The sequence below is a fragment of the Simochromis diagramma genome, unplaced genomic scaffold (assembly GCF_900408965.1).
Source record: "Simochromis diagramma unplaced genomic scaffold, fSimDia1.1 OVJJ01000371.1, whole genome shotgun sequence".
Taxonomy (NCBI): domain Eukaryota; kingdom Metazoa; phylum Chordata; class Actinopteri; order Cichliformes; family Cichlidae; genus Simochromis; species Simochromis diagramma.
Genome location: NW_024386920.1, coordinates 4,472,095 through 4,544,183, shown reverse-complemented (window position 1 = coordinate 4,544,183; position 72,089 = coordinate 4,472,095). Strand labels below are relative to the sequence as shown.

At 40.5% G+C, this 72,089-nt stretch overlaps 1 protein-coding gene and 2 long non-coding RNA genes across 3 annotated transcripts in view; 1 reads left to right on the top strand and 2 right to left on the bottom strand.

Annotated features, from left to right (window-relative positions):
- Window positions 1-1,157, top strand: part of LOC120736618 — a 2,279-nt gene extending 1,122 nt beyond the window's left edge. Inside the window, exons 1-2 of the mRNA XM_040036865.1 lie at window positions 1-36; window positions 169-1,157. The exon at window positions 1-36 is cut by the window's left edge and continues 1,122 nt beyond it. Of these exons, the coding sequence (XP_039892799.1) occupies window positions 1-36; window positions 169-822 (690 nt within the window). The 3' untranslated portion in view covers window positions 823-1,157. The remainder of the gene's footprint in view (window positions 37-168) is intronic.
- LOC120736619 overlaps window positions 1-14,967 on the bottom strand; it is a 17,123-nt gene extending 2,156 nt beyond the window's left edge. Inside the window, exons 1-2 of the long non-coding RNA XR_005696553.1 lie at window positions 14,464-14,967; window positions 7,572-7,574 (exon numbers count right to left, since the gene is read on the bottom strand). This is a non-coding gene — a long non-coding RNA (uncharacterized LOC120736619). The remainder of the gene's footprint in view (window positions 1-7,571; window positions 7,575-14,463) is intronic.
- A 21,486-nt stretch (window positions 14,968-36,453) lies between these two features.
- On the bottom strand, window positions 36,454-59,919 carry LOC120736629. Its single transcript, XR_005696556.1, has 4 exons — window positions 59,909-59,919; window positions 56,848-56,851; window positions 46,502-46,511; window positions 36,454-36,828 (listed from the first exon to the last, which is right to left on the bottom strand). It is a non-coding gene; the product is annotated as an uncharacterized LOC120736629 (long non-coding RNA).
- Between the last annotated feature and the right edge of the window lie 12,170 nt (window positions 59,920-72,089).

Here is a 72,089-nt window from a genome sequence, read left to right as displayed (position 1 = left end):
GAGAGGGTCAAGGAGCTACGACGACAATATGTCCAGGTACAGTGTATATTCAATCCAATGTCCAGTTCTATAAGCTTTGCACTTTGCAAGTAGGTAACCTACACAATACTAGGTTACAGTACAGTATGGTATACAGTACTAACATGACTTACATAAACTTTGTTTCAGAGAGTTATGGAATTGGAGGCCAACCAGGCCCCTCATGAATTCATATACATCGATGAGGCAGGATTCAATCTGGCCAAAAGGTGTCGACGTGGACGGAATGTGATTGGTAAAAGGGCCACAGTTGATGTGCCAGGACAGAGAGGGGCAAACATTACCATGTGTGCAGCAATTGCAAATGCAGGATTACTCCTTCACAAATGTCAGGTTGGACCCTATAATACAGAGCGCTTGCTTGCCTTTCTCAATGATCTCCACCAGCGCCTGGTTCCAGAGCAGGGTCAGGAGGGTGAAAACATGAGGACCTTTGTAATTACCTGGGACAATGTGGCTTTCCATCACTCGCAAGCAATAACAACATGGTTTGAAGTCCACCCAAGACTGGTGAGTCTCTTCCTTCCACCCTATTCACCTTTCCTCAACCCCATAGAGGAGTTCTTTTCTGCATGGCGGTGGAAGGTTTATGACCATCAGCCACATGACCAGATGTCCCTCCTTGAAGCCATGGATGCTGGCTCCAGGGACATCACAGTTGACGATTGCCAAGGGTGGATCCGACATACCAGGCGGTTTTATCCCAGGTGCATCGACTTGGCTGACATCAGATGTGATGTTGATGAAAACATGTGGCCTAACCCTGAAGATCGCAGAGATTAGATGCAACTTTTTTGCCTTTTTTTAGCCCCCCTCCCCCCCTTTTTATCTTGGCTTTTTGCTGTTGTTTTTTTGTTCAGAATGCTCTTGTGTGTTCCATGGATATTTTGTTCACTGTAAGCAATACTGTGACACTTTCTCTGTCCTATCATACCGTGTTTCTACTGTACCTCCTGTAGTAAACAGTAAAGACACAGAAACTTGTTTGCTTTTTACTGGAATGCTTTTGAATGTGAACATTACTGTACATGTGGACATACAGTTACCAACCAAGACATTTCTGGTGTCAAAATGGTGGATTGCATGTTTCGCATGCACATACCTGTAAAACTGAAACATAAAAGTCTATGCAGTTTTTGTAATGTCAATAATAGCCAGTATTTTGACACCTGGTGTACTTTGACTGCATGTACCTTGTGAAGTGAAGACAAGTGTTATTCTTTGACAGACTAATTTCATTTTGAGTCAGATTTATAGTGTTTTTGTACAGTTAGTGTGTGCAGAGACAGATGTGTTCTAATTTTGAAATGAGGAGTTAGTATATATTTAACAGAGTGTATTTTTGGGAAGGATATTATCCATTTGGCCAATTGTGTTTTGTAGGTGTGGGTCTGTGTTAAGAGTTTAGAAAAAGTATCTGAAGTATGGGTAGGCGCTTGTTAGCGACTGTAAAAAACTGTAATAGTAATGCTAATCTACTCGGTCTTCTCCATTTGGCCACAGGTTCACATCCACATCACATCTTATGTCATCTAGGGCAATACACCTAGGAAAGAATCTTCTGGCATGCCAGAATTGAAGGAGTTGAAAAATTGAAGTGTAGATGTTCATCTACAATGAGAATAAGCTGTGGCTGGTTAAACTGCATTTTTAGATTTAAAATATGTTTCAATAAAATATTGCTGTTGGATTTTGCTGTCTTTTCAAGTTTTGCATTGTGTTATTGTTTTGGCCATAAGTTTAACAGTTTTGAAAACAGTATGTAAGCACATGCAAAATGTCCTGTCCGTACAAAGATTTTTGGCAGTTGTTGTGTCTGAGTGAGAAGATAATTCATGAAATTTGAGAGATGTAGTCATTGAATGCATTTTGTGCCAAAACAATGATAACTGATCCTCAGTTTAGCCCACATAGACTTCTGTTGTGCTCACTGTGTGAGGAGTTTTGCAAACGTGACCTAAGTATTGAGAAATGTGTCCTAGCGTCTGTAAAAAACTGTAATTCAAAACTTTTCAAACCATTTTATTACAAATGTTGACATGACTATGCTTGGTGGAGGTAATAATATACTACCTTTTACAGTGAGCGGTTCACAATGTTTCAGATAATTGGTCCATAGAATGCAAGTGTGCTCACACCACAAATCATTTCAGTTTTTAAAGTTCTCTTTAGTGTGAGACCCTTTACATATTGTGTTAAAGATACACAACAATTAATATAATATGGAAAGATGAAGCATCTGAAACTTAGAATATGCAAGGACTTTAATAAAAACTTGCATGGCATGACTTTAAATTTAGAAAGTGGCAATCATCCCACAGAAAGAATGAAAAAGAGAGAAAGGCCACATATGCAAAATATAAATGTAAAAAAGTTTATTCACTTTACTGAATAAAGTTACAGTTCTAATATTATGATTTCTCATCCCATCCCCTCCCAGCAGAGAAAACAGGATAAAACAGCTAGCCCAACTGCTGTGTTGGATGATGAACCATCAGGCTCCCCAGAACAGCTAATTTGATATGTAGAATCTTCCAGGTAGTCATGTCAGTGAAGAAAAATACTTCATACTTTCCTCACCAGTGAAGCCAGAATACTATCCAGCCCAGAGTGACACCTGTATCATGCCCTTCTTTCTCATAGAACAGAAAAACAGTAAAGTAAGCTTGACTGTGCAACACACCAAGCCTAAATGAATTCTCTCTTACAAAGAGCAGCAGGACGAGTAACAAATTAACACAATGTGAAATGGATGGATGTGAAAAGCACAATATGCAGCCGTGTGAAAAATAAAAACATGGAATTAAAACGGATCTTTTTTGACATATTAGAACAAGAAAACATCTTAACTGACAAGCTTCCTACACAAAAAGATTTTCTATTTGAACAACACCAACAGGAAAATAGTTTTTAATTTATTTAACAGAAAATATCTGTTGATGTAAAAACATTTGGTCCTCCTTGTGAAATTTCTCTGACATCAGCTTGCTGATCTTTGCTCCTTTTTTGTAGTTGAGGAGACTCTATGTAAGCAGGTTAGTTATGAGACAACAGATGGAAGCTTGAGGGTCATGTCATATCTTTGCTCTTCCTACGTCTGCATTCTTCTGGACAGAGATCTCAGATATTGTTTCTGGGAACTGGAGCCACTCACCCAGTGCTCCAATTAACATGGGAACCACTGTTGCCTTTACCTTCCACATTTCCTCTAGCTCCTCTCTCAGCTATTTGTATTTCTCAAGCTTTTCCTGTTCCTTTTTCCTGATGGGTTGCTATCCTTGATGATGTTGCTATCCCTTGGTATAGCTACATCTATCATTACTGCCGTCTTTGTCTGCTTGTGCACCACTACTATGTCCGGTTGACTAGCCATCACCAGTTTGTCCGTTTGTATCTGGAAGTCTCACTGGAATATAGCTTGGTCAGTTTCTCATTTTGACCTCGGGACTTCCAGGCACAGATGTTCGTGTATATTATTCTGGCCACTTGATTAGACTGTTCCATGTATGCCCTACCACCTAGTGTCTTGTACCCTGTTGTTATGTGCTGGATTGTCTCAGGGGCATCGCTTGTTTGATGTGGTAGACCAGGTAAGACCAGACTTCTATCGATCTTGTGCTTGGAACTTGTCCCGGTGCTGCCATGATTAGTGGCTCTGTGCTGACTTTCTATGGCATTATTGTTTGTGCCACTATCCTGAGCACACGTAAAAAAAATGTGAAAATATCTTAAAAGTTTATTTTGTGACCCAGAAAGAGTAATATTTCAAACTCCGCCACTCTGTGTTCCTCCACCACTGCCTCGTTTGAGTTTTCGACAAAATGGATTCTGAGATATTGCATTTTGTCATTTCGAGCTGATTGGAGACTAAAACAGCCAATCAGATTTTTTTTGCATCCAAGTCTGTGATTGGCTGGTTTTATGGCACCAATATAACGGCGTACAGAAAGAGTTGAACGCACATGGGCAAAAATGTTGAGAGCGCAAGCAACACATTGCGAGCGAGCGCAAATGCAAAAACTGAGCGAGAGGGGCTGTTATTGCGTGTGTGTGTGGATAATAGCAAACACTGAAATACATTTTTTGCACGCAGCAATGAATTTTGTTCACTCAAGCTTTTCTTCGCTCAAAATAAATTTCTCCTCAAAATGCAACACTTGCACCTGCAAATATTTTTTTACGTGCGCTCAGTTTTTTTTGCGTGCGCTCAGAATAGTGGCACAAAAAGAACGCCATATCTTTCAGTCCAGTTTAGTCCAGCTACTGGTAGGATTTCTGGATGTCGGCCCTTTCTTCTGTCTGACAGTGGTATACACTGGGCAGGGGCCTCTCCTTCTATTATTGTTTTTCTCCTTGCTCCTCTTCTTTCCCGGGTTGCTTGTGCCTAAAGTATTCCCTAAGCATGTGTTCAGTTGTGGCCATCTTCCTGATGTACTCATGGGTGTTTGTTGTTTCTTAAGAACAACATTGGAAAGGATATCTATTTCAATAGCGGGAGTTAAATTCTGGAATGAGTTAAAAAACGAAATAAAGGTCATTAGTGATATAAACCAGTTTAAAAGAAAACTCAAAAATGAAATTTTAAATAAGTATAAGAATGAAGAGAATGCAATTAACCAAAGACAGCAGTCAAACTGATGTTTATTTTCGTCTGCAAATTAGCAAATCTAAATATAGTTTTAGTCGAACATGAGAAAATATTTTTTGTGATGTTTTGTTCTAAGTTGAAGGCGTTGTATACGTTTTTGTTGTTCAAATTTAGATGACGAGGATGTAAACCTGAGGGGGTGGGGCTAAATAAGTATATACTTCTGCCTACTCGTTTTCAAACAAGTGCATGGAAAGATTTTATGAAATGTTAAATGGCCTGTATTTGTATAGCGCTTTTACTAGTCCCCACTAGGGACCCCAAAGCGCTTTACACACCCAGTCACACACTGGTGGAGGTAAGCTACAGTTGTAGCCACAGCTGTCCTGGGGCAGACTGACAGAAGCGAGGCTGCCATATCGCGCCATCGGCCCTTCTGGCCAAGTGTCTTGCACAAGGACACAACGACCGAGACTGTCCGAGCCGGGGCTCGAACCGGCAACCTTCCAATTACAAGGCGAACTCCCAACTCTTGAGCCATGATCGCCTATGTTGGTGAATGTATATGTTTGAAATAAAAATGAACTGAACTGAACTTTGTAGGTGTTTTGACACTCACTAGTCCTCAGGCTCCTTCTGTTCACTTAGTGTACAGTCTCAGTGTGCTGGACTGACAACTGGAAGGGCATAGGTGTTGATTGCCCAGATCTTGTTCTTCCCATTCACCTGACACCTCTCTGTGGGTATTTGGTAGTTGTGCCTTTTGATAGGTTTGTAGCTTGAACCCATCCGCTGAAACGTTGAAGACAATATAATTACACTGCAAAGCAAGACACAAGTAGGCAAAGTTCTTCATGTTACTCATGCATGAGGGAGATCTGGCTGGAGCCAAGCGTCGTCCCACCACCTGACCTCCATCAGACTCTCAGCCAGGCTCCCCATAGCACTCCTTTTATTGTGGTTACATGAATATGCATAGGGTCATTAACATATAGCATCTTACATAGGTATACATGTGAACAAAGAATACTGTGTGTGTGTGTGTGTGTGTGTGTGTGTGTGTGTGTGTGTGTGTGTGTGTGTGTGTGTGTGTGTGTGTGTGTGTGGGGTCAGAGTGTGACCCCATAAACGACTTCCTTAACCTGCTGGTCTGGAAAATCCAACAGTTCATCTAAACAAAAAGCACTTAGACTAGAACAGACGTAGCTACGTTAATCCTACCATAAAACAATAAGAGAAGGTACGACCTCTCTCGTGCTCCCAGGATGTGGGTGTGCATTCTAGTGTGGAATACACACCAAGCCTTTGCAGCCTGTTAAAGATCACAGTCCCATCACTACACAATTGATTATACACCTCTAAGCATATATGGTTAAATATTTCTAAGCATAAATGACAATCAACAATACAAAACCTAACACCTTTCCTACCAGCTTCTTAATGATTCCCATTTGCCTGTGGAATTCCAAGGTACTTGTAGCTGTGCTCAGTGGTAGTGAGATGTTTTTGATGTATTTTTGCCAGTTCCTTAGCTTCTATGATGCCTGACAGGAGTTTCCATGCTGCTATTGGTCGATTATTGGCTTGTAGTTGGATGGAACCTGTCCATTCTGTGGACCTTTGGGAATCAGGACTCATCCAACTGGTTCATTTGTGGTGCTCATAGAGTGCAGTTAGCTTCTTTAGCTAATAGACGTGTGAATCATGTCAGGGGCTGGTGCTGTTCATCATGCTTGAGATTCTTTCTTGGATGTCTGCCATTATGATGGTTACTGGACCCTGCTGAGGGAGATTGCTGTGGTCTACTCTTAGATCCCCTATGCCACTTAGCATTGTTATTATCTGTTGCATCCTTGACCCATGTGCTCTTCCAGTATTGCGCCATCTCCAGCCTTGGTGGGGATTTCCCCATATTGTTCCTCTGCTCCTGAGTACATTTTGGATGGTTCAGAGGAAATATCTTATCTATTCGCCTGACTCCTCTCTCTCTATTATCCCTCTTCAGGTGGCTGCTTCTTGTAGCTGTTCATCTTGTAGCCAACCATCTCAGTGATCACTGTTGTCATGTCTTCAACAAACCAGTTGTTCTTGCAGCTTTGTACCATGTACTAAGAGGGTTGGGAAGATCATATCGCCCCCTGACCTGATGTTCTGGTACCTTGCCGGTTTTATTTACTGAGGATTATAATTAACTTCAATTAAATTAGAAATATTTCTTTCTTTCCTATGTAACTTCTATGAGAGTATGTAAAGAGCCTGAAACAGAAACTCTGCCTAACCAATTTATTTTGGAAATACATATAATTATGTAGTTATACATAATTGATTTCAACAGTGTCATTAATGTGATAGAAAGCAATATGTTTTAATTTAATTGTATATGGTGGAGCTGCAAAATTGAGTGGGCTGAGTAGAACATCTCACAAGCCATAAAAAAAAAAAAAGGGGGGGGGGGGGGGAGCCTAAACACATGTGTAGCTCCACTACTCAGGACCAGTACAACATCAATTCCAATAGAGACCCTACACATCTACCTAGGTTCAGAAGGATGTTTGGATTTAAGGACTCACAAAAGATGTTGTCTTGGAAGTGAACAACTCGGACCTTTATTGCCTCAGTACAACTCATAAACACATACAGTCACAGTCAACCTAGTTTGGACGCCAGTAGTGCTCTTTTAGGTGAAAAGATGTAAAATAAAATAAAATTATAAACTGAATTTAAAAGAGTTGTACTGGATTGTATTTAATGTTCATTGAGACCCAAACACCAGTGCTGTAAGGGAAGTGTCAGTGTGCAGACCCTATTGTCTACTACCTGGGTAGGACTAATAATGTGCAGGGCTCATCTGAAATCCAAGGAATGGCTTGACGCTGTTCTTCAGAGATTTTCCACCAGATTCTCCAGAATCCTTTTAAGCAGTTTTTAAAAAAAACCAAAAAACAATCTACACAAAAAGTGCAGAATAATAAATTTCCATTCTGTCTTCTGTTCTTAACATAAGCTCTAAACTTCTTTCCCTCCAAAAAGGATATTATCAAAAATGATCTACCACGTATAACCAAATATTTAAGGGTTTAATATAAACAGAGCAAGTACTTATATTTGAATACTTCCCCCTGTCGCGCTACGGCTAGGGGATTTGGCTAACTGCACTTAGCAGCTAGTATGACACCTAGCATCATAAATAACACTTGTACCATTAGATCATTTATACACTTATACCAGAATATCAGGAACAACAAGATAAGTAAAACAATACAGCACATTCTTATACCTCTCAATTGTTTTCTCCCCAAAACGCTTTGGCGCTTAATCAGCTAGTAAAATACATCATCTAACTTAGCAGGTAGCAAACGAAAGCGTGTAACTCCCTGGACAGATATTACTTTTCTTTGTGCTCAAAGTTCGGGGTCCAATAAAAAGTAGGTTTCATCAGCTGGTTAGTAGCACTGCATACCAAGATATATTTTTGTCACAAAACAAGTTTAGCAACTCTGTTTTTCACATGGGTTACATGTGTGATAACACAATATAAAAGACAACACTGTCTAGACTGACAGGAACACAAGGACAATGAGGTGTGAAAAGAGAATGAAGCAACAATAAACGGCAGGACTAAATTGGGTTGCACAGGGCATGAATTGAGACTACAGACAGAAATAAAATAAACTAAAATAGGGAAAAAACATCGGTGAATGAAGAAAAACCAAAAAATCAAAAGAACAACAAAACTGAGATGGAATGAGCAGTGACACAGGGGTTCATAAATGACATGAAAAAACATGTTGATGAGAGAGTGGTGCACAAAAGTGGAGAGAGGGGACAGTAAATAGACTCTTTCTATTTAAGACACGCTGTGCAGGAAACCATTTACCCTTGTATCCAAACTGTGTTTCAGGTGTGCCATTAATCACAGCTATAATGGAGAGTTGAGTCCTGTTCCTCTACACCCCCTCTCCAGACATCATGCACACAGTTATATCCTGTATGGTGAGTATGAGGCAGCAACCCTAGAGGTCACATTGGAGGGAACTAAAACAGTTTTAAAAGCAGATCAGATTTTAGCAAAACAAACTGGTTTGCTATATTCAGCCATATTTCTCTGTCCACTGTGTGTGTATAGCAGCGCACAAGAGAGGAATTGTAGAGATTGATTTTTGGTTGGATTTCAGGGTAAAAGTAACCACTGAAGAACTACTTTATTTTCTTTGTAGAATGAATATGAAACAGTGCAGCTGAGCTCCTTCAAAGACTTTAGCATCTTTCCACATTTTTCAGAAAAACTATTACATTTATAGCTGAACTGAAAACTGAGTTCATTTTTTGGGGGAAAGAAATTCTACTAATAACTAAAATATTAACACTTTTGAGACTTTAAAGGCTCTCAGAAGACTTGCCATGTTAGATCAGTTAAATGACAGTTGGGGACTGATTGGATTTTTTTCTGTTGTATAACAAACAAATATGGATGAAAGATTGTATTTTTAAAAAGCCCTCAGTTTCACCAAGCATGATGTGGCTTGTATTAGGATATGCTCTCTTGTATGTGTTATACTTTTAAGTTTTGAAGAGTATCTGTCATGATGTTATGTGTTATTTCAACTCACATCAAATTGTTACATGATCAACCCTCAGCAAACAGTTACTAGTGTAATATGTCTTAGGTTTCCCTCATAGTGCCACAACACAGTTTTGTTGGGTGGCAAATGTCAAAGTGACATCTAGATGAATGGAAGAACAGATGATTGATATTATTATCTTCACCTGTCAGTAGTTTTAATCATGTGGCTAATTAATTTTGAAAAAAAAAAAGAAAGATTAAAAGCACATTACAAATATTAAGAAATAGCAAGTTAGGCTAGTTACCTTCCAGTTTTACAGTGATAGACATGTGCACTAGGTACTGTGCATAAGTACTGAACACCACTGTTTAAAAGTAATGAAATTCATTTTAAGAAAAAACAATCAGGTACATTAGCAGGTTACCCAAAAAAGGTTTCTTCATTCTATTCCCAGTTTGTGCCTGGTATGTTTTCACATACTAGGCACAAAGTTACGTTGGGTTATAAAGTTAGGTATTGGTAAAAGTCATCTACAGTTGAAGTACACCCTTTCTGCTTCCATAGGAATTAAGGGGCTAAGTAGCAGTCACATGCTGCTGATCAAATGCACTTTATTGACTGAATGTCAGGAAGTATGTTTGCTGGCATGGAACATTCAGGAGTATGTTAACACAATATCACAGTCTTGTGATAGTCTCGTGGAGCTAATTCACCCCATGATCAGACGCTGTAATGCTCAGAGAAACTGCAGAAAAACCAAGTGCTAGATCTCAAACCCAATGTTCATGACATGTCATGTTCATGACAGTATAATTAGAAAAAGCCTGAACAAGTATGGCTTGTCTCAAAGGGTTGCTGGGAGAAAGACCCTGCTCTCTAAAATAAACATGGCAGCACAGCTTAGGCTTGTGAAGTCTCATTGAAACAAACCACAAGACTAGTGAAACAATATGCTTCGGACAAACAAGACAAAAGTGGAAAAGTTTTGACATAATGCACAGAGCCACTTTGACAAAAAACAAACACACCAGATCATCATAAACTGTCTGATGGTTGAAGGGTGATATTCGACCTTGGAGTCACTGATTTAACCATGATGGCTGATGGCTCAGATTCTGTGAGGCCTTTTCTCCTAAATCTAAAGGTTGGCTGAAATTGGGTCATGCAACAGGAAAAAGTCAGTAATGATCAGTGATATGTTCGTACTCGGCTAACATTTGCATTTTTGGTCTTTGGCAGATCAAAAGATATTCCTGTAATGTGCCCTCTTGTCCCCCTGTGATACAAATCATGGCGCACAGTATATGTGGTAGGAAGTGAAAGAATACCGTGAGCGTTCAGATAAAAATGAACAGCTAATCATCCACTAATAAATAACTTATATCAGCCTTCAAGCTATGCAGTCACTGGAATGGTTCTCATTCATAGCAGGCCATTTGAATTTCACCAGTAATGTTGTAAATAATCTGTGCTGTTATAGATATTGTCAGTGTCCTTGTATGAAAACTCACAACCCCTTCTATCTTTGTTACAATTTTCATCAAATATTCAACTCAAAACACCCACCAACTATGGATACTACTCAGTTTGGCTTTAAGGGACAGGGAAAATGAATGTGTTCCATTAAAAGAGAAATGTTTGGGTACAAGTGCTGCTGTCCTCATAAATATGAGACAAGTCTCGCTATGGCACAAAAAAGAATTAAAGAGTTGAAAGATTAATGTTTGACTTATCCAAAAGCAAATACTCTTTCAGGCTTGTGAGTGTTTAGTCTGTAGCAGCAATGCCTGTAAGAAAAACCTGGAGTCTATCCTCACTGGATGATGTTGCCTCCCACAGCGCAGAATTCCTTGCTCAGCAAGGTCAGGAGGCTCTCAGCATGGGGCTCCACAGTAGCAGTGCTTATGCAGTCAGCTGGAGATAATGGGGAGATTTTGGGGAGTGGACCTTCAACGTGACCCTGGAGGCGAGGTAGAAAAGTTGACTAAAATATGCATAAGCTGTCACTTATCACCTCCCTACCCCCACGATTTAAAAAAAAAAGTGAGCGCTCCATTCAAATGAAGACTTATTTTTGCCCTTTAAAGCTCTAGATTGTGAAAAAGGCCTTAAGTGAAATGTAGGAACAAATCAAAGAATGCACGCCGACCACCTCAGGAGCTCCTTTTAACAGATATCAAAGCAGAAAATCTGTCAATTTTGCTCTTTCATTGCTCTTTTTCACCATATGTAATCCCACATTAGATGTAAGAAGCACAAAAGAAGAAGTTTTCTGTGATGAGACATTATCTCCCTGCTGAATTGAGTGGGTGTTCTTCACATTTTTATAGTGTATACAGTACAGTCAGAATCATCTTAAGGATATCACTGGCAGCGCATACAGGAACATGGTGCTTTGAACAGTCAGTAGGAGATCCAGTATAAACCAATCAAAACCATCTGCTAAATTCTGTGTGGTCCCCTTCAAGCTTGCAAAACAGCTTTGACCTCAGGGGCAAGGACATAGAACAGCGGGGTGTCTTTGGTTTGTGGCACAAGAACACAGCAGATCACTTGGATCCAGTGTGGTGTGGGCTGGAGTCTCCATGGATTAAGCTTCTTTCACTCTTCTTTCTCTGTCTGTTGTGGATGCTTATTGGATTTGGATCTAGGGAGTCTTAAGACCAAATCAACATTGCGGTCCTTTGGTGTGTTCCTAAACACATTTCTTAGCAGTTTTTGAAGATTTAAGACTTTTAAAGGCTTTAAAAAAAGTTACGCTGAATGAAAATTATGTCAAATCAAACAGTAACTGTAACACTTAACAAAACTGTAGAAAAACAATTTTTGATTGGTTTGTATCACACAGCAGGCCATTATGTCAGATAATTGCATCAAAATCCTTGAAAAGGTGCCAACAGTACAAACACAGTGGAGAGGTCCAGTTCATTTTCTGCTGGCAGAGAATGGATCTAACAAAAAAGACTGGCTGGCTGTGTCAGAACACCTGTCTGAGTGTCCACACCCCTAACTCAGGCACTGATTAATAAAATCATTCCACATTACACAATTGTCACGAAGAGAGAAACTATAGAAGCACAAATAGTTTAAAGGAGTTTTGTCACTTCATTCCTTTTTATCATTTTTCATCACTGGAGGTTGCCACTTGATACAATTCAGCTTCCATATCCTTAGACTTTTAAAGAATTTTCAAAAATGTATTTCAAGATATTTTAACACTAAGTAAGACCCAATTTCGAGATGAAGAAAAGAATTTGAAAGGAAGTGTTCACTGGAATCCTGTTGTATTATCCATCTGCCATAGGGGTTGCTGTTGCTACAAAAGAGGAAGATGAGGGGCACTTGTGCAACAATTTCTAGGTGGGTGTCAAAGGATAATCCAGGTAAGTCAGGAACCATGATTTTCATGTAGATTTCAATGGATTATCAGTGTTATTCATCTGTCAGTGGTTTAAATGTTTTGGCTAACTGGTGTACTACCTAAGCTCAGAAGAATTTATGCATGCTACAAACTGTAACAAACATTTTGTTTATTGCATTGGCTCATTAAAATTGCCGTCTGCTGGTCCTGCATAGATTACATTAATAATTCATCAATTTTCTGTATTTTCACAACCCTTTATGCATTTATAATGTATGTGTGCCTGCATGATGTTGTAGAGTGAAAAGTTTGCTGCAAAAAGGCCACCAAGTGCTTTTCCATTCTCAGACGTTATTGTTTGACATTCTGCTCTGAAAAGCAGTTTTGTTGGGATCCATTAGCACATTTTGTACCCTGCAGCTTTTAGAGCGATAACTGCCTTCAGTCACGGCTCCCACTGTGGTGCATTTAACTTATGTGCAAATAACCTACATGACTACACATGCACAGAGGTACACATACTTACAGATCCCCCCCTGACACACACAAACACACCTAGTAGGGGAAAGTAGGTGGGAGGTAGAGCTCAAAAAGGATGCAAGCTGGTGTTAGTTGTTATAGCCAGTCAAACCATGTTTTCCTCAACAGATTGCAAAGGGGGTAGCAACACTGTCACTAGATTTCTTCATTGGAACACCACTTTACCCAAGACTTGTGTTGGTGGCTTATCATATTGCCACAACTTATCACTGAGTGATCAAATGTGTTGCACAAGAATTGAATGATTTGCAGTCTGCACAGTGTCAGCAAACCGCAGCGCTATTATTCCTACTCTTATTCCTACCACCTACCAGGTATGTCTACCTGGTAGATAGGGCATTTATTCAGTGACTGCTGATGAGGTAAAGGATGAAAATCTTCCCCAACCATGTTCAGTTTTTTTTTTCAATTGAACTTTATGAACTGGGAAAATAGGGAATGGTTTGGCCAGAAAATTTAGATGTAGTCTATTTTCTCTGTAGTGTTTGTTTTAGAATGATGGACTGCAAAATCCATCAGGAATAAAGAAAATTAGGACACAGCCTAAATCCAAAGTCTGAGACAATAATCCATATTATTTTCTCGCAATAATAGCATTTTCAGATTGATACTTTAATCAGCAGGGAAAAATGTAAGAAAAGACCCTCAAGTTGCATTATGTAGGGCCTAGGGATTTTAGTAGTGTCTTTTCTCGAATTTATTTCCATCCGGTCTTTAAGTTTGACGTCATTAGCCGTTTCCGGGTCCCAAATCCGCCTCAGATCCCAAAATCAAATGAACACTGCGGCATCATGGAGTTACAAACTGTCTAAAGTCTTTCATCTTTAATAAAATGATCCGTGTGGCTGCTCTACCAGGTGTAACAATTTAGTTTAATATCCAGGCATCCATGAAAACAGAATTTAATAAATTTAACAGAGTTAGAAGTTAGCAGGGAGTTAGCTCGCTAGTAATAATATTCATAATATATCATGTTTTGACTGAGGGATTTCTGAAAAAATAAAAATGTACAGCTCTGCTATCACTTCTGACATAAATGAAGAAATGAGACTAAACAGCAGTGACGTTTGTGGGGTTACTGAAGTTGGGGTAGCTAGTATATAGTGATGTGCTACTTGGTGGCTACCTACTGAAAACGCTACATCCAGATGAACAGAATGAAAACCTTGGGGATTTACTTACCTGGATAATTGAGCATGCATCAAGACTTGATGGCTAGCTACACCGCTATGGAGAGCATAATATAAACACATTAGCACAGTGAAGCTGGAGGATGAACGCTAACTTTTTTCCACTTGATGAAAGCTAACGTGAGGGTTCCCGATGGTTAGGGACAAATGCAACTGCATGGCAGGATGCTGTAAACTGACCAAACCACAATACGAGGTTAATCATTAATTTACTGCTGCATAGCCTGGGCTGCAGTTACATCATAGGGTTTAAAAAACTGAGCTTTAAAATGATTAGTGGTAATAAAAACTCAGAGAGGTTGACAGTGATCACCCCACTTTTTTTAGGGGATTGTTCGGATTAAATACAACAAGATACAAAGCATTAAAACATGTTAAAAACGCAACAGCCTTAATAAACGCAGAGCAGTTTGGACCCGGAAGCAGGGTTCATACACCATCACTTAAACACCGTAAAAGATAGTGAAAGATAGATAGAAGATTTTTTTTTTTGTGTGTGTTTTTGTTCACTGACTTTTTAAAAAAGTAAATGTTTCATGTCGGTTTTGTGTCAATTGAATGCATGTCCCTTATTTCCTGAGGGGTCAGTACAGTGGATGGATTTTATGCTGGCTGCCCTTCTTGAACAACACGTTCTCACTCCTGAGGCGTAATATTTTATGCTAGGTGACAAATCGTCAACATGTTACACTTCCGGGCACCCAACACGTTCCTAAATGACGAGATCGGAAAAATGAGGAAATATGAGAACCGTTTGAAATAAATCCACACATACCCATTCATTTTCGCCAAATCGCTTTGGAAAACACTATTTCACGTCATTAAAGTGTTGGTTAAGGTTAGGAATAAGGTTATGGTTAGGGATGGAATACGTGGCTGGAATCTGTTTTACCGCGGGGCCGTCATTCTACTGTATTTCACCCCAGCCCGTTCTCACTCCCGGGGCGTAGCATACCGACGTTTTGTCACGACCCGTGGCGTTCCTGAGGAACGCGAAAGGTGTCCTTCCGCGTTGTTATGGTCCGCGCTGGGTTATGGCTGACTTCCAGTGGAATGACGGTCCTGCGGTGATAGATGTTCCAGCATTTATGAAATGCATTATGTGTTTTTTTTTTTAAATACTAAAACCAACTTTTGGCTTAACAAGCTTAAAAGTTAAAATGTCTTCAAAGTCTGCCTCTTGTTAACACAGGAAACTGAGCAACAGGCCAGGTTTTTACTTATCCCTCTTTACAAAATCCTGTTTGACATTTTCTAAGAACAAAAGTATATTTCTTGGAGAACAGTACTTTAAGTGAGGCACTTATCTTTAAGCTTTGTTCCATGTTGGAATGGATCAGAAATGAACATAAAGGCTCTAGAGACACACTGCAGACTCAGTCCAGCAAAGCACAGCTCTTTAAAGTGGCTGTCCTGCACTTCCACCCTGCTCTAAGCTTCCCTGTGAGTCACCTGAACGCTTCTATTTATCACTGTCTTGCTATTGCAGCAAAGTCATTCCTCAGGAGGACAAGAGGATATGTGAAAAATGCTTTTTGAAATTTGGGAAAGCAGTTGGCTGCTGTCTCACCTTACCTTTTGTATGTGTGTGTTTCTGAGTGGATCCTGAGCAGCAAATCGAACTGTGATTCTTGTTTCTCTACAATGCCAACATGCCATTTGTCCTCACATGATGCAAACTGCGTGTCGTCCAATGGCTTTGGCTGCCTATTTTTAAAACTGGAAATACTAGTGTTTTACAATTCATCAACTGGAGTTGGTCCACTACTGACATAAAAAAAACAAAAACAAAAAAACAGGCAATTCAAATATATATTTAAATTCTGTGTCACATGGCAGGTGGAACCAAAGATCTCATTTGAACTAATCAGACCAAAGCACAGATTTCCACTGGTCTAATGTCCAGTCCTTGTGTTTCTTGGCCCAAACAAATCTCTTCTGCTTGTTGCTTTTCCTTAGTAGTGGCTTTTTAGCAGCCATTTGACCATAAAGGCCTGATTCGCACAGTCTCCTCTGAACAGTTGATGTAGAGATGTGTCTGCTACTGGAACTCTGTGTGTCAATTTTCTGGGCTCTAATCTGAGGTGCTGTTAACTTGTGACTCGGATGAATTTATCCTCAGCAGCAGAGGTGACTCTTGGGCTTCCTTTCATGAGGCGGTCCTCATGTGAGCCAATTTTGTCAAAGCACTTGATGGTTTTTGCAACTGCGCTTGTGTCCTGTTTCTCTTCCAGTATTACTCCATCTCCAGCCATGGATGGTGGAGTTGCTGCAATTAAAGTTCAGCACAATGTGCTACCCTGCCACATCTGTGAATTGATAAGTTTAATTTCCATCAGTCTTTGCGGCATCCTTTCATTCCTAACACATTTCGCTCCAAGTCCATACCAGTTCAGGTATCCAGCATGATTTTTTTTTTTTTTTAATAGATCTGATGTGTTTTTCAAAGTGTTCCCTTAATTTTTGGAGTGCCTAAAAACTACAGTACTACAGTACATTCTTCAGACTAAGTACACATAGTTGCAGATGGACAGTTTTTGCACTTTAATTTTGTTTTTCACTGTATTTTTTCTGTTGCCGTTGGGTTCCATCAGCAACAATTCCATTTGTGGTAGTGATGACCTAATATGCATGCTGAAAAATGGTGCTGATGGGGTACTCTGGTAATTGATTATTACAAAGCAGATCAGCTGGAGAATAACATTTATGTAAAGGAAAAAAAGTCCTTCTCAGTGCATTCCCACCTCAGAATAAAGCGAATTTATAGTATAGTAGATTTATAGTTAAGTGGAAACTGATATATTACAAATGTCCAGGTGTTTTGGGGCCTTTGTGAAAGACTTTAAAGCAGTTCCTGTCCACCTGGAGACAGAGACTCAAATTGCACTGCTCACACTGCCAGGGAGTTTTTCTTTTTGCACAGTGCACTTTTCCTTCCTTGGGTGGCCATGCTTGCCTTTGACTGTCCTTCACTGGTGCTTGTGGGGATAGGAAAATGGTTGGTCCACTCCCCCCATGTAGTAGTTGTAGTCAGCCACTGCTGTGGGCCTTGGCACAGGGACCCTCCAATGCTCACCATCTTCTCCTTTCTGCCATCGCGGCACTGTGTCACCAGTGTAGACAGTGTGGGTGTTGCAGCAGATTGAAACTTCTCTGGTGTCCATCCACTTGACAAATAATACCTTATAGATCCCCTCTGTGATTTCTTTTAGTTAGGGCATTTTCTTGGGTGGATGGAACACCTGCTCTCCCTTGCCTGTAGGTTGGTGCCACAAGCCCTAAATCCCTGCTGGCCAAAGTGATGGAAGAGGAGGGGTTTGTGTAGAAACTGTCACGGTATATGACGTAGCCAGAGCCAAGGTAGTACTTATTGATGAGGGATGTGACCACATCAAAGGAGAGCCCATTTCCCGAGGCCACTTCTGATTTGCCAGTGTACAGCTTGAAATCTATGGTGTACCCATTTACATCAGCCAATACAAAAAACTTGAGTCCCCATTTTGTTGGTTTGTCGCTCATATACTGTTTGATTCCCAGCCTGGCCTTTGTAGCAACCATCCTCTCATCTACAGAAATATTCTGCCTCCGATGACATGCTTCAGGTCCTCATCATTTCCAGCAGACGCCTGACCCGGTGGAGAGAGTCATAAGACTCACTGCCTTTTTTCTTTTCACTTTTGACGTATTCAGCTGGATCGCTTATGTGAATATTGGTTGAGATGGCAAAAAACTGGCTCCTGGACATGATATTGGCAAGAAAAGGGAGGTTGAAAAATTGTCTTTGTCCTCCAAAAGTCTGAAACCTTTGGTTCTTTTTGGGATAAACCTTAGTGGCTGGGGGACCACATCAGGGTCTTCATAAGTTTTCCAACGAGAGCATGGTGACTGGCTGCGAACAGCATTCCCTCTGTCAGCGAATCTGACTCTTGATGAGACTCCTCTCCAATACAGAGGAGGATGTTGTCTGTACTGCAGAAACCAGCCTAAAAGATAGACATGCATTAGCTGTGAATTAAAGAAACTAAAAGTAAGGCAGATAATAATAAGAATAGGAATAATGATAAAATAGAGGCTAAAAACGAAAAGAATTCTAAAATAGCATAATAATAATGGAGATACATATACTGAATAAGTAGAAAAAACATTCATTGACAATTTAAACTAATAAAGTTAAAGGCAATAAAAAAAAAAAAAAAAATCACACAAAGCAGAAAATTTAGGTTTAGTAAAATTGTCATTTTCTTATGTTTGCAAAATTCATTACTTACTCTTGTTTAGATGGATCTGCTCCAGAGGAACTTGGTTCGTCATCCAGGTCATTTTCCTCTTCTGTGAACCTTTTGGAAGGTTTTCTCTGTCTTTCTTGACATATTCTCTCAATATTCACTAAAACATGTTTCTAAATTCTGATGCTGTTGCTTCTCCTCACCCGTCTCTATCTGCTCCGTGCGTCATCAATACTTACCTGTAATTGAACCATGCTTGTGCATTCCAATGATGCACCGCAAAGTTTCCTAAGGCTTGTCTTCTCAGCTTTCAGTAGCTGTTTAAAATATATCTCTAGCCCAAATGCTCGGGGAGTTATGGTAGTGCAAAGCGCACATGGTAAAATGTAGGTGGAGTTTTCCTTCTGTGTTCAGACAGGAATAGCTTGTGAATGCTTTGTGCTGCCGTAAAGCTCTGCGTCTCTTCTTTTCAAAACTGTTTGCATTTTCTCTATAGCATAAACCATGACGGAGTTACAGTCATTTAAAGTGCACTTGTAAAATGGGCCCGCCGGTGGGCCCATGGTGGGAAAAAAAGCATTAACAAAATCAGTTTCAAATCCAAGTTTTGTTTCTAGTGTGTTGTACAACTATCAAATTCAAAATATTGTAATGCATTTACATAGCAATCTAGTCATCACCAATCATAAAACCAAAATTAATTAGGTCCATAGATCTAATCCGTCTGCTCGCAGCAGCCTCAACATACTCTCCTCATTGTCAATTAACAGCAGTGGTGAATAAAAATAACAGAATAAAACAATGCAACATGTATGCATGCTTTTTCCTTAAACCCAATACAGCTAATACATTCTCAACCAAAACACTTAACAAACAAGAATGTGAGTTTAGATAGCACCCGCTAACTACTTGCACAGTACCATCATTTGTTTTCCCAAGCGAACAAGATTAACATTTCGGCATGTCGGTTAGCGGCTATAACAGTTCATTTACTCGCCAGTTCAAAGCACTGTGTATTCACAAGAACTGCTTCAGGTCTCCAGATCTAGCAGCTAACCGAGCAGATACCATGCTGCATGCGGTTCGCTGTTTCAGCAGCGAAACCTCTTACCTCGGAAGTACAGCTATGGCAGGTGTAGGGCTAAGCAGCCTTACCAGCGTAACCAAACAGGAACAGTGAAGGCGGGACAACAAATCCCGTTGGTTAAGAAATTACATTGTGCATCCAGGTCAGAAAATAACCTTTGTTAAACCATCCATCCATCCATCCATTCACTACCGCTTATCCTTTTCAGGGTCGCGGGGGGTGCTGGAGCCAATCCCAGCTGTCATAGGGCGAGAGGCGGGGTACACCCTGGACAGGTCGCCAGTCTGTCGCAGAGCTAACACACAAGGACAGACAACCATTCATACTCACATTCACTCACAGATTCACACCTAGTGGCAATTTGGATTATCCAATTAACCTATCCCCACAAACTGCATGTCTTTGGACGGTGGGAGGAAGCCGGAGTACCCGGAGGGAACCCACGCAGACACGGGGAGAACATGCAAACTCCACACAGAAAGACCCCGGCCTGATGGTGGAATTGAACTCAGGACCTTCTTGCTGTGTGGCAACAGTGCTAACCACAGTGCCACCGTGCTGCCTTTGTTAAACCAAAATAAATAAATACCAAATAAGTACATTGACCCCTTCAGCACAAAATAGTTTTATGCAATTATCTAATTAGAGTTTTGGTTTAGAGTTTCTCTCCAACTCTCCGATTAATAATAATTCCAATAAACAATTTCTAGTTTCATCTGTTTGTTACTATAATCTACATGTACCTCCTAAGGAGTTCCTTGTTTTATTATGCTTGAAACTGTAAGGACTGGTGGACTAAACAAAGGATGTTGGGAGAAGAGTTGCAAATGTAATTTCTGAAAGGATTCTGTAAATATCACTGACATTGCCACTGTTGCTATTGTGTCGGCAGTATTCGCAGTTTTGCTAAGCAAATTCTTTTGTGCAGCTTTAGAATTACCATGCCAACAGAGAAGGCAGAATGTAATGACACATTCAATTAAACACTAAGAATAAAACTTGTGTTGAATGAGTCAGAGGACTGAAATCCTACTTGGTAACCTGATGTTTACATTGTTCTAAATATTGTTCAGTTGAGTATTCTCAGCTATTAAGATGAAAAGTCACTGGGAAGGTAACTGGACTGATACATATATTGTAGTGTTCTAATCTTGCACTCTTAGCGCTCAAATCCCTCTTTATGACAAGTCATTCAGCCTTTCAATTCTATACCTTAAAGCAGTATGTCTAGTATTCACACAGACATTCACACTACAATCGATTGATCAGGGACAAGTCAAACCACTTACTAACCTTGTGATTTGCAGAAGACCTACTCTACCTTCTGAATCACACCAACCTCGTATCAAGCTACTCTGGCGGGGGTGTGGCCTGTGGAGTGGTCGCTGAGGCTGTTGCCACTGCTGTCAGGGGGGACTCAGACAGGCACTAGCTTGCCACCAACATTGAGTGGGTGCTTCTTGGGTGGCATGACGGTATACTGACATCCCCACAGATCGCCTGAACATAAAAGGCAACTGGAATTGATTGTGATGCTGAAAATAGGTGTGATTAAAAAAAAATCACACAGGAGCCATAGTTCTTGTAGTGTAGAAAGATGGGTCTATACGGTTCTGTGTCATCTTGTGCAAGGTACAACAAGGTCTTACAGTTTGGTGCTTATCCCATGCTCTAGCTCAACGAGCTAATTTTTTCACAATGCTTGATTTTGACCAAGAAGTATGTGGTTTGAAAGAGGCACAATATCTGGGGTTCCACTTGGGAGGTGTGCAGGCACACTTTCAGATGGTTTGACAAGAGCCAACGCATCCTGGCCGTCTCCAAAGACCAAAAGAGAGGTGAAGTGATTCTTGGGCCTGTCTGATAATGTACCATTATTATCACCAGAATGGAATGGTGTGGTCTGCTGGAAAAACAGAAACTGAAAAGTCACAGCGGCATAAGAGTGTGATTAGTGTTTTTGTGTTGCAAGCATTGTAAATAAATGGACACTAACCCTGCAGTGCTGGCGATGTGAGCGTGGGTCATTGTCACAGTTACCATCTGCAGGGTTATGATCGAACACCTTTTAATCAAAATCCTGTTTAGATACAGTTATAGTTTTTGGAATAGCAGTCCTGTGCTGTACGACAGGGTCTACAGGTTTAAACATTTGGCGTTATGTGTTTGGCTGAGGAGCCAATAGTGCAAAGCTGCAGGTCTGTATGTAAAAAATGTATCACACACCAATCAGCCACAACAATGACTCTACCTGACTAATATTCTGTAGGTTTCTGCCTTTGGAGAAATAATGTGAGTCCTCTTGAGATATCATTTAGCATCTCGAACCAGGACATGGGGAGCTGATCCGCCTCCATGTTAATGGGTGAGCCTAAACGAATCTGGCTTGTTCTCTCAAACTTTCCATCAGATTGGGATCTCTTTGGAGGCTTGGAGCATGTGTCCATGCCTCAGGGTTTAAAGGTCTTTGAGTAGAAAACCGTTACATTAGACTTAGTTCATTTGTTATATTTCTAAGCAGTTTTTGCAGTATTGCAGGGTACATTGTCCCACTACAGGTGGCCACTGATATAGTGGAGTAGCTTGAGTGCCCTGTCTCTTGAAAGTTTTCACATCTCATTTGTTTTCTTCCTGTTTCTTTGTCAGTGCTTCGTAAGCATAAAAATACTCAAATCCCACAACAAGACCTTAGCTACTCTTCATAATGAGCACTTTTCCTCTGGATACTTGTGCACATGCTACTGTCCTGATCCAGAACTCTTGATTATTTTTCACTAATTGAGTCTACTTGTGACTTGACTGAGCTGGACCTAATATAGCTCTCCAAATTGGGACCTTTTGACTCTGCATTAAAACAAGAGTTATCAGAACTACTTAAGAGTCAAGCAGGGAGAGCTCAGTCACATTGCTGGTGTCAGCATTCTGCCCACATGAGTGTTTCGGGCATTCATGCAGTCCAAACTAATTGATGTGTGTTATAGAACAAGATATGCTGATGTGCCAAAGTCATTAGCCAAAATGTGAGGAATAATCATTTTGTTTCAGGGCCATAGGCCAAAGCAAGGCAGGGAGAGAGAGTCCTCATTATGATTCTTCAGCCAGTGGAACCACAAAGTAAAGTAAGCTCACCTGGATGAATTCCAAAAGCTGCTCTTGGAAGTCAAGCTCTTCTTAGTTTATCAGACAGGCATCAATATCCTGCAGGCTGACTTCAATAGGTACACAGATCATTAACCAAGGTCCCAGGAGTGAGTTCAAATGAATTTACAATCAGTGTGATAAAATGTCTGAGAAACACACTATTTGCCATCTGTTTTTCTCAGTTGGTTCTTTTCAAATTGCATTTGGATCAGTATGACTGTAAAATATGTCTTTATATGGCTCTTACAAATTCAACTCCATATGTCTTGCCAGTGCATGTACTGATGTAAATCTACATTTTTGACTTTGCAAACTTCTTCCTCTCCACATTTAGCAAGCATTTACAGATCTCTCTCTTCTTTCCCATCATTCATTTAGTCTGAGTTAATACGACTGTACATACAGTAGGCTACAATACCTGAAAAATATAACCACTGTGGATTACCATAATCAGCTCTTACCCAATTGTGTGATACAACTGGGTTCAATTCACATGGCACTGTTGATTACATTACAGCAATTTTGTGACCCTTTTCCATTTGCACAATTTCTCTCATATGAAAAAGCCTTTAAGCTCTGTGAAAAATTGTCTTTGTGCTCCATGTTTTTATGCTGCCTAAACCAGGGAAAATTGGGTCATAGGGAAAAATATGAATGAAGCAGAGAAAAAGAGCTAATGCGGTTGCCAAGGAGTCTCTGTGACGTGCTGGCTCAGAGAGAAAAGCCACCATTCAGGAGGAGAAAGAAGTTTGACATGGAGGTAAGAGCGCCTTCAAAAGTAAGATCCAAGCTTCATAATTGTAGACCGTGAGGAACCGAGCACTTGTGTAGAGTTCAGTAAGACACATCTGGCCTTGATTGTGTATAAACGTTTGGGATGAAAGGGCCAGTGGAGGCAATACACTGGGGCTGTTTATCGGGCCATTGCTAGCATGACCCACAAAGCAAAGTCTGTCTTTGCATCCATCCATACCAGCTGAGAGATTAAATCTCTTCAACGTATCCTGGGTCTGATCCTGGCACGACATGCCCGAAATACTTTGTCCAGGAGGCATCCCAATCAGATGTCTGAACCACCTCGGCTGGCTCATTTTGATGAGCAGAGGCTCTATGGTAGCCATCCTTCAGAGAAAGCTCATCCCTGCCACGGTTTCATTCTGTTGCTACCCAGAACTCGTGACCATAGTTGAGGGTAGGGACATAGATGAACTGGTAAAAGCTTCACATTTATGCTGAACTCTTTCTTCACCAAACTGACATCAAGTATCTGCATCACTGCAGACATGGCTCCATCAGGCTTGTAGGCACTCATTTTTTTCTCGGTTGTAAACTGCTCCAGTTTAAGTTGGTGTCCAGTACCTAACATAACTACACCAAAAAAGCAGAGACAAGATTCTAAGGCTACCAAAATGGAAGATGGGAACAGGTCTGATGGTAATGCAGACCAAACTCTCAATGTGGTTGCTCATGGACTGAAGGCCTTGCAGCAATGGGCCAAATACGACATATTATGGAAGCACCTCCCACAGAAATTTCAAAGGGACGTGTTTGATAGCCTTATCGAAGTCCACAAACATGTAGACTGCTTAGACACCTACACTTGAGAATCCTTGTGATCAGTCGTGTTCTGTCAGGACAAGGCAAGGAGTGCTTGATTTGACAAAATGGATATACATTAAAATGTACCAAATTAAAGCAATCTCTCTCTTTATTCTCAGGCAGCGCTGTCATAAAGCTCCTCGCCTTTTAGTTAATATCTACATCCATCCTTTACATTACTGTTATCTTGCAGCTGCAGTTGTATAGTGTAGCTGAAAGCAGCGCTTCTGTTAACCAAATAGAACGCTAGATCTTTCTGTGTTTTGAGGGCATGTCTATTTCCTGAGCTGGGCAAGCTAAGAGACTAGCAGCCAATAGGCTGTTTTGTTGATAAATCGGCTGGTCTTTGACACTAAACTGACATAAGACGAGCGAGTGAGGCAAGCTGCTGCTGGCTCAGCTTTGACTGCTCTGAGATCAGTTTCGATCATATGGAAAAAACTAATAATAGCAAACAAGCAAGCTTCAGTTATTTATAATCGTAACAGATGACTTTTTGTCATGTTTAACGTGTGATATAGAGGAGATAAAATGTGGAAAAATTGTTAATAACTCCTCTAGCGTATTAGCAAGGAAAGCTCGGACTTTGTCCAGTCTAATAAAGCAGGCAAGTTGACCAGGTGCAGGGTCAGCACTACTTTCAGATCAGCATCTATGAGAATGCCACAAGTTTAACCAGCTACTTTCCCAACACTCCAGCTTCATTTTAAATTAATATTTGAATCCCCTCATAGATATAGACAGTTAACCATTTCACACATTGCTCAAGGCTTTTATTTCAGCTGATTTTTAAAATGACTGTTAATATATTTTTAAAACTTTGGCTCTTCGCAAGCACCTACACAGACAGCATGCTAATGCTAAGCTAACCAAGAACGCAGAGTGATGTTAAAGCTGAGTGAATGCTGACCCCAGCCAATTACTGATAAAGTTAGGAGCCATTTGTGGTGTAGCCAGCCGCTGCTGAACTTCAACAATTAACAAACTAATGCGCAATCAGGCTGCCGCCTCCGTTTCTACCTCTTCATTATTCTAAAAACTCACAGCAATGAAAATAAAAAACTGCAGAAAATTTTTTAAATGTACAGCTCTGCTGTCACTTCCAACATAAATTAAGACAGAAAACTAAACAGTAGTGACGTTTGTAGGGTTACTGAAGTTGGGCTAGCTGGCATATAATGATGTGCTACGTGGTGACTAGCTACACAGCTATGGTTAGCATAATATAAACACAGTGAAGCTGGAGGAGTTTTTTAGGAGTCCTCCACTTCCTGCCCCAAGTGGAGGAGTTTAAGTATCTCGGGGTTTTGTTCACGAGTGATGGGAGAAGGGAGCGGGAGATCGACAGACGGATTGGTGCAGCGGCTGCAGTGATGCGGACGCTGTACCGATCTGTTGTGGTGAAGAGAGAGCTGAGTGTAAAAGCGAAGCTCTCAATTTACCGGTCGATCTACTTCCCTACCCTCACCTATGGTCACGAGCTGTGGGTAGTGACCGAAAGAATGAGATAGCGAATATAAGTGGCGGAAATGGGCTTCCTCCGAAGGGTGGCTGGCCTTTCCCTTAGAGATAGGGTGAGAAATTCGGCCATTCGGGAGGGGCTCAGAGTAGAGCTGCTGCTCCTCCACATTGAAAGGGGCCAGTTGAGGTGGTTTGGGCATCTGACAAGTGTTAGGTTGAAATTGTTAAATGTTGCTGTTATTGTACTTAAATTTGTAAGCCTTGCCTTAAACTGTATGATCAGAGACATTCTTCAGTTTCTATTGTCCTCCCCAGCCTGTTGAATGGTGAGGGGGGCTATAGTGTAACTGCAGGCACATTCTATGTAAGGAGTGTGACTTCCTGGCCTTTGTGTCCTCACCTGTGCTTGTGTATAGTGAGACCGTTAGAGGGGTTAAGCCATATACAGGGTGGGGGAGATGACCCTTTTGTGAGCAGAAAGTCACACAAACGCACCCCTATCCACACACACTCACGTGCAACTACACACAAACACACACACACACAGTGTTTTAACCTTTAGTGACCATAGGTTTTTTTTTTTTTACAATGGGTGTTTGTGTAAACTGTGTGTCGCACAACAAAAAGGCTGCAGTGGGATGCTGGGTCTCCTTGCTATAGCATGTGAAAACCGATCGATCGCTGTTCTGTCTTGCTTTCTTCACGGAAATAAGTCTGAACTAGCAGGCCTGCTAAGGTGCAGACCCAACAACAAGGATGCCTCCTGGGTGAGGTTTTTCGGGCATGTCCCACCAGAGGAGGCCCTGGGGCAGACCGAAGACACTCTGGAGAGATTATATCTCTCGGCTGGCTTGGGAATGCCTTGGTGTTCCCCCGGACAAGCTGGAGGAGGTGGCTGGGGAGAGGGAGCTCTCTCTGCTTGGGCTGCTGCCTCCGCGACCTGGCCCCAGATAAGCGGAAGAAAATGGATGGATGGAAGCTGGAGGATGAACGCTAAGTTTTTCCCACTCAATAACAGTTAACATGAGGCTTCCTGATGGTTAGGGACAAATGCAATTGCATGGCAGGATGCTGTAAATGGACCAAACTTCAGTCGGGAGAACAACTGAGATAATCCATCCACAATACGAGGTTAGTCATTCATGTACTGCTGCATAGGCTGGGCTGTAGTTACACCATAAGGTTTAAAAAACTGAGCTTTAAAATGAATAGTGGTAATAAAAACCGAGAGAGGCCGACAGCAGGGGCGGAGCGTGGGGGTGGCTTACTGGGCTTAAGCCCGGGTTGTTTTGTCAGAAGCCCGGGGTCTTTTGGAGTGTAATTTTTTCATAGTTAGATGCCTGGCTGACAACTGTATAAAACAAAAAGTGCACACAATATTCGAAGCACATAGTGCACACTGTGGGAATTTACGACTGCGTGAATCCCCCCTGATATTGGTATGATCCGAGCTCAGGCACTAAGCGACTGAGCGAGGGGGCGGGGCAGCTACCGCCTATGAGTGCGCTGTTGGAGAAACGGAGCCAGCCATACTAAGGAGAGCTTAAGTTTGACCAGGTACCAAAGCAAATCATTCGTAGCGTACAAATAATGTAAATATGACGGTGCATCACGAAAGATTGATATCAAACTGATCACTTGACCCATATTACGTTACTCGCTCTTCAAGTGAATCAACAAATGGCGAAATGAAAAGCCGAACAAATGCTATTTTTTTTTTTAGAGTCTTAGCTTACGTGTGTTTATTTCATATTTTCAGGTCTTACCCTCCCCGACTAAATCTGTTTCAGTTATGTACTGAAATATAAGAATGGACATTAGAGGCTTCTTTCAAAGAAAAAACTCAGGTAAATGTTATTTTATATATTATGCTTTGTATGTTGTTCAGTATATTTCTATGCAAAACAAGAGGGATTTCAGTACACAGCAGGATATTCACATTTGTAACCAGATATTTACATACACTTTAGGGAGAAAACATAAAACATTTTTACTGTACAACATCAATTTAGAGTAAACTTTTGTTTTAGATAAATATTGAAATATCTTTTGAATTAGTTAAATGTCAGAATAAAGAGAGACAGAGCTTTCTATTTTTTTTATCACTTTGATCAAATTTAGGAGCACATATACACTAAGTTTATTGTTAATTAATAAGAAACTCCAGACGATTCCATTCTGAGCTGAAGAAGCTTCTGATAGGTTTGTAGAGTCCATGTGAGTAAACTGGTGGCACACCTGTGGATGCATATAAGGCAAAACACAGAGCCTGTTTCTTTGAAATGGGAAAATCAAGAGATGTCAACCAAAACACCAGGAAAAGAACTGTGGAGCTCCATAAGTGTGGCTCAAGTTTGAATACAATTTGGTGCCATTTGCAATTAAGAAATACAGATAGTTTCTCACTTTACTCTTAAAGTTAACAAATATGTTTTTTATATTTATCAATCTAAAAAAATAAACATTTAGTCTGATTTGATGTTACAATTAAAAAAGTGTTTTTATCTGAAGAGTTTGTAAATATCTGGTTTCACCTGTATATTTGATGATTGTCAGCACAAAGAGGGAGAGAGGAACAGAGAGGGAGAATGAGGACAGAACAGAGATGAACAAGAGCAGGTGAGACACACACGTTAGTCAAATGGTTGTTTACCAAAAGTATCACCGTATCATAGGTCCTCATGTATCTCGTACCTAGTGTTTCTTTTTAGGTTTGCTATTTTTCAAATTCTATATTTATTAAGTTATGCAGGCTTGTTTGCACAACAAGGCTAAATAATTATATAAACTTTTCCTCAATCTAAATAGTGGACTTTGGTAGAATTAAAAAATAAGTGTAGTGCAAGTCTATGATGATTTTTAGTGCTACTATCATCTAGTTCTGATTCTGGTTCTGTCTTGGTTAAATCCTCAGTAGTCCTGATTTTGAACTGTTGTAATCCTGTTTTAATTCTGGATCAGTTCTGGGTCTGGTTGAATTGGGGTTTAGTCCTCGTGTCTTGATACAGCCCTGACTTTGTTCTGCCTTGCTGCTTAATTAAAAAAATAGTTTAAGGTGTCCTGCACATGTGATATATATTTTTCCCTGTATGAAGTCATTCTTTTTTGAACAAAACTCAAAACAGAGCCAATTAATCTTTCAGTCATTTCTAACCCCCCCCCCCCCAAAAAAAAAAAAAAAAATCCCACATGCATACTACCCTTTAGGGCTAAGCCCCGGGTGTTTCAAATGTCTGGCTCCGCCTCTGGCCGACAGTGATCACGGCCTTTTTAGGAGATTGTTCATATTAAATAGAACAAGACACAAAGCAATAAAACATGTTAAAAACACAAGAGCCTTAATAAACGCAGAGTAGTTTGGACCCAGAAGCAGGGTTCATACGTCATCACTTAACAACCGAATACCTGTTATAAGAAATGGTAAATGGCCTGTATTTGTATAGCGCCTTACTAGTCCCTAAGAACCCCAAAGCGCTTTACACATTCAGTCATCCACCCATTCACACACACATTCACACACAGGTGATGGTAAGCCACAGCCACCCTGGGGCGCAAATCTTTGTCAAACATGAGTAGTTCTTGATTGATTCTAGGGCTACCACAAATGATTATTTTGATAGTCAACTAGTCACAGATTATTTTTGCGATTAGTCGACTAATCAGATCATGCATACATTGGACGTAAAACATACAGCTTATTGCACCAACATGCATCTGCTCTTATATAACTATCATTAGCTTACAGCTTTAAGTATTTAAGGTATGTGCTAACTAAAAATAAAGACAAGATGATATTTTATTAAATTTTAATGAAATTTGCAGATTGTTGGTGGAGTTTAAGAAACTTAGCTGTCTGCTCCTTGTTATCTAAAATATAACAGGACACCGGAGTATATTCTCGAGTATCTCACACTTCTGATAATCAGTTGTCTGCTTGACCTTTATTCAGCTGTGTAAAAACTATAACTTTAATCTCAGCCAAACCGATTTACTCAGGAACAAATAAAATACTAAAAAAAGCCAAACAATAGCATTTTTAAGTTATCTAAGTGACTATATATCATGTTTAACCTGAGTAGCGAAAGACGGCGGTGGGTTTGAAAACCATCTGCCGGGAGTCCGGTGTTCTCACGGCTCTAGTGAGCCTTGAACCCGGCTAGCTATCGAGCTGGTGGGTAACAGACATCTCTGAAAACGCCGGAGCGATTTTGAAAATATGTGGCGTCTTGATAAACTGAGCAGATATTTGAATTTACACAGCAACATTCCCGCCTGAAAATATGTTAAAAGTTTATTTTGTGACCCAGAAAGAATAATAAGAGTAATATTAAAACTAAGTAGCTGCCGCCATTGTTGAAAACTGAGCTGGGCCGCGCTATGAATTCTGGGATAGGTTGGGCCACGAAGTATCCACCCGACCCATCCTTCAAATCTGGGGAAATGAAGGACGCATTTGTCGGCTGCATTTGTCGGAGTCTTTGAATTTGGATAGTCTTCGTCGTGTCGCTGTAACGTAATTGGCCTTCAAATGTGGGCACAGGAGGATGCGGTTCCTGAATTTGGACACAGCTACGATACCGGATACTGCTTCTTCTTCTTCGGGGTTTAACGGCAGCTGGCATCCTTGTACATGCAGTGCTGCCATCTTCTGTTTCAGTCCGTTATTACACTCTTAACTTCTACTACTTATTCCTGCGTCTTTTGTGATCTTACAAAGCTTCAAATGAAGCCTCGACTACTAAATTAGTCGTTGACGATTTTGATAGTCGACGTAATCGTGACTAGTCAACTAATCGTGGCAGCCCTAATTAATACTAATTCAGAAAGCTGTAATGTTTTCAGCTCATTGTGTTAGTTCAGGTCTTAGATGTTGTCTTTTGTTATTAAATAATTTAAAAAGATATCTTTCTACTACTCTGCACCTCATATCCTTGGAGGAATTTCTGTGTTTAATAAGGACGTAATAGGATTTGTTTCTTATACAAGTTCACTGTTCTCTTCAGTGTGCTTGGGCAATAAAAGCGCATTCTTTTTTGGACTTCTTTGTAAAAAAAGATTTGTGTGCTGAGTGAATCTCACTTGAGTTGTGAGGTTAACTTTTGTAGAAGAACTAAAAGTGCCAATGCCATGTCCTCTCTGATGTGTGTCTGGAAAGTCTTTTCTAAGATGTAGTCTCTGGTGTCTTTGTCAAATTGTCTTTTCCTCACTCACATAATTTCTTGCTGTAATTCTACTTTTTTCACACTACCTTTAAAAAAAAAAAAGCCTTTCTTTTCTTTTCCTATAACTGGTGTTTTCAAAAGTAGTGCAAGGGAAAATCTTTTGTCTTGAAATTAATCACTCAAGAAGACAGCATGTTTTTTTTTTTTTAAACGTGTTTAAGATATTTTGCAGCTTCTGATAGGTACCAAGGTTGTAAAAAAACAAACAAAACGGGAGCACAAACTGATTAAGGAAGGAGATAAAACTGGATTGTTCTGCAAATTTCCCTGAAAATTCAAATATTATTTTGCATTTGGAAAAACCTAGCTACATAAAAATGCTACTCAGGTTATATCAAATAGAGAAAGTAGTGCAATGCCTTTTAACATCACGGTAAGCAGAATGAAAATTTGAATGGAAATATAGCATGATTTTCAAATTGCTCATTGTGAAAAATAGTATTCTATATACTAAACTTCTGTCACGGCTGCTGCCCGTGTGATGTGTGGAAAAGAGGACTCAAAGGCAGCACTTACTGAGATGTGAGGGTGGTTTATTGGCAAAAACGGAACTTGGGATAAACTAAACTGGGAGAAACTAAACTATAGAACGGCAAACCTGAACACGAAGGGAGGACAGCAGGGAGAGCACACAGTGGATTCACAAAGAGTTTCCAGGAGAAGAACACGGAGAAACACAGATGACGCGACGATGAACACACTATAAATACACAGAGGGACACTGGGAAATCACACACAGGTGGGAGACACAGCTGGACCTGATTAACCTGACGAGACAGGGGAACACTAACACCAGGGACCAACAGAGGGAGCATCAACCCAGAAACCCAGCATCCAAAACCCCAAAACACAAACCATCCCAAAACAGTCCACAAATAATAATAATAATAATAATGATGATAATAATATACCAAACACAAAATCACCGAGTCCACGGACTCAGGACCATGACAACTTCAATATTTCATTAATAATCATCTCCCCAGTTTAATTAACTGTTATAGATAGTTTTGGTTATGGTTGTAGAGCCTGTAAGGTCTGGGTACTGTAGTCCTTCTCTTTGAATGGCCCTGCTATCACTGAGCAGAGATTGTCTGCAGTGGCTTGATAACTGGATGAATCCCTTTAATCTATTTTATGTACTCTTAATTTTCTCACTGTGCATTTTTTAGTTTGCTGCCAACTACAAAGACATTTATACTTCCTGTTTTATTCAGCAAATGAAAAGCTAGGTATAATTCTGTAGTTTTGTAGTCCAGGAGTGTAGCAGTAAGAAAACAGAAGTGAGAATTTTCTTTTAGTATTTAGTGTCTTTGTTTGACTTTTTTAATGATAAAGACCATGATGTAATTGACAAATAACACAGAGTTGGTTGTGCATTTGAAGGAGTTCAGCTCTCTGCAACATGAATACAATATTCTTTAAAGCCACACACAAGTTCAGTTCTGGACATGCCCTACATGCTTTTTAGGGATTACTTAAATAGATTGCAGATGTGAAAGGCTCCTGTAAGAGTCTCTGCTCCCTATAATTTGAAATGAGTTTTATAAATTTAAGTAAAATAGCGGGGCTTCTATTAATCTGGGCGATTGTGGCTCAAGAGTTGGCAGTTTGTCTTGTAAGCGGAAGGTTGCCGGTTCGAGCCCCGACTCTGACAGTCTCAGTTGTTGTGTCCTTGGGCAAGACACTTCACCTACCGCCTGCTGGTAATGGCCAGAGGGGCTGATGGCGCGATATGGCAGCCTCACCTCTGTCAGTCTGCCCCAGGGCAGCTGTGGCTACAGCTGTAGCTGCCTCCACTAGTGTCTGAATGTGAGAGTGAATGAATAGTGGAATTGTAAAAGCGCTTTGAGGGTCTCGAAAAGCGCTATATAAATGCAATCCATTTTTAATCTAATGTTTATGGCACATGCTCCTCATAATCACAGTATCAGTGGTTCATCTCCCAAAGACTGCAAAACGTGCCCTTGAATGATGCTTGAGGTCAGCCCCCAGTTTAATCTCTGAATGACCTCTCATTCATTTTATTTTTTATTAAAGTGTCCTGCTAACATCATGCCCTGCCCAGAATTTGTCCAAAAACAGAAGGAAAGATCCCCAGTTTGGTACAAGACTTTCACTTTCTATAGCGATTTTTCTTTTTGATAATGAAAAATGAATACCACTAACTGAAGCTGATATTTGCACTGCCTGTTCGGATATAAAGATTCGTCATTGGTTTGGAGTGCCAGGGAGAGCTGTTATCAGTGGTAGAGAAGTGGGACAGATGCCACGATGCAGGACATACGTGAGGTCAGTGAACTAGTAATGAGGTGTGCGCTAGGAGTGGTTCTGGGTGGGTGTGGGATTACATCAGAGATCAGCTCTGAGACCCTTCTTGCTTGCAGTGGTGGTGGTGATGGGCAGGTCGACAGGTGAGGTCTGAAAGGAGATTCCCTGGACTTTGCAGATGACATTGTGATCTGCAGTTAGCAGGTGGCTGTAAGCCTGGAGCGGTGGAGCTATGTTCTGGAAAGAGAAGGAATGAAAGTCAGTAGACGGAAGACTGAAAACATGTGTATGAATGACAAGGAGACAGGTGGAAAGATGGGCAGGCAAGGTGTAGAGATACTGGTAAAAGATAGAAGGTAAAATACCTGGGGTTAACAATCCAAAGTAACGGAGAATACACAAGAGAAGTGAAGAAGAGTGTGCGAGCAGAGTGGAGTGGCTGGACATGAGTGCCAGGAGTGATCTGTGACAGAAGGGGAGATTTGAGACCTGTTTTGATGTATGGTTTGGAGACAGTGGCACTAATAGAGAAGAGGCAGCTGGAGGTAGCGGTGTTTAAGATGCAAAGCTTTTGATTTAGAGTGACCGGGATGGAAAGAATAAGAAATGGATGTATCAGAGGATCTGTTTGGAGACAAAATTAGAGCAGCAATGCTGGGACAGTTTAGACATATGCAGAGGAGGGATGGTGAATATGCTGGAAAAAGGATCTGCAGCTGAAAGACAGGAAGAAAACCTGCCTGGAATATTCATGGTTATAGTGAAGGAGGACATACAGAGGGTTGGTGTGACAGAGGAGAATGCTAAGAATAGAGTCATTGTGGAGGGAGATGTGTGTTAACCCCTAAAAAGTAGAAGATGATTAAAATGTCTGACAAAATGCATCTTACTGACAAATCAAACTGATCTGAAGTGTGTTAGATTAATGTGTGGATGTTGAAAATAGGTCTGGAGGATGCATGCTCTTATGGATGTGGAATACTAACAGTAACTTGATGGGTCCCTTTAATGGATCAGAATCTAGTAAATGTTTTGTGTTCTTCCATGCAACATACAGGTCAGCTGTAACACACGTATGTCAAGTGGAATAGTTTATAATAATGTAGCTTTCCAATGGATAAGCACGGCACTCCACAAGCTTTTTGTTTTATCCAGAGAATGTCTGCCTCAACCTGTATGTCCACATAATTTCAAAGTAATCAATAGTAAATAAAAAAGCTGCCTCTCCTTGATCTGAACTGCCATGCTGTTTCTGAGGAGTTGCACATGTGTAAAAAGCAATGCATGAAGAAATCTGTCTGTAGATTTCAGGAAATCATTTGTATAGAATAAATATGCATAAACATGTTACATGTAAGTAACCTGATTTGAACATTTCATGTCACCTCTTGACATGGTAATGGGAGATCAAACTGGAAATAATCCAGCAAACGAGGTTGGTGTGATGTGTCATATGATAGTTTGCCACGAAGACATGGGAGGTTTCTGATTTACCTGTTTGGTCACTGGTTCTAGTTTATTCAATGAAGTGTCTCTAGGCAATGTACTAAACCATGAAATTAACCACAGTGTGTCATTGGTGTAGATAGATTAAATCACCGATAGTATTCCATTGCGGTTGGTGTCAGCTGAATGCTTTCCACATGATGACGATGGTGGATCAAAATCTGATGGTACTTTTCTGTGTTTATAATCGTTTTTAATTCCCAACACCACTGGCTGAAATACATCCCCAAACCACTATGTTTTACAGGTGGTCAAAACACTCAATGTTGTACCTCTCTCCCGACTCTCTTCACACAATAGTGATGACAGTTTCAGCAAAAAAAATTCACACTTAAATTCATCACTCCACAATAGTGATGTGATTTCCGGCTCTTTTTAGAGAACCGGCTCTTTCAGCTCCGAACCGGCTCTTTAGGTTGTTTTATTGCTTTAAAACATCTATAATAATTGTAAACAATAAAGCTTGGTAGTTTGCGGATTTCACCTATCGTGGGTTATTTTTAGAACGTAATTCCCGCGATAAAAGAGGGATCACTGTACTTAGAATGAATCCATTAAAAATACTTATGCCCAAATAGCAAGGAGGTCTGGCCCGGATCTGGTATCAAGCCGTCACTGCTGGCTGACTTCTGGCATGAAAAGACGTATGTCATCCAGATATAGGCCAGACCTGGCATAGATGGCACTGTCTATGTGATGGCATGCCATATCTGTCTCGATTGTGGTTTGGGTTATGTGACCCAGGCTCATGAAAAACAGGTCTTCCCTGGATCCGGCATCAAGCTGGCACTTCTGACTGACCGGTGTCACGTCAGGGTGTATGTCAACCAGATGTGGGCCAGGTCTGACAATGATGGCACTATTTATGTTCCTAATTTGCTATTTTAGTTAGAAGACCCAAATGCCATGTTGCAATACTATACTGCTATGGTAGCCAACGTTTCAAATGCAGGTTTGACAGGTTTGTGAGTGTACACTTTATCCAAAACCTAGTGAGGGTTTACTCATCTTTGCCAGTGGGTGGCTGTAGCTCAGGAGGTAGAGCAGGGCACCTACTGATCAGACTTTTGCACTCTTTTGCATGTTCTGGCACATTTTGTTATTACATGGCTTGATTGAAGTACACATTAGGGCTGACATCTGGGGCCAGAGCTGAAACTGTTTGGGGCCAGGGCTGAAACTGTTCTGGGTCAGCACAGGGCCAGCAGTGTGTCTACAACTGGCCCGTGGCTGCACACAACTTACACATGGCCCACATACCGCAAAGAATGATGGCCCTTTGGTGGCCCAGATCAGGTTTGCCAGAGGTAGTCCACACATGGGCCAGCACAGGACCACTACTGTGTCTGCAACTGGCCTTGTGCTGGCCCATGTGTGGGCCACATCTGGCAAACCAGATCTGGGCCACTAGTAAAAAAATTGTTTTCATCCTCACATTGTATTAGAATTTATTTGCCAAGTCTGATTCCAACAATTTTATATCCACTTCAAAGTAAATTTCACTGACAACAGCCTACTGACACTGAAGTGCAGGATATCTTCAACAGCTAACTTCAATATTTCTATAATATAAGTGTGGATCACTGACTCTTCGACAGATGTCGATCTCTTTTCACAAAGTTTTAAAGCTTGCTTCAGAGTAATCAAAAGTGGATGCTTGTAATAGTCACAATTGCGTGGTGTCTCTTTAAGACAACCTAAGTTAATGTTTAGTGATGTTACAAGTATGTGCCACTATTCTCTGTAGAGTGTGGGAGAAACGTGCTTGCACATGGACGTATGGACTGAGATGGACCTCATATCTTTACCTCCCTAAAGTAATGTTATGGGTTGTGTGAACACTGCTTGCTTCATGTATGATAAGACAACAGCTGTTCAATCGGGCCTTGTAAGGTTGGTGAAGGGTGTGTTTATTAAAGGACAAGCGCTGTGGAATTCCCAGTAAAAGTGTGGTTGTGGGTTTTTGACTGTCCTGCTGAGTGTTTCTGCCACCTCCTCTCAACCACTGAGTACAGCGGAAGTAAACAGTAGACTGACAGCCTACTCAGACAGCAAAACACACTGGTATGGATCTGGTCTGGAGCACGGTTATTATCCTTAACGAAAACTAACGAAATAACGAAAACTAGAAGTGAAAAAATATTTTCGTTAACGGAAATAAAAATAAAAACAAAAAAAGGAAAACTAACTAAAACTGTAATGAGTGTTCACAAAACTAACTAAAATTAACTGAATTTATAGCAAAAATGTATTTAGTTTTCGTAGATGTGTGTGTGTCATACAATAGTCAAGGGTGAAAATGAAGTTTAGTTTCCAGATTTTTTTCTTGCTGTCTCATTATGCCAGCAGGTGGCAGTACGTTAGTCAAGTTGTCTGTGTTGCTGCTCCGTCCACGCGCAGAATCATGTCAGGAAAAGTCAGGAGAAAGCGCCAGAGTCCAATTTCGGATTACTTAGAATATGACTGTGTTTTGGATAAAGCAAGTGTCTTGTAGTGGAAAGAGACAAATTATGAGGGACATTTCTAAAGGGAAAAAAATCCCACAAACCTTAAAGTGCACTTGAAAAGTTCACACAAGAAGGCTAACCTAGCTTACCTTGAGAAGGTAAGGGAGCACACTCAACCCTCATCCCCAGAAAACAGAAGCTAACCCCAGGCAAGGCAGCGTGATGCATCCCGAGACAACAGGACGGGGACATCTACATAACTGTGTGAGTCAATTGCCTTCAAAAAGTTTATCAATTCACTTGAACCAAAATTACGAACACCTGGTGCTGCAAGAGTTAATAGTCTCATTGGGGCCAAGATATAAATTTTATACTTGCCTGGTATCAATGGTTGTTCATCTGCCATAATTTATTTATTTATTTAAAGAACCCATAGGTGGGAATGTGAGTTGTCTGTCTCTGCGTGTTAGCCCTGTGACAGACAGGCGACCTGTCCAGGGTGCAGGGTATGGTAGCTGGAATAGCAACATACCCAAGGATAAGCAGAAGAGCATGACTGATATGATGAAACTGGGATTTTGTTGCACACTAAACACAACTAAAACTATAACTGAAACTAATCAAAACTAAACTGAAAACTAAGGATTTTCAAAAAAATAAAAACTAAACTAAACTAGCAAACAATTGGTAAAAACTAATTAAAACTGATATAAAATTGAAAATCTGAAGTCAAAACTAAATAAAAATAAAAACTAATGAAAATTGCAAAACTATTAAAACCCTCGTCTGGAGTCACTTTGCTGTCTTGGTGCACTTACTACAGATAAACGGTAGCCAGAGTTTTTTAGGTGATTCTGGGACATAAATGTTCTGTTCATGCTAGGGGCTGCTATGAAACTTTCTTGGTCTGGCTGTAAGATTTGGTGGCACCAACCTCTATGTCCAGTTCACCCCTGAGTAGCACCTCTGCTACTTGCTTTCAGCAATTCAACCCGACACATCTTGACTAGGAACTTTACACTTGCATTTTTGCCACCCATTCAGCTCTCTCCTCCAAAATATGTGAAGCACCTTCACATCCAGCTTCAGCTTGTATCATCCCATAACCCAAGCTGGTCTCATCTGCTTAGCTCTAATTGCTGCTCTAAACCCCCAAAAGTCCTGAAAATATGTCTGTCTCTGGTGAACATGCTACTGCCAGGATTGGTAGACCCATCATGCACCTATGAAGGCGCCACAATCTGCAGTAATTTCAGATGCTTTATGTCTCATTGTCTCTTCCTCACTTTTTTTTGTTGAGGTAGCCATTCCCACGCAGCCTGGCTACACAACCCACCTAACCCTTAATCACATTAATCTCCTTATTTAAAACTATCATTTTGCTCCCTCTCATGCCAAACAACAGAACACAACACCTGAACTCTTTGACTGCTCAAGAATGTTCCTTCATTTCTCATTTGCTCTTACATGCATAATCTAAATCTCACCTTCTTGAAATAATGGAATTTGGGTAGAACAGATCTGAGGTAGGCATGATGAAAATCCTGCAGTTATAACAATGTTGTCTGGATGTATCAATAGATGCTGGCAAAAGAAGTGATGTAGCATCTCTATGGCTAACCTAGCATCATCTTGTGGTGGTACATAAACAACTCTTAAAATTAACAATGAAAACTCCCTGGGTAGGTAGCAGGGTCTGCTGTACTAAATATTTAAGGTGCACTTAATGTCTGTTGTATGTATAAATACAAAGTCCCTCTCACCTGCTTTTACCAGACTAAGTAGTACTATCTGTTCTGAAGATCCTGGGTGTTCTGATCCAACCCGGTGTCTTTTACTATGATTAAAGCCATTCAAGCTGCATAGTAATCCACAGTCTTAGCTCATCCACTTTGTTATTAAGCAACCTACGACTGGCAAAAAAAAAAAAGACTTGGGCTGGCCAGTTTGTAGGGCTTAGCCTTTAGCTTGTCTTTGGATCCCCAGTCTTATCCCTCTCAACAGAAGTGGGTGGAGGGGGCGGGGTGAACTCTCCACTAACTGGGTAGCACTGCATCTATAGAGGGATAAAGACCCAGTTGTTGTTGCTGATATTATTAATCTCTGGCTCTCTTCCACAGTCTTTGTCTTCCTCCCGTAACCCCAACTGGTCGCAGCAGACGGCCACCCCACCCTGAAGCTGGTTCTGCTCGAGGTTTCTTGCTCTTAAAAAGGGAGTTTTTCCTCCCCACTGTCGCCAAACGCTTGCTCATAGGGGCCATATGATTATTGGGATTTATTTTCTCAGTTTTCTTTGTATTATTGTAGGGTTTTTACCTGAGTGCTAATAAATAAAATTGAACTGAATTGACATTAACATTAAACGTTTGGAGTGGCCTTTCCCAAACCTCAACCTTCCAAATACAGGAAAAGCAGTGAGATTCCAAAGAAAAACTGAAGGACGTTAGGAAAGCCAGCAGAATTATTGCTCAAGAGCACTTTTTAAAAAATGATGAGAAAGTCAGGTTTCTTTGAATCAAAATATAAAAACAAATTAGATATAGCTACAGACACAGTTACACAGTATTGGAGATATTTGGTTTGAAATAAGCTCAGCATATTTCACAATATCAGCCTAGTTTACAAATTATGTGTTCCTGCCAATTGAATCTTTAAGAGAGCACTATCATTTTGAAAATGACAAGAATTGTTGAGTTTATATAAATACTGTATTGCAGTAACTAACAGTGCAGGAGCAAAATTACCGTTGAACTATGATAACACTGGTTTCATTGTCACATCAAACAAAAGAAATAAGAAGAAGACAGTTATCTGATGAGGTGAAGTAAATCATTGTCTAAGGTGATTTACACCGTCCGTGTGAATGAAGCAGTGTTCCAAAGTTTGGTTAACTTTTATCATTTTAGCCGCTCCAAAAAATATAAATGCATTTTGCTGCCTTTATTGCATGTAAACCTCCAACTAGCAGCAGCTTTTATAGTGAAATGCTCTCCTGCATGCTATTTAATTCAAGATTTGACTATGTGAATCAGTGAACATTTTACTAATCAGATTAACTAAGTGGGGCAAATTGTTATGAAGCTGTAACATCCGAAATGCATCATTGGAAAGTTCTGTGGGACATCCCATCAATAATGGACTGATTTATAAGCAGCCTGTTTATTTAAATGGTATAAAATATGGTTTACTGAGAGCAGCACAAATTAGCATATCAAAAATCAACAGAGCTGATGAAAGAGTGAGTGATCTACTAATCGAAACAATACCTCATAAAAGCAAGTTTTACACACTGTAGATCTGTCAGCATGCCATTAATTCTGTGGTTGCGACAGCTCTGCATATCAGCCTTGTTCTTGAAAACTGGTACCAGTACACTTCCTCTCCTTTCACTCATTGTCTTAAGCAATTTGGGCAAAGAGTTCACTGCCCTCTCTCCTAGATATCTCCATACCACCGCAGGTATATCAACAGGACCAACAACCTTTCCAGTCTTTATCTCATTTGTGAATAGTGCCGTCACTTCCTTCTTACTAATCCTCTACAGTTTTTGTCCAGTCCTGGTTTAATTTGGATTCTTATCATATCCATCCACTTCCGCTTATCCTTTTCAGGGTCGCGCTGGAGCCTATCCCAGCTGTCATAGGGCGAGAGGCAGGGTACACCCTGGACAGGTCGCCAGTCTGTTGCAGGGCTAACACACTGAGACAGAGACAACCATTCACACTCACATTCATTCCCGCATTCACAATTTAATTTAGATTTTTCAATGAAGCTATCCCCACTAACTACATGTCTTTAGACTGTAGGAGGAAGTCGGAGTACCACGCAAACACGGGGCGAGCAAACTCCACACAGAAAGACCCTGGCCTGATGGTGGAATTGAACTCCATGCGGCAAGAGTGCTAACCACCGTGCAACCATGCTGTCCCGGATTCTGAAACAAATTTCAGTCTTAAACAAAGATAATCCAAGTAAATATGAAATTTAGTTTTTAACAGTTTAAATTATTTCATTCATTAAGAAAAAAAAGAAAAGAAACGCTGTATGGAATACATTTGAAAAGGCACTCTAGGCACTTGTTTTTGTTAGGAGGTGGTGGGTAGGTGTATTGTTGTTTTTGGGTTTTGTTTCCCTTTTTGGCATAGGTAGGCGAGGCGGGGCTTGATGGCATTCTGGCACACCTGCGGCGCATCGGACGTCATCAGTGAGCGCTTTTATGGAGCTGAATCACGGACGTCTGGTGTCGGAGTATTGTCGCTGTCACAAGTGGTAATGTGTTGGTGCCAGCTGAATCTGCTGATTCCACGCTATTGAGCTGCATGTTTTTAGGATCCATCTTCTGCCTGCTTCTCCTTTGTTTTAGCCTGTCCCACTGCCTGCTCGCCTGCCTAGTTTTCTGTGTGTTGGCTACTTTGGATCCGTGACGGAGAGTTACTTCATACCAGTCTGTGATCACTGCTACAGCTGTAGTTCTGTGTTTCAAGTAAGCTCTCCAACTCTCCCCGTCCACTTTAGTTTAACTCTCGGCTATCGACGTTACTCCGTAAACTTTGTTTGTCCCTCGTTTTCAGGTAGCTCCGGTGCGTCATCTGCCCACCCGCATACCTCGGCTCCGTCTCATCTCTTCGGCTCTGCTCGCCTTGCACATTTTTACCTGTCACTGTATATAGCCCCCTTCCCTTGTAAATATTTCCCCATCATTGTACATAAATTTGCATCACTACTATCTTGTGCCCGTGTGTGTTTCTGCCACTAAATCCATCCGTGTAAATTTTCCTAACAGTTTTTGTTCAGCCAGATTAGAAGGTATGAGCATGAACACTCTGTTTCAGATCTGCTGCAAAATTCTTCAGGATATGAACTCATGTCCAGACATTCTCCTTCAGGATTTGCTGTTTCAAAACAGAATTCATAGTTCCATCAAGTCGTCCAAGTCCCTAAGCAACAAAACAGTGCTAGACCATCACACCACCACCATGTTTGACTGTTGGTCTTTATGGAATCCTGTGTTGGTTTTCCTAGCAAAAATCCGCCCTATTGGCTAAGCTGTTCAGATGCCAGCCATGAGCCAGCATGCCAGCAGAGACCGAGCTGTTCCAGGGCCATGAAAACAATTTCTGCTTTTCTCCTTTAATATTTAAAAAACATTTAACGTTTAAAAAACTTGGGTTATTGTTCTCTAAAATTAAATTTGTTTTTAGATAAATCTAACAAAGGCAAAAACTAAGACTTTATTACAGTGTTACATTACCCTGAATAATAAATATATCATATTATATAAGTAGTAGTATATAATTGTAATTATGTAATTATTAGGATAAAAAGTTAGCAATGCGTGTATGCTTCTCTACGGTTAGGTAGTTTTCTCTTTTCTGAACCTAAATATGCTTCGAAAGGACACCTGACACTGAGCATTTGGGTAGCAAGCCAGAGGGTGCAGAACTGTGACAGCAGGAAAAATGAAGGAAAGTAATTAAAATAAGCGAAAAAAGACAAGGGCGACAACTGACTGAGTGAAAGGAAGTGGTGCTAATATCTGGATTGTCTGTCAGCTGCAGGACTGTTCGGTTGGTAGTTTCATCACTGTTCTCAGAGGCTGATGAAAACAAGCAGTAACAAACAGTTGAAAAGCTAACAGCCTGGAAGCAAAACACAGGTAGTTCCTTTTACTTTTTTCATTGTAGTGAGCCTACAGTACAAATGGAGTGTTATAAAAGCCTGAAATGAGTCAGGAATCTCACTGGCATCATCGTGCGAGCCATCAGTATAATAGACTGTCTGGATGCATTATGTGGGTGCATTATCTTCCTCTGGCAAGGGCCTAAGCTTGGACTGCATCCCTGAGCAGAGTGATTGAAAAGCAAGAGGAATCAGGAATGAGGCAAGCAAGCCCAACCAATAATATATGATAAAATACAGCAGCTTCACTATACTCAGTTGTCAGGAGGTGGGAGCAGGAGGGAAATTCTTTACAAGTGTGTGTAGAAATTGAGACTGAGAGGAAAAGCATGAAATGATTTAAGATGATAGAGTGAGCTGTTTGTAGGATGACAGTCTAAGATGATTTACGTGGCAGTGTAGCACCTTGTACATCCTACACACAGACTTTAACAGTGTCAGGCTAATATCAGGGGAGCACATTTCTACATTGACATATACAAAGACTCTATCCTTGTCTAACTTTTCTGATGATAAAAGTAGAAGCCATTCCCCAACAACATTCTTGTTGTGAATAAGTTGCAGGGCTTTCTAATAACCTGTGTTGCAACAGTGGAAGTAATAGCACTGAACCTATGGACTGAGACAAGCAGCCATGTTATAATGAGGGATGGAATCACTCAGCCATACAGCACCACTCTTCCTGTTAGGATTCTTAAATTAAAGAAGCAAACGATGCGTGCAGCAAATTCTTGCCCCTAAATCTGAACAGCTACCTTTCTCTTAGTGGAATCTAACTCCTCTCTCTACCAACTCAGTTCTCATCTGCTCCACTGAATCTGCTCTGCCCTCAAAAAAGGGAAACAACTTTCTGTCTTTAGTGTATCATTGAAATGGAACTGTATTTGTCTATGGACCATTTTCATCAGCAAGGCAGAGCAGTTACTCTTACATTTCATCATTCTAAAATCTATGGCACTGCCATTTCTTCAAACTTTGTAATATTTACCTCCTTTACTTAAAGACTGTTGGGCTTGTTGAAGATATGGTAATTCAATTTCATATGGCACCTAAGACTACTAGAAAATTATGGACATTTGTGACCACCCATCAACTGAATTGAAGTGCAGATTAGAAACTATTAAAAAAGTTATGCCTTAGTGAAAATGGAATCTTTTTGGTTTGAAAAGGGTACTGTCACCATTTTAATCATCTATCAAGTTGATTAAAACCAGTGAATGTCACAGCTTTTTGGCACATTTTCTGACACATTGCCCCTGACCAAGGTGGTGGGCGTTGACAGAGGTACAGTTGTAGTCAAAAGTTTTTATATACTCATCAAGAGGATGAATGTCATTGAAAGTTTTGACTTTTAGTGATTTCTTTGAAGTGTTCTTTGATCTTAGGGTAAATTTATTATACATTATTTGATGCACAAGTACGTATTTATTTTGGATTTTCGCTAACTCACGTGTGGACAAAAGCTTTAAAATTATACATACACCACCACCACTAATATTTGATTAAATGTCAGTTAGCAATTTATACCTTTATCAAATGCTTTTAGTAGCCATCAACTAGCTTCTGAAATAATATTTACCCATATTTTCAAAAACAGTGGCAGAGTTCATTTTAGTTGGTACTTTCCTGGTATGGACCTGGCTTTTAAGTGTAGTCTATAATCTTTCAAGACTTTTGAGGTTTGAGGCTTTGGAAAGGCTATTCCAGAAGTTTAATGTTAAATTCAAATCTATTCAATTCAGTTTTATTTATGTAGTGCCAAATCACAACAACAGTTGCCTCAAGAGCCTTTATATCATAAGGTAAGGACCCTATAGGTGGGATGGGGAACTCCAGGCCTCAAGGGCTCTTGTCTTGCAGCTTTTAGATCTCACCCTGGCCTCTCACTACCAGGCCTCTGGAGAACTTCAAGACATGCTGAGGAGGTAATTTAACCATTTTAATCAGCTGTGTTGGATCAACACCACCATTCTCCCTTTGCTGGCCCGGTCCTGGGTCTGCCGTGTCCTCCCTCCTGGGTTTTGACACCACTGTGATGACCACGGCAGACCTGATGACATGAACATGCTTTGCAGCATTGTTTATTCACACACTATTTACACGATTGTTGTTACAACACGCAGCTGCAACAACACTCAAGACAGGATCCAGTACAGAAGTTAAGTTGACGGGGCCTTGATTGCGGCCATGCCAGTGCATCTGCTTTCCCTGCACGGCATCGCAGGCCATGCCCCGCCACAGATGGTTACTGACTGAGTGGCGGAAGAATGAAACTACAGGTGAGCATTGTTTGCTGGATATTTGCTTACTTGCAGGTAGAGAGCGAGGGCTTTAGGGAGGGTAGCTGAGGTAGTGTCTGGGGAAAGAGCGAGCGGTAGTAGCGGTGATCCATTTGATCCATTTCAAAATTCCAAAGGGAGTCCTGGAGGTGCACAATGGGCAGGAGGGCAGGTAAGGTGAGTAGTTGAGTTTTCCAAGAAGAGTCGCCGAAGAGTGGCGCAGATGGGATCAGTGCTGTACTTATTATTTACACATTGTGCTGTATAGTGGAGCGAGGAATGCTCAGACCTCTACATTGGAAAGACCAAACATAAACACATGGCACAACATAGAAGAGCCACATTGACAGGACAAGACTCAGCTGTTCATCTGCATAGATGACAAAGGTCACTCCTTCGAGGACGCCAATGTTCACATTTTGGACAGAGAATACAGTTGATTTGAAAGAGGTGTGAAAGAAGCCACCTATGTCCACTGTGAACCACCATCTTTGAACTGAGGCGGTGGCTTATGACACCAACTGTCTGCCATCTATAATCAAGTTTTGCAATTCCCAGACACCTTAATGCCCACCATTTGACCTCAGTAAATCACATGATAGGGCGGGGCTAGGTTGCACCAGTTTTCACACCTTGGCTTGTGTGATTAGGTAGAGGATCAACGGGGGTCCATGACCCTCTTGGGAACACTCCCATAGGGCTCTTAGAACTGAAGAAGCTGCTTGGATGAGAGGTGAAACGTCTTCAAGAATGTTAAAGAAGTCCAGAGGCTTTTCATTCCAAGTTCCTTAGACAGAAGACATGAAGAACATCTGTACATAATGAAGAGGAAAAAACAGCACTGATAAAACTGTAAAATCCTCCATATACTCCAAACCCCCAAAGAACAGACAGCAAAACTCTGTATAAGGTTGAGAGCAGTGGAAGGAATAAATAAGAAATCATTTGTTGCCGTAAAATATTGACCCCAAGACTACAGCATAAAACTACAACTAAAAGGTAACTCCTACAAACTTCAAACTGTAAGATATCTCTGTTGACTAGTCAACATAGTTCAATGTGCACAGATAATTTTGTCGTTACAGACAAAAAGGGGAGAAAAATGTGAGGAACATGTCTCAAACATTTCTTATCTTTTTTACTATAAGCCATGGTGTCCTCTGATGAAACAAAGTCTTTGGCCACACCTTTATAAGTGATTCCGAGCAACTGTAGCATACTTAACCCATACAGCGTAGCTGCCTCCTTGCAATGCTGAATGCAGGATGAGCTTGCACAACTTTAACTGTTGGATCTTCACTGATCCAGCACTGATTTGTTGGCATTTTGTCATACACATCCACACACTCACTATAATAGTGGAATCTGGTGATAATTGAACACGGTTGCTAACCAGCTCTCAGCTTTTGGTTGTTATATTCTGTGCCCCTGGTGCAACAGTGGCCCCTTTTCCAGCTTGAGCACCTCTTTAAGCTTGCTGCCTTCTGAAGAATTTGAAGCAATCATATCTTCAGAAACTGTGAAACCGTGAGACAACCTTCCCCATATAAGTTGTAGCAATTTCAGGTTCATTGCCAAAATGCTACTTTAATAGAAACTTGTTTGTTCTTCTCTTCAATGCTGTGTTCAAAGGATTTAATGAATGTTTGATAGCATCAAACACTGGGATTTCCTGCATAGGCACAAAAGATAAACACTGCTACTGGATTAACAATGCAGTTATTTCATTTTGGCTTTTTTTTTACATTTCTGTGCTCATAACTGCTTAAAGCAGTTTCTGTAGCTTTGATAGGCTTTTCTACATTGTTAAGACCTTGACCAAGATATTGTCCATAAGTATAAAAAAATCGTGTCACAAAACAACCTGCTTTTATATTTAATCCTTTTTCTTTCCAGTTGTCCTTTTGCAAAATATGACTCCATAGCATCAGAAATCTTAGAAAAGTCACTTCTACTCATCTCCTGTGATCCTCACAAAACCTTAATTTCAGGTGTAATAACAGTGATGTGTGCTTCCATTTCCATCTGTTCATTTTTCCTCCACAGCTGCTCTTCTTCTAAAGCATGTTTATTCTTAAGCAGTTTTGGTTGAGCAGTAGGAAAAACCACCTCAGCTTCATGCTTTCTTTGAGCAGATGCAGTACTTGAAACTCTGGTACTTAAGCAAGAGAAACTTTGTTTGTTGTCAGATGTTGGGTTAATATCTGACTGAGGAGAGGAAATGTGATTTTGAGGCTCGATGTGGGAGATTTTCTCCTTTAATTCCATTCCATACTTACATAAACTGCCTAAATACACCCCCAAATCACCAAGATTGTTTCAAATCTTGAAATACTCACAGCTCAATAACATCAAACAAACACACATCACCACACAGAAGAAGATCAACAACTCAACTTTATCAACAATCAACAATGATCACAACACTTTAACATCCACACAAACATTATCATTGCAGGATTCAACGGAGTGCAAGTTGGACGTGGAAGTGAATATTTTGACTGTTGACTAATACTGTAGTGACTACTTCTTTTAAGAAAAATGCCTGAGAGGCTAAGTTTGGCTATTTACTGCTGTGCATTCAACAAAGTCCATTCTAAAGCCCACTTGCCATTGAGGATGCTGATTTTATTAAAGCAAACAGGAACAGCTGGAATCAGTCAGTAAAGTAAGAGTAACAAGAAAGAAGTCTTATTCACCTTTGGACCTTACAATTAATAATAAGCAGAAAATCGCTATTTATCATGTGATGAAAGTGGCCTCGAGTATAACAGTGAGACAAAATAACTGAAAAAACAAAAACAAAAAACAACAACTAAGGAAAATAATAAGTGATGAAATGTTTGTGAACTGAAAAATACAAATACATTGTACAGCAATGTTACTTTTTACTGTCTGCTATTCATCATTCACAATATCCCATTTCAAAAGTCATTAGGCCTGTAGAGCCTGTGAAAACCATGGATACCAATCAATTTACAAACTTTCATGATAACTAATCTGCTAGTTTTTGTGTGCAACGCTAATTCAGTTGAATCTGTGTAGCAGGCAATGCAGCACCACTGGTCTCTTTGCTTAATTCCGCACACTAACCTGTGGTCCTTAAGTTGAACTGTTAAAGGTTACCTTCACTGGGACATACATTATGAATGATGCCTACAGAAGTAAAAAGATAGTTTGATTCCTCTGGTTTATTTTGTTTTGGCTCCAAGGTGGTGAAAATACCACTAGACACATGCTGAATGTAAAATCTATCCAACATAGAGAATCAACTGAGGGCAGACTGCATGCTTTCATATTTTCTTAACCAACATAAACTCGAGAGGGTCAGTACTGGTGAAAGCTACAGGAACATAAGTACTATAGTCTAATTGCTTACTATTTCTTATTAATATTTTTATTCATATTGTTATTCTATTGCTTATGGTAGTAGAACTGGTTTTCTTATACCACGCAGAGTGAAATGGATACATATGATAAGCACAAAACTAGACTACAATACACACCTGAACACACTTTATCTAATAGAGTTACAAACACACTGGATAAATGTGTGCTTTGATGTGTGCTTCCTGCTTTTTTCTTTTGTTTTGAGAAATTACTTTTACTGGTAGCTGGGATAGGCTCAAGCCCCCACTGCAACCCTGACAAGCATAAGTGGAAGAGAATGGATGGGTGGATGGATGGATGGACTTTTTCTGTTACATTTTAGAGATGCAAACCAGGAGACCAACTGCCAAGGGGAGTTCGCAAACTAACTGGTGTCTATTCAAATGGATTATTGTGACTTTTCGTCTGTTGATCAAGCTTGTTGGGAACTGTATAAATAACAATTGGCAAATGCCATGGTTGAAACGAATTATCTACATTCTTTTTTAAGCACTGTTTGCTAATCCCTATAAAGATTCTCTACACTGGCATGATTTCGACATCCACCCCTGTAATCATGTTGTGATTTTGTACTTCTATCGTAAAGTATCATATCCTTGACCCTTCTAGCCTGATTGTCCTAGTCAACTATCTACTGTATGTGTCTGTAAGAGTTTACTCCAACAAAGACCTCAGAGAGAACCCCCACAGAGGCATAGATCAGCGAAGTACTCTAAAAAGACACCTAACTACTCAGATATTTTACAGTACAATGCACATTTAAATGGACTGGTTGTTATATAGTACTTAACTACTCTATCTGAGCACTCACCACTTCAAAGCACACAACTCACCTCAAGCACTTTTTTCTATGTAAGTACTTTCTGAGATTCACATTTCAAGCGATGGATTGGAGAGCAATGTGGGGTTAAAATCTTACATAAAGACATTTGGCATCCAGACTGGAAAGTCAGGGATTGAACCACCAACCTTCCAATTAGCAGAGGACCTTCTCCACCACCTAAGCTACACCCACCCCAGGCTGTAACACCAACTAAATACAAAATGATTTAAATGAATTACAGATATAAAGCACAAATGCATGTTTTTATATGTGTTCCCCTCTATTATTAAGTCACTCAATTAAAATACAGCTACTCCAGTCAATATAATTAGTTAACCTGGGCATTGGAGGCATTATATAAGTCCATTATAGTATCAAGATCTTTCATTGGTTAATAAGGTGACAAAATCCCTCTCCACAAAACAAAAATTAACACTTGACAGAAAAAAATCAAGTCAGGTTTGATAATAAGCTTTTGTCAAAGTCATCTATCTATCTATCTATCTATCTATCTATCTATCTATCTATCTATATATATATATCGAGTACTGTGCAAAAGTCTTGAGTCACCTCCACCTAGAGAACACATTGGACCTAGCTTAATCAAACATTAAGGAAGTATTTAAAGTATCTCCTGCCCCCACCTCGGCTCCTCAGACCATCTCTAATGCTAATTCCTGTACATACTAAACATTACTATACTAATCACAGGGAAATCCACTCTGACTGAGAGTCTAGCCTGCAGGAGCCATGGAGGCATTACGTATCAGGGGAAGAAGGTCTTATGCAGTAATCGATTCAAATTTGAAATTTTTTAGTTCAAATCATTATCAATATGTATGGAGGAGGTCAGTAAGTGTTTGAAGATTGGGCTGGACTTGCTCAAGAGATGTGTGTGGCATGTTGAAAAATATATCAAAGAACTACAGGCTATTATCTGGAAACAAGGATCTACAATTGACCATTAGCATCAGGGGGGCCAATAAGTTTGACCCCAATAGTTTTTGGCTTTTGTAAAATAAGTTTGTGTCTGTGTGCAAAGTTAAATAATGTAAGCATCCTAACTAAAACTAGGATGTTTGGAAAACCTGTGTCAAAAAGTTATTTCTCTGTTTAACAGCATTTATATTACATTATGACCATTGAATAGCATGTCTTCCCTGTGGCACCTGTAAGATATATTACGGAGCACATGAACATGTGTCCTCAAAGCTAATGTGTCAGAAGCAGGAAAAACGGGCAAACCTGAGGATTTAAGCAAGTTTTACAGGGTGAGTTTGAAAACAAGTTTTGACAGTTACTTCATGGGCATGGCTGGTTGCGTGTGCATGCCAGGATTTGCCTTCTTCTCATGACTATGAAAAGAAGGCAAGCTGGCAGAGGCAGTTTCATATCTTGAGCAATTTTCGGCTGGGAAACCTTGGGTCCTTCCATTGATGTAGATGTTACTTTGACAGGTACAACATACCTAAGCAGTGTGGCAGGTCATGTACACCCTTTAATAGAAACAGTATTCCCTGATGAATGCACCCATTCACAAAGCAAAATGGTTCAGGAATAGTTTGAGAAGTACAACTAGTTTAAAGTGTTGACCTGGCCTCCCAATTTCCCATATCTTTATCCAATCGAACATCTTTTGGATGTGCTGGACAAACAAGTCCAATCCATGCAGGGCCTAATTGCAACTTAAAAGAGTGGTGCTACCATCTTGGTGCCAGATATCACCACACAGCCACAGGGTCTAGAGGAGTCTCAGCGGGTCAGGGCTTTTTTGGTTGCAAAAGGAGGACCACCACAATGATGGAGATGATCACTGCTCCTTCTAAACGTCAGTAAGACAAAGGAGTTGATAGTGGACTTCAGCACTAAGCAGGAGAGGAACTACCTGACCCCCGTCATCAACGAGTGCCCAGTGGAGAGAGTGGACAGCTTCAAATACCTCGGAGTTCACATCACGCAGGACCTGTCATGGTCCTGTCACATCAACACCGTGGTGAAAAAGGCCCGTCAGCGTCTCTACCACCTCAGACGCTTGAGAGACTTCCAACTGCCCTCCAAGGTGCTCAGGAACTTTTACTTGTGCACCATAGAGAGCATCCTGACGGGAAACATCTTAACCTGGTTCGGGAACAGCACCATGCAGGACAGACGAGCTCTACAGAGGGTTGTGCGGTCAGCTGAGCGCACCATCCGCTCCGAGCTCCCTGACCTGCACTCAATCTACAGCAGGCGGTGCTGGACCAAGGCCAGGAAGATCGTGAAGGACCTCAGCCATCCCAACAACAGACTGTTCTCTCTGTTGAGGTCAGGAAAGCGATTCCGCTCCCTGAAGACCAACACAGAGAGACTGAGGAGGAGCTTCTTCCCGCAGGCGATACGGTCTCTCAATCACACCACCACACAGTACTGACCCACACATATGGTTCTTACACACACACTGGACATTCTGGACATTGTTTTCACTTCATCACTTAAATCACTTTAAGCATATTTGCACTGCACAAGACATAATGTGGATTGCACAACACTGGACATTATATTCTTCATTTCCAGTTAATACTTGTACAGCTGCTGTTATTGTGTATATGCTGCTGTTATTGTGTATATATTTATTTATATTTCTTCATACATTCTTATATAGTTCTATATTGTGTATTTTGTTGTACAGTTATTTTATTTTCAACTTTAATTTATATATTTTATCTTATTCTTTCCCAGTTAAATTTACCCTTCATTCTAATTTGTGTTGTACAGTTATTTCATTTTTAACCTTAATTTATATTTTATTCCTTCCTAGTTAAATTTACCCTTTTTAATTTTTCATATTTATTTCCTGTCTTATTCATAGCCTTTTCCTTTTTTGTTTTCTTTAGGTCACGAGCAGTTGTCCAAGCATTTCACTACATATCGTACTGTGTATGACTGTGTACGTGACAAATAAAAATTTGAATTTGAATTGAATTTGGATACTGGAATACTGGAAGAGCATATGGGAGAAGGAGGTAACCCATAATGAAAATGCTAAGTGGCTAGTGGATCTAAGGGCAGACCACAATAACCTCCCTGAACAGGTGACCATCACTGGACCATCATTTGGCAGACATCCAAGAAAGGTTCTCCAGTATGAAGACTTGGACAGCACCAGGGTCATGGAGCACCAAAACCAAGTCACTGGCATAGTATACCGCAGTGGCTCCCAAACTTGTTTTGCTAGGCCCCCCTTTGTTTTACAAGAAAAATATTTGCGCCCCCCACCCCCGCGCACACACACACACACATCCTTTAACCACACACACCCATTTTTTGCTCCATTGCAGTTTATTTCACACCTCAAACATTTAGTAAACAATTAAGTAAATACAAGTAATGTACAGGTAGTGCAGGTAGTAAGAAAATAAACTACTAACTCTTTTACGCTACGTCCGCACCTACACGGGTATTTTTGAAAACGCAGCTGTTTCGTCCACACGTAAACGGCATTTCGAATCACCGAAAACTGAGATTTTTTAAAACTCCTTTTTTGCGTTTACGTGTGGACGAGGAATACAGAGTTCGTCACGCAATGTCAAAGGTATGTGCCTTTTTTCATGTCACGCTGTGCGCCACGTTATTGTTTACATGAGATGAATTGCAGAATGGCAGATATTCAGATTAACAGTGACAGTATTTTGTCTCTATCTTCAGGTTTTACACGCCTACATACACACACGCAGTTACTGTCCCTCTATTTAGAAAGGCAGAGGCGTCACGGTGTAATTATTTTACGTGTAGTTGTTTTTTTTTCCTGTGTAATAATATTCAACATTGCTATCAATACATTTTTCAAAAAGTGCCTCTCTGTGGAAATTGGTTTAAAAACATAAACAACTGTGGGATACTGTTTGTCCATGATTTGAACCGGGGGAACAAATTGTGGCAGGATCAGCCTGATATTATTTGTATCCCACTGTAACTTTACTGTATAAAAAGTGAACATATCCAAAATGTCAGGAGTAGTTAGTCATTACAAGAAGTGTTTGTGAACTAAAAATCAAGAATGTGGGATCCTGTTTGTCCGTGATTTGGACAGCCCAACACGTGCTCCCGACGAAGGGAAAACCACTTATGCAGGGGAGACCAAAGGGAAGATTTGCTTCACCATATTTTGTAGTCTTTGGCTTAGAATGAAGTTGGTTTGGAAACATCTGTACTTCCAGATACAGACCAACCAAACAAACATAGTAGTAGTGGACAAGCAAAGGAAGATGTAGCAATACCAGTTGAAGGCAACATCCTGAAGAGGGAACATGAGAAGTTGGAGAAGTACTAAGGACTAAGAGAAGAACTTGAGAAGATGTGGAGGGTGAAGGTAACAGTGGTCCCAGTGGTAATCGGACCACTTGGTGCGGTGACCTCCAAGCTAAGTGAGTGGCTCCAGCAGATCCCAGGATCTACTAGTAACATGGGTTAGTGTTATACTACTTACCATGCAATTTAGTCAGTAAATAAGTAGATTTGATTAGCAGAAGGGGGCAGCACGGTGGCATGCTGGTTAGCATTCTTACCGCACAACGAGAAGGTCCTGAGTTCAATTCTGCCATCAGGCCACGGTCTATCTGTGTGGAGTTTGCATGTTCTCCCCGGGTACTCTGGCTTCCTCCCACAGTTCAAAAACATGCAGGTAGTGGAGATAGGTTAATTGATTAATCGCCCATAGGTGTGACTATGTGAGTGCGAATGGTTGTCTGTGTCTCTATGTGTTAGCCCTGCGACAGACTGGTGACCAGTCCAGGGTGTACCCTGCCTTTCGCCCTATGACAGCTGGGATAGGCTCCAGCGCCCCCCGTGACCCTGGAAAGGATAAGCGGAAGCGAATGGATATGATAAGAATCCAAATTAAACCAGGACTGGACAAAAACTGTAGAGGATTAGTAAGAAGGAAGTGACGGCACTATTCACAAATGAGATAAAGACTGGAAAGTTTGTTGGTCCTGATGACATACCTGCGGTGGTATGGAGATATCTAGGAGAGAGGGCAGTGAACTCTTTGCCCAAATTGCTTAAGACAATGAGTGAAAGGAGAGGAAGTGTACTGGTACCAGTTTTCAAGAACAAGGCTGATATGCAGAGCTGTCGCAACCACAGAAGGATTAAGTCACAAACAGCCACACTGAAACAATTAATGGCATGCTGACAGATCTACAGTGTGTAAAACTTGCTTTTATGAGGTATTGTTTCGATTAGTAGATCACTCACTCTTTCATCAGCTCTGTTGATTTTTGATATGCTAATTTGTGCTGCTCTCAGTAAACCATATTTTATACCATTTAAATAAACAGGCTGCTTATAAATCAGTCCATTATTGATGGGATGTCCCACAGAATGATGCATTTCGGATGTTACAGCTTCATAACAATTTGCCCCACTTAGTTAATCTGATTAGTAAAATGTTCACTGATTCACATAGTCAAATCTTGAATTAAATAGCATGCAGGAGAGCATTTCACCATAAAAGCTGCTGCTAGTTGGAGGTTTACATGCAATAAAGGCAGCAAAATGCATTTATATTTTTTGGAGCGGCTAAAATGATAAAAGTTAACCAAACTTTGGAACACTGCTTCATTCACACGGACGGTGTAAATCACCTTAGACAATGATTTACTTCACCTCATCAGATAACTTCTTATTTCTTTTGTTTGATGTGACAATGAAACCAGTGTTATCATAGTTCAACGGTAATTTTGCTCCTGCACTGTTAGTTACTGCAATACAGTATTTATATAAACTCAACAATTCTTGTCATTTTCAAAATGATAGTGCTCTCTTAAAGATTCAATTGGCAGGAACACATAATTTGTAAACTAGGCTGATATTGTGAAATATGCTGAGCTTATTTCAAACCAAATATCTCCAATACTGTGTAACTGTGTCTGTAGCTATATCTAATTTGTTTTTATATTTTGATTCAAAGAAACCTGACTTTCTCATCATTTTTTAAAAAGTGCTCTTGAGCAATAATTCTGCTGGCTTTCCTAACGTCCTTCAGTTTTTCTTTGGAATCTCACTGCTTTTCCTGTCTTTGGAAGGTTGAGGTTTGGGAAAGGCCACTCCAAACGTTTAATGTTAATGTCAATTCAGTTCAATTTTATTTATTAGCACTCAGGTAAAAACCCTACAATAATACAAAGAAAACTGAGAAAATCCCAATAATCATATAATAATAATAATAATAATAATAATAATAATAATGAATTGGATTTATATAGCGCTGTTCAAGGCACCCAAAGCTCTTTACAATGCCACTATTCATTCACTCTCGCATTCACACACTGGTGGAGGCAAGCTACGGTTGCCCTGGGGCAGACTGACAGAGGCGAGGCTGCCATATCGCACCATCGGCCCCTCCGGCCAACACCAGTAGGCGGTAGGGTAAAGTGTCAAGGACACAATGACCAGGCGACCAGGTAACCTTCCTGTTACAGATGCGCTTCCCAACCCCCTGAGCCACGGTTGCCCCATATGGCCCCTATGAGCAAGCGTTTGGCGACAGTGGGGAGGAAAACTCCCTTTTTAAGAGCAAGAAACCTCGAGCAGAACCAGCTTCAGGGTGGAGTGGCCATCTGCCGCGACCAGTTGGGGTTACGGGAGGAAGACAAAGACTGTGGAAGAGAGCCAGAGATTAATAATATCAGCAACAACAACTGGGACTTTATCCCTCTATAGATGCAGTGCTACCCAGTTAGTGGAGAGTTCACCCCGCCCCCTCCACCCACTTCTGTTGAGAGGGATAAGACTGGGGATCCAAAGACAAGCTAAAGGCTAAGCCCTACAAATTGGCCAGCCCAAGTCTTTTTTTTTTTTTTTTGCCAGTCGTAGGTTTTGGTTGACCTTTAACAGTGCTAAAGGCAATTAGCCTTAGCTACAATTAGCTACAATACAGAGACCTGTGCATTCTGTGTATCTCTTAACTCTGGCCAGACTTGGCTGTTGAACAGGCCAGGGACGGTCTAGCTTTATATAGTTCTCCTTTTCACATGTTTTGAAAGAGACTGTAATAAACTGTCTTTGTTTCAGCATCCCAATTGGACCTTCATCTGTTACAATTTACGTCACTGAATTATTCATTTAATTTTTCATTCACTTTATACTTTGACTTTTACTTAGTGATTAGCTGTTGGCACTAAAAGCTACATTGTTAACCTTCTCAAGGCAGGCGTTGCTGATTTGCAACAGTTAAAAACTAACAACCTGATTACCCCACATACATATTTTATGAGTTTTTTTTACTTTTTTTGCACTTGGTTGTGCATTAGCAACAAAAAGTTTAATTTGAGCCTGAGAGGGTTCAATTTATAAAAAGGAAAGGAAATTCAAATTTCATTCCACATATTTTTAGCACTGCTGAAGGCCAGCTAAAAGTTCAATACATACAGTGTTCTATGATGAAATAGTACCTAACTTAGATAGATAACTAAAATAGGTATCGATGCCATTTGACGTCTATCATGCCCTAAATCATGAATCAAGATTGTGTCGCTTGATTTCAGATGGACTGAGATTGATTATGGAGTGGTGAATATGTAAACAGGTTTTTATTTTGATCTTGCTATTAACTCTGGTGAAACGTGTTTTGCCCTAACATAAAGGACATTTTTCTTTTGATCAAAAAGCCCCATATTAAATTTACTTTGAGTCAGATCTGTAAAGCCATAAAATAGGAACCCTTCCATGGGGGCAAATCCTTTTCTAGTCACCGAACTAAACTAAATCTTGTGTTGTAAAGGGACCCCTTGATGTCAGGAACCCTTTGCACTGGCCTAAGAAAGCCATGCATAATTTAGGTCAATTTATTGTGAAGCCACTCACTGGCTGATGAGCTGTCGAGAAAGGCAACGACAAAGCTGGGCCTCTAAGGGCAATAAACAATCCTGACTAACAAGCCTCCTCTGGCAGCATGGAGCACAAATAAACACAACAGTGTTGGTAGATCAAATGAAAGCAGACAAATACAAAAGTTTGATGCGAAGAAGGTTGTTAGTAAGACACACAAATCATATGCACACATACACATATTGTGGGAACATAAATGCGCCTTTGACGATAGGAGTGCTGTATAAAAGCTAGAGTCAATGAGACTTTCTGGAGTAGGCATGCACACAATTATATAATCAACACCATATTCTCTTGCCCCTGTGAGTCATTTCAGAGAGTTTGGGCTCTCTGCTGTTGCCTGCCATCCATTTGGTGTCTGTACACTGCATCACTTGGTGGAACTGAGTCTTCGAAGGCATTCATAGTTTAATCAATTAAACACTGTTAAGTCTCAGGCTGTCTAACAAGCAGAAGGGGTGGGGTGGCTTTTGCAGGGATAAGCTTTTCCCCTACAAAAGAGGCTTAATTTGCTGTAATTTAAGCTCAGAGCACATTCAGGGTAAAAGTTGGGATTCATTTTGTAGGTTTCTAAGGTTTTTTTGGTTGCAAAAGCAGAAGGCAAACAACATTAAAAGGTCAGAGGCAAAAAAATCAACTCATCTTTCTGCTGAAGTACCAAGCTGAGAGTCTTCTTTGTGAAAATTGCCCCATTCCTGAGTCATCGTGCTTTTACTCACGAGTGTCCAAATGGACCACTGGGGAAAGCTTTGGGAAATCTTGATTCATGCTATCTTGTGTCTAAATGGTTGTGATCATCCCTGAGGGAAATACTCCTGTCATCTCAGCATGTTCTCAGGTTCAGGAATGAGAAACCTTTACGTAAACAGCAGATGAGATTAGATCATATAGAATCTCCTTCTCATCTCCCAGTTGATTGTACAGGAAAGTCACGCTTCAGCTCCCATTTCACACTTTTGCATCTATCAGACCATGACGATTTTCAGCCATCTGTTACCTGTAGGTGTTTTACACATCACAGCAGTGAGAGTGCTAATCTAAAGCAAATGAAGTCCATTTATTTCCTGCAGAGAAGGTTAACGTTACGGTCTCAAGGATATTTGAATGATCAGTTGGCTGGAAGCAACTTCTCCTGACACCAAGCAAAAGTTGCTGGAGCTGCTTTAATATACTGCTACCTCTGCCCCAGAGTAGGAACAGATGGCACATTTTGGCAGAGGTTTTTTTTGGCTGGAAAACACCCTCTTGATTGAGATGCCCATTCTTTTACATGTCTAAAAATTATGTGTAGAGAGCAAACAGTGGAAAAAAATACGGAAGCAAAGCCAAATTATATTCTGCTATGTATGCAATATCTTATAGACCATCTGGATGATTCATTTGGCTGTTTAGGTTTCACTGCACTTCCAAGAGAGCTCAGAGTTGGGGAATGTTACTTTTGAAAGTAACTTCTTGCATTACAAAATTACTGACATGAAAAGGTAATTTTTTAGATTACAGTATTGCCTACTGAGAGTACTGACTCTTTAAATACTTGTTGCTTTACCAAAAAGAAAATTTGCAATTACCTTGTTGGATATATTGTCCAGATGTGAAGCCTACTGTATGTATACTTCTGAGTGTACCGAATTCACCTCATTGCACAGCATTATGATTCTTTTGGCTCAGGAGAAAGAGGAGGGGTGCCGTATACGTAGCAATCAGTTGTTCAGTGGCTTTATCCCTGCATGCCAAAGTAAACTATTCACATTTTTTTTTAAAATCCAAAAAAAAGTCAATTGTGTTTCTCTAAGTTAGGGTTGGAAACTATGATCAATTATATGAGAATTCATGTCAGGCTATTGTGCAGAATAAAGAATGAAACAAGTAGTGTAACTCTCATGTCTTGTTTTGTCCATTGAGTCTTTTGTCCACTGGCCTTCTGGCTCATGACAGTAAGAAGTTACTTTCTTCAATTAAATATGTAAAAATAACATATAAGATAAGATAAGATAAGATAAGATAAGACAACCATTATTACTCCCACATGTGGGAAATTTGTTTTGTCACAGCAGGAAGTGGACAGTGCAAAAGTTATATAGCAAAAATTAGAATACAATACGGATAATATACTGTACACAACTGTACAGAATAGAATAAAATAAAATACTATATACAGTAGAATAAAATAAAATAAAATATACAATAGGATAAAAATAGAATGCAAATTCTATATAAAACTGAGTAAAAATACAAGTTTGTCAGAAAAGAGTATTGCACTTAGTCTTATTGCACATTACTTGTTAAAAGCAAGAAGTAATGTCAAATATTTTTTTTAGTAATCACTCAAACACTGTTGTGTAGTGAGTGTATATATGTGACATTTCCTTCTCCACACAATCAACAACAGCTTTAGAGAAAGGAATTTAGAAAACTATTAAAAGCTATTCTCTAATTATTAGAGAAATGACTAACTAATTTCTCATTTTTATACCCAAATTCGAAACACTGGACTTGTCTAAGAAGTTGGAAATTAAGTAATCATAATGTTAAACTACTTAAATGAATTTAAGACGAACATCCACCATGTAGCAGAAGCCTATTGAAACTAGATATTAACCTTCACAGGCTACTGTGAAGCAGCACCTGTATTCTTGTTGAACGTTGAAGATCTTGTTTGTGCTTGTTTCTTCTTATTTAGAAAAACAGGAATACACAGGAATCCCATCTGTCTTGATATTCCATCAGCACTTAAATGCAGCTTACATTTTTGGATCTAACAGTATGAGATATGTCTCCAAATCCCACATGCACATTACACGATCTGTTCTTATTGGTCATTGTTGTTTATACAATTTTTCTGAAAATAGCTTTATGTATGTTGCAGTTCCATTTATGTGTGTGGATTGGAGCAAGCATTTGTGAACTCTCAAACACTTAAAGACAAATCAGTCTACACATTTGTAAACCTTAGTTTACATTTATGATCATATCATAAACATTTGGTGCCAATATGAGAATGGTTTTGCTCCATACTGGTCTCCCTACTGGTGTTCCAAAACTTCTTGCAGGTACTTCTTAAACATGTGAAGTAGCTCACTTGTCATTAACCCAGCACAAAATAATGTGAAAACTTCACACAGTAATGACTGTCCTCTCTGCTGTCTCACTGACTCACTTAACATGCTCAATGTAATGGATTGCTTTCTTTAAAAAGTAATTAAGAAACCGATTGCTTGAATCGCTGAAAGTAAAATGTGTCTTCTCCTCTGTAAAGTGTACACATTAAAGCTATTCACACACTCCGGTGAAGTTTGTATATTCTGTTTCTCTGTTTCTTGTGCTGATATCTCTGTTGTAGGAGTACATAAGAGTAAAGGCCTTGATTTTCTTGTTGTTCTGCATTAACTGCAGTAATCAGCTAATGGCCAACTTTGGTCACAAACCACAGGGCTCTTCAAGGCTGTGTTACAGTCACCATTATCCTTATATTGTTAATGACAGCACATGTGGGCCTGGGTTTCTAAGTGACTCCCGGTAGTATGCCATCTAATCCGGTAATTGGTAGAGTGAGAGGAGTAGAGAGAGGAGGGGGGGTGTATACAAAGAACACACAGAGAGGACTGACCCTTTTCTCTCTTTCTCTAATTAGTAGTATTAGACAAAGAGCCCTGGGAAAAGACAGATTGCATCCCATCTCAAGTGTGAGATCACTCATGTTGGAGTGGTCCTCGGAGCAAACTGAGAGCAGTGTGCCAGCATCTGAAATAAAGCTGAGAACCAACGCACCTCGTGTGACTCTAGAAGGATACGGTATCAACTTCAGAGCGGGAATGAATGTTTGAAAACATTCACTGACAGAACTGTTTATCGGAAGCATGTTTGTCTGGATAAATGACCTGCTGTTGATGAATTAAAGACATTACATAATGAAAACTGGAAATTCAAGAAAAAGGATTTTGATTAATTTAATTGGTTTAATTAATGTCTTGATGCATGCTCAATCATCCAGGTAAGGAAATCCCAAAAAGTTGATTCTGTTCATTGGGAGAAACATTTTGTCACTCATCCAAAGTGACTTCTTCAGTGTCAGCAGGTTTCCCCAACCTTATAAAGAGTACATCTGCATAATGACTGAAACTAACACCACTGGTGAACAATGGGCTGTGAGATCAGTTTCTTGATTATTAATATGCAAATTATAATGACCACTGATTTTTGTTTCACTAGTGGCATCCTTTCACAGTACCATGCTGGAATTCACTGCTCCTGAGAACCACCCATTCTTTTACAAATGGTTGTAGAATAAGTGTGCATGGCTAGGTGCTTGATTTTAGACGCCTGTAGCCACTGAACTATCCAAGGTGTACTCTCACTTGCAAGGTAACAGCAGGAGAACAACAGCCACACCAAGGATGAAGATGGAACATGTAAATGGAGAGTCCTCTTCGGACACTGAGGTTAATTATGGAGTTCCACAGGGTTCAGTGCTAGGACCAGTTCTGTTTACACTATACATGTTTCCCTTAGGCAGTATCATTAGAAGACATAGCATAAATTTTCACTGCTATGCAGATGACACCCAGCTCTATCTGTCCATGAAGCCAGATAACACACACCAATTAGTTAAACTGCAGGAATGTCTTAAAGACATAAAGACCTGGATGGCCGCTAACTTTCTGCTTCTTAATTCAGATAAAACTGAGGTTATTGTACTCGGCCCTGAAAATCTTAGAAATATGGTATCTAACCAGATTCTTACTCTGGATGGCATTACCTTGGCCTCCAGTAACACTGTGAGGAACCCTGGAGTCATTTTTGACCAGGACATGTCCTTCAACGCACATATTAAACAAATATGTAAGACTGCTTTCTTCCATTTGCGCAACACCTCTAAAGTTAGAAATATCCTGTCTCAGAGTGACGCTGAAAAACTAGTTCATGCATTTATTACTTCCAGGCTGGACTACTGCAATTCATTATTATCAGGATGTCCAAAAAACTCACTGAAAAGCCTTCAGCTAATCCAAAATGCTGCAGCAAGAGTCCTGACAGGGACTAGAAAGAGAGAGCATATTTCTCCTGTTTTGGCTTCCCTTCATTGGCTTCCTGTTAAATCCAGAATTGAATTCAAAATCCTGCTCCTCACATACAAGGTCTTAAATAATCAGGCCCCATCTTATCTTAATGACCTTGTAGTACCATATCACCCTATTAGAGCACTTCGCTCTCGCTCTGCAGGCCTACTTGTTGTTCCTAGAGTATTTAAAAGTAGAATGGGAGGCAGAGCCTTCAGTTTTCAGGCCCCTCTTCTGTGGAACCAGCTTCCAGTTTGGATTCGGGAGACAGACACTATCTCTACTTTTAAGATTAGGCTTCAAACTTTCCTTTTTGCTAAAGCTGGACCAGGTGACCCTGAATCCTCCCTTAGTTATGCTGCAATAGACATAGGCTGCCGGGGGATTCCCATGATGCATTGAGTTCTTCCTTTCCAGTCACCTTTCTCACTTACTATGTGTTAATAGACCTCTCTGCATCGAATCATATCTGTTATTAACCTCTGTCTCTCTTCCACAGCATGTCTTTTATCCTGTCTTCCTTCTCTCACCCCAACCGGTCGCAGCAGATGGCCCCGCCCCTCCCTGAGCCTGGTTCTGCCGGAGGTTTCTTCCTGTTAAAAGGGAGTTTTTCCTTCCCACTGTCGCCAAAGTGCTTGCTCATAGGGGGTCATATGATTGTTGGGTTTTTCTCTGTATCTATGAAGTGCCTTGAGGCGACTTTTGTTGTGATTTGGCACTATATCAATAGAATAGAATTGAATTGAATTGAATTGGAACAATACTGGAAGAAGAAGAAAAAGAAGAATGCAACACACAACAGCAATGGTCAGTGGCTAGTAGGTCTAATGTCACTGCTGTGTTGGTGAGGTGGGTGATATTTGGAATGAGTGAGCCATTTCTCTGTCCTTCATCTTTGTAACATGCTAGGTCTAGAGAAGAGGGACTTTGGCAGTTATTTGAAAAGAAAAAATCCCCAAAACAACAACAAAATAATACTATCTTTGTCAGGACTCCTCACAAGTCTAAGAACCTCTGTTTGCAGTGTTCTTCCAGGCATTGAATCACAATGTATTCTAGGCTCCTGGGTTATTTTTGAACATTTTACGTATATAAGCAGCTGTTAATATTTCATCATGATGAATTATCCACAGTCTCTGTATGATGCAATATTTAGCAGATGTGTTTTACTGTATACACATGGTTTTCAGGATATTAATTGTTATTGTTTTTAATGTGTAGAAATAATCAGTTTTCAGTTGATATCATGACACCTAGGGGTTAAAGTAGCATGATCGTCTTTTCTTTTTCCGGGTATAAATTATTTAGCAGCTTATAAACATATACCTTTTCAGTGAGTGTTTTTTTTGGACATGTCACAGCAAGAAAACCACATGTGTAAATATTCAAATAAATAGAAGGTGACTTTCATGTACCTGCTTTAGTTTCCCAAGACTCCAAACATGAATAATCATAACAAGTAAAACTTACAAAATGCACACTTTTAGGACAACAAATACACACATTTAGCATTTATCAATTTGCATTTGAAATTCTCCAAGTTAAACCACTCGTTATCTCTAGACTGCTGACAGAGCAAGGGTACCTAAACAATATTGAGCAGATGGTATTTAATGTTGTTGTTCATCTGCACATTCAATGCATAGTCATTGTGGTTACACTGTTCAGCCCAACCCATCATTTCAGTGACACTGCCTGCCAGCAGGGGTGACAGGCCTGAGCCTCGGCGTCCACCAAGGCTCAGCCCTGTCACCCCTGCTGTTCATCCTCTGCATGGACACAGTGACGACTGACCTACAATCACCAATACCCTGGAGACTCCTTTACGCAGATGAAATGGCACTTGCAGACCCAGACTGCCTGCCCATCCAAGCGCAGTCGCAAGAATAGTAGGACTGGCTGGAAGAAAGTGGAATGCGCCTGAACGCCAACAAGATGGAGTATCTAGAATGTGGCCATCAGACTCCGGGATCGATCCAGATCGACGGCCAGGAGTTAAAGAAGACCACCCAATTCAAATACCTCGGGTCCCTGGTCTCGGTGGCCGACCGCGAGGAAGACCAAAGAAGCGGTGGATGGACGCAATCACCGAAGACATGCGCGCAGTGGATCTCGCCCCAGAGAAGACGCAAGACTGATCCAAATGGAGAAGACAGAGCCATGCAGCGGACCCCGTGCTGGAAAGACCCTAGGAAAGAGAGAGAGAGGCAGTGTCAGAAAGCAGACGCCATTCTTACATGGACCCATAGTGAAGGTCACACTCAGGAACTCACTGACTATAGTATCTGCAGAGAAGCTACTGTTTGTTATCCACACATAGAAAGAAAACATACACACACCTCTCACACAATTCACAAATATACTGTATTATACAGTTCAAAAAGTTTAATTATACAAAAGTATATATCCATGTAAACAATAATGCATGCATGCATGCATCCAATCCATGCACATCCACGCTTACAGTAATACAAAGCCAACTCAGCACAGCTGTGGCTGTGTTTGATGTGTGCATGGCCATCCAAGCAGAAGAGGCTGTTTCCCTGCATCACTCATGGGTACAAACTTTGATCTCACTGTCGCTCTGTTTCTGTTTTCTCTCTTATTTTTTTCTCATCTTTTTTTCTACCTTAACGTAAGTTTAGTGGCTCATTATTGGTACCTTCATGGATTAGCATAGACATTAGAAACATCCATCTTCCCTTGTTGACGTCAGAAATTGCGTCTAATTGTTTTGACCTGTTTTATTTTCTGAAAGAAAAAGAGTACAGACAACTGTTAGCTTAGCTGACTAGCTTAATTAGATATTTAGTCAGCAAAGTGGCATTCGCATCAGGCCTTTTGAATTTAGTTGTGTGTTTGGCATTGTGTTCAGAAATAAAAGGCACTGCAAAAATGTGAAAATTAGAAAATTTGTAAGGCCATCATTGTGCTGTGTGGGAGCCTGTCTATGGCTAAAAATGTTACCATATATTTTAATGTAATGTAGCTAAAGCCTGTTCAAAACATTGCTGGATCTCTTGCATGTACTTAAACCAAATCATGTCTGTGTGTTAATAAAGAATGTTCTACTCAGTTCCACTCTTTTGCCTGTTCTTGTCTGGGTCTTCCACTTGGGTCCACTTCCCTCTGGTTTAGCTGGTCATAACATTAAATTGAATATTGGCAATTTGCAGGTCTGCATGCTGTGCACCATATCTTTTTTGATCGAACTCAAAGGCAAAGATTAAAACTTAAAAAACATATAGAAAATTGTTTCATTTGACCCTATGAGAAATAGAGAGCCCAGTGTCAGGGGGCTGGATCTGTGATCCAGCATTTTTTAGTTTTTTTGTATTTTCATTGCTTATTATATATTGAGATAATGTTAAGTTCTAGTACTATTTTTAGTTTGTCTTAGTTGAGTTTTAGTCTAGTTTATGTTTCTTCCATGTCTCCTTTATGACTGACAAGCAATCAGTCTTAAAACAAACAGTCTTAGCTGACTTTAACTCTTCAGAGCCTGAAACAGTCGGTTTCACATCATAGTTTCCATGTTTAGTTATAGTTTGTCCCAGTTCAGGTTAGTTTAGTTTTTCCCCCAGTTTCACTTTGCCTTGTTTTGAGTTTTTCCGCCAAAATAACCGGCTTGCCTTTTGTTATACTTAGTTTTCTCTTCCATGTCTGCTTTTGGGTCCACACCACAAACACATCAGCCATCCCGGCAGTGACACCTAGAATACTCATTAGGATCCTACAAACAATAACATGAAGATCGTTGCTAGCAGCATTGGCTATCATGTCCACAATGTTGCTGAATTCATACGATGTTTTTTTTTCTCAGTAGCCTGGGAGATCCACTACATAACATAAAAATCTCTCCCAGAAGAGGTGCAGTGTTTGAAGGAACTCCAGGTAATGAGCTGGAAAACTACACTGATAATGTTGACCGTCACTTACTGTTCTGATGTGAAAGTGTCAGGCACGATAAATAATGTGTGAGGTGCTATTTCAATTTTGTGAACGCTCACCTCTTTGAACCTTTCATAAGCATGTGTCTCACTGAAGCTATTTGATTATGTAAGCCTATAACTAGTGGTAGGGAAAAGGAAAAATGGGGAACGAGCCAACAGAAGTAAGTTATTTAACTTGCTTTTCATGTGGATGCTTGTGTAATTAGGTGAAAAAATAAAAGAAAGCCAGAGTGAAGAAAGACACAGGGTGCACAGGGTGAGGTGCTCGTTAGTTGTAGTCATGGATGACTGAGAACCTTCACAGACACTCGTTAGTTGTATTTGGTATCCTAATATAATTAAATCTTCACATACACACAGAAACCTTGTGGTTTATCATTAACAGAAGTATGTTTGAATAAAACACAGAAGCAGAATATTCTGCAAATATTTTCAGACCTTAGTCTATGCAGAAATTGGAAATACAAGACTAAATTTAATTTTCCTCAACAACAAAGATAAGGCCAACCTAGGAAACAAGCTTTGCTTGGTCTGAGGAGACAAAGCAGATATCAAAGAGAAATACAGGGATACCTAAAAGATAGAGGGAAGGACGTGCATCAATATTACAGCCTATTTGGAAAATTTATGCTTTGCTATTGCCACTGTCTTCCTCTTGCTTCTATAGGAGAGGACATGTGTTTTGAAGCTGGGCTGGATGAGGACAAGCAGGGGACAAGGTTGATGCTCCCTGCTCAAGGAAAGCCCCTGCTTTGCAAAAATACCCTTATATTGGCAGCTGTGACCCACTTCTACACATCCATGCACAAGCTATGATACACACAAACGCACACCCACAAATGCCGTAATGCATCAGTGAAGAGGAAAACAGAGGCATCTGGAAAAGTCATCCTCTGGGACGCATTGACATGATTTGCAGGGCCTCAGTGCGTTTCCCGTAACTTTTAGAGTACAACATTCTGGTATGTGACTTCCTGGTACCTTCTTGGGATGTTGCTTTGGATTCCCAGAACATACTGAAAGTCAGATGAATTTTACTTAAGGAGCACAGAACAAAAACTAAGACTCAAATATGTAATCACCCCCCCACCCAACCCGCACACACACACACACACACACACACACACACTTGTGATGGAGACGACAACGACTGCAGTAACAGTACCTGTAAGACTCATTTTAGTTTATTGGCCTCTTGGCTTGCCATTCTATAACAACACTATGTGCAGGTGCACAGAAACAAAGTTATGCATACACACACCGTACTCACACACACACCTACATACACACTTTTCATTCCAAATATAAGGACTCTTGCTAGTTTGTCGCACCCTTGTCTCTACTGTGTCCAGTGTTGGGAAGGTTACTTTTAAAATGTATTCCACTACAGATTACAGAATACATGCCCCAAAATGTATTTTGTAACGTATTCCGTTACGTTACTCTCATTGAGTAACGTAACGGAATACGTTTGGATTACTTACTATATTATCATGCTTTTTTACAACTACATGAATGTGACTCTATGCGTGCCCATCTCACAGCCGATGTGAAAAAACTTGTGAAGCAAATGAACTGTGAGCTTGCTGTCATTCCGGGAGGCCTGACAAAGGAACTCCAACCGCTGGACATCGGTGTGAACCGCCCGTTCAAAGTAAGGCTGCGAGCGGCCTGGGAGCGATGGATGACCGGTGGAGACCACAGTTTCACTAAGAGTGGAAGGCAGCGCCGGGCGAGTTACGCCACAATTTGCCAATGGATTGTAGATGCTTGGGCTAACATGTCTGCTGGCACTGTTGTTCGAGCTTTCGCAAAAGCCGGCATCGTTTCCGAGGAGCCGCACGGCACGGAAAGTGACTCTGACGGTGAAGACAGTGAACCTGGCATGTTTGATGGAGATTTAGCGCAGCTGTTCAATTCAGACACAGAGGATGAGGACTTCGATGGGTTTGATGATAAAAATGTGAGTACCAAACTTTGTTTTGCTCCTGCTTTATTTTTAAATACGCACACTTGTATGCTTGTGTGTTGTTGATGATGACGATTATTGGTAATAAAAATGTGAGTACCAAACTCAGTTTTGCTCCTGCTTTATTTTTAAATATGCACACTTGTATGCTTGTGTGTTGTTGATGATGACGATTACCGGCAATAGAAATGTGAGTAAGGTACCGAATTCAGGTTTGCTCCCACTTTATTTTTAAATACGCATACGGTACTTGTATGCGCCCTATGGTCCAGTGTGCCTTATGTGTGTGTTAAATACAGTAAGGGCACACATAACTGAGACTGCGCCTTTTAGCACAGTGCGCCTTATGGTCGTGAAAATACGGTACAATAAAAATGCAATACCAACTAAATTTTTTAATGTTACGGTAATATAAAATGAGTAACCGTAGGGTGGACATTAGGTAAGGCTGCACTTTTTGAAGTGATTTTGTATAGAAAACTATTCCGTGCGTATATAAAACATGTCCGAGACTCCGAATCGTAGTAAAGGGACCTCTGGCTAATATGGGCTTGTAGCTGAAAACTAGCTTTACTTTGTTGTCTGGGTCAACTTTGCTTGCGAGAGACAGAGAGAGGCGTTGAAAGGCTGCTCCAACGGAACTTATTGTTTCGGAGGAAAACACGAACACAGCGTACAGTTGAGTCTTAATAGCTTACTTACAACTGGGCTCGTCAGGCACTCTTCTTGGCTGCAGTGGTTATTATTATATTTACATGCTTCCAGCTCCCGTTTCTGCTCGATGACAACTCGTACATTTACACTCTCCTTTTTCTCCCTCCCTCGCTCACAGACACATAACGGGTATGGCAGTCCATTCTCCCTGCAGCACGGACTACACTGCCCATCAGGCTACATTCTCTAGGGCGAAGCCTGTAACACTCTGCCTATTGCCTTCATATTAAATAATTTTTAAAAATATTTCTTCACGGCATTATGAGATGCGAGATTGAGACACAGGCATTTGAGCCTCTTAATGCGTGTTTTGTTTGCATTTCCACCGGCGTGGAATTACCAAAAATAGAGAGGGCATAGCCTAACATATGAAACAGGAAAAGACCGCCATGTAATCCATTTATATCAACAAAGTAACTGTATTCTGAATACCACCTTTTTAAACGGTAACTGTAACGGAATACAGTTACTCATATTTTGCATTGTAAATACGTAACGGCGGTACATGTATTCCGTTACTCCCCAACACTGACTGTGTCTCATGTTTTTTAAAAGAATCATACTTGTTAAGTGTTCCTCATCTAGCAGGATAAAAAAAGGCATTGTAGTACAAAACGTTTTTTTTTCAGTGGCCCTAATTCTCTTCCGTACATTTTTGATAGAGTTAACACAAAACACAAACTCAAAGAATATTTGTTCCTCCTAGCGGTCAATACTCAAGTGATTTGTTATGGAATTCTTTGATGTGCAATGACCATTAGAATCAGTGACCACAAGTGTGAGTATTATAAAACTTCAATGATGCATTAACTGACATCCTCTGCCAATTTTGCATTTCAGTGGTTCACTTTTGTCACGTTTTAGTTAATGGACTCAGGCGCAGACCGGGAATCTTTGCAGAGTTAACAATCAGTTTATTCACACAACGACACCAGGTGATACTATTTACAACGTGCTGGAGGGAGGGGAGGGGGGTCCAGGGTTCCGGGGTTTGTGAGGGGAAAGACGGGAATCAGACGCACTCCAAAGGCTCTCTCTTCACTCCCCACAATGGGGACACACAAATCCACTCACTCGTCCACACGGAAACAGGCAGGCAGGGAAAGGTCCGGGGAAGATCTGCACACAGAGACTGGGGTTACGACGAACAGACGGAAACAACTTTACAGAGTTTAACTCACTAATGGTTGAGAGACTGACGCTGATAGCTCAACGATCCAGCGACGAGTGACACAGTGCTGCCGTCTTAAATCGGCCTTGCGATCATCCCGATAGGCAGCAGGTGCGTTGCCTAATACAGGATCAGCTGGTGAGGCACAGGGACCATGACAACTTTTTCATTAATTTTTGCTAACTATTTTCTATTTGGTACTTGCCAGGTACTACACAGTAAATTTATTAAATTAGAAATAGTCATAAGAGTTCAGGGACCAAATCAAAACCTTTAAATTCTACGCTATAAAAAGCAAATAATGAGCAGCAAGCTAGTAAAAACTGCACGAGTGAGTGAGTAACCACATTGCATACTGTTATTTGAACCATTGTTTACACAAAAATATCCATTAATTGAGCTCTAAAGAGATAGCTATTTGCACACCCCACTCTAAATCCATCCCTGCTTCACTCTGTTGTCCAAATGTATATCTTTGATTCATGATAATGTCATGAAATTGAAATCAACAATTTCACTTTGCAGTTTCTTTTTACAGTGTTTTACAGCATACAGTTGGAATATCCCAAGATTCCCTGATGACGACAGCAGATGATTATTATATTCTGTAATTGACTGCACTTTGAAAGAACTCTTCCAATTCCTATATGGGCTACCAATCCCCAGGCACTTCCACTACACCATCAACTCCCATTCATTACATTCTACAAAGCGGCACTTCAGTAATAATCATTTATAACCCCAACCACTGAGAGCTCTGAATATACAGCCCTGATCAAAAGCCAACACTAAACATCAAACGGGCTCATTCACTTGTAAGTCTGGCTGTAAATTAGTGAGATATTATGGCGTGCCAGCGCTGGTGCAGGGACAGGATTTTAGACTAACAAGACAGTTATGGGAAGTGATGACAGCATGCTGGCAAGTGCCATTACTCTAGAGCTGCCACAGTATTCATCTTCATGAGACAGCTAGCAAACAGCTGAAAGCTGAGAAAAATACTGACAGGGTTAAAGTGTTTCATCACTCCCAAAAGTGGTGCATGTATTCACTTAATTTTACTTGGCATTAGCACACCATACATTTCTATTTCTGTTGACGTCATGTGAGGATAAAGCAGCCATACACGACATTAGAAACACCATCTTGTTGGGAAGTGTTCTGTTTCCATATTAGAGAATCTGTCTGGGTTTTAGTTTGCGCCACACTCCACCAGCTTAAAGCCGATGGCTCAAACTTGTAGCCCTGTGGGCAAAAAATGAAGCATTATCAGAAATTCCTAACAAAGCACTTTCTGGAGTAAGACTCAGCAGCACGCATAGTTAAACTCAAGGGGACAGTTTCTCTTGAAAGCTCCTGTACCAGCACCGGCTCTTTCTGCAATTTGGGAAACACGGTTTTCAAAAGAAATTGGGTCATGGTAATGGCAGAAGAACATGGCATGTATAAAGGATTGGCCCCTGGAGAGAGAGAAAGAGGAGTCAAGAACAATGGTGTCCTGCTCATACAGGGCCGCGCTTCACTGGTTTGTCAGTGCTGTAACAGCAAAGTCTTGGATTGTATAATTCTACTCCTTCAGCCCATCTCTCTGTTTCTTCCACATTCAGGTAATGCATAGTGTGGTCATGGCACCGATCAGGTCATTTCACAAGCAAATAAAAGGCTTATTTTTTCCCTGACTCAAGTGATGGTAAAGTTCATTGCTTTTCAGTGTCAAAAAGGTCTCTTGGCAGCCATGTGGGAAAAAAAGAGAAAGCCATGGCACTTGAAACAAATGTATCCGAAGCCTTTATTCTGCATGGCTAGTCATGATTGCAAGCTTAAAATTATACAAGAAAAAGAAAGTGAGAAAACCAAGGCACTCAAAAAATCAGTCTTTATTCCGCTCGGCTGGTCACTGTGAAAATTTCTAACTCACCATTATGACTACACAAACAGAGAT